This window comes from Solanum dulcamara, chromosome 2 (genome assembly GCF_947179165.1).
Source record: "Solanum dulcamara chromosome 2, daSolDulc1.2, whole genome shotgun sequence".
NCBI lineage: Eukaryota > Viridiplantae > Streptophyta > Magnoliopsida > Solanales > Solanaceae > Solanum > Solanum dulcamara.
In genome coordinates, this window is record NC_077238.1 from 35,951,740 (window position 1) to 36,023,828 (window position 72,089).

At 35.8% G+C, this 72,089-nt stretch overlaps 1 protein-coding gene across 4 annotated transcripts; it reads left to right on the forward strand.

Annotated features, from left to right (window-relative positions):
- The first annotated feature begins 25,125 nt into the window (after positions 1 to 25,125).
- LOC129880499 (3-hydroxyisobutyryl-CoA hydrolase-like protein 4, mitochondrial) lies at positions 25,126 to 57,197 on the forward strand. Of its 4 annotated transcripts, none has more exons than XM_055954564.1 (11): positions 25,126 to 25,480; positions 26,138 to 26,239; positions 26,719 to 26,771; positions 31,744 to 31,878; positions 31,954 to 32,050; positions 39,145 to 39,274; positions 48,891 to 49,069; positions 50,172 to 50,299; positions 50,396 to 50,497; positions 52,809 to 52,941; positions 56,866 to 57,197. In XM_055954564.1, exons 1-10 carry the CDS (start codon positions 25,243 to 25,245, stop codon positions 52,908 to 52,910), a joined length of 1,266 nt encoding a protein of 421 aa, XP_055810539.1. In that variant the 5' UTR covers positions 25,126 to 25,242; the 3' UTR covers positions 52,911 to 52,941; positions 56,866 to 57,197. The 4 variants fall into 4 exon arrangements, with proteins under 4 accessions (XP_055810539.1, XP_055810538.1, XP_055810537.1 ...); XM_055954563.1 differs by lacking the exon at positions 56,866 to 57,197 and adding an exon at positions 53,112 to 53,274; XM_055954562.1 differs by lacking the exon at positions 56,866 to 57,197 and having other exon boundaries at positions 52,809 to 53,274.
- Positions 57,198 to 72,089: the final 14,892 nt, after the last annotated feature.

Consider the following 72,089-nt stretch of genomic DNA (forward strand, 5'->3'; position numbering starts at 1 on the left):
GGACTCGAGCAGTCCGCAACTTTCAGCATGTTAAGGAGTTTCCGAAGTTAATTTTTAACAAGTTTGGGAAGCCGTTTGTTAAGGTATGTCTTGGTTATCTTCTACCACATTATGGTAAGTGTTTTTACATGATATGAAGGTGTTAATAATGTAAAATCATGGATTGTAGCATCACCAAACGGATAACAAGCAGTCCGCACGATTTCAGCAAGTTTGAAGAGTTTCCGAGGCGCTATTTGGTGAGTTTGGGCCAATTTCGGGTAAGGTAAGGTCTTTTTTTCCAATTTGAAGTTTATGGTGTTTTTATAGGGTGTATTAAACACCTTTTATGCTTCTTTAAGTGTAAAAATGTCGTATAAATGTTTAACGTTCGAAGCAAGCTAAATTGGAGTTGATATAGTTAAATTATAGTTGAAGCAAGATGTTGTGCTTGTGGTGTGCTGCTGCAGGTGTGTAGTGGTGTGTTGAAGGGCATAAAAGTATTCTAAAATAGTTGTGGGGGCTTCTGATTGCAGCCACATGACCCCTCATTTCGTACAATTAAAGGTTTTGCAAAATGGAAACTAGAAATCCTATTTTGGTATCGTGGTTTCGAGCGAGTCATTTGCAGTTTGTGTTGTATTACGTTGGTGTGAACTTCTTATACATGTGCTGCAGGTTGTTTTTGTTGGTTGGCTGTAGTTATTAGGAGTGCAATTGGAAATTTGGATAGGGCATATTATAGGGGAGGTCCTGCCCGATTTCCATTAACTCCTTAACTAGTTAAGGAACTAGTCGAGAAGGCGAGTGAGGGGTTGAGTTCTATGAATACTCATATGTAACCTAAGATTCTGGAAAGATAAGGGTTGTTGATACTTGCATTACTTTCACGTTACACAGGTTCAAGGAACAACGAGGCGAATGGGATAAAGAGTAACCCGTAAGAGGTATGTAAAGCCTGTCTCTCTTTTCTTTTGGGCATGTCTTAGATTTAAGTGACAAATGATATGTGTATGAAGCTTGGGGTAATTCTATTCATGAGCTCTGAACATGATTCATGATTCATAATTCATTCTCACTTTTGAATGTTAAGACTCTTAAACTAGTTAAGCTCCCATCCCTCAAGTCTTCTATATGCTGAAAAGTAGTATATGTAAAGCTAACATTTCCTTCTTTTGGCATGTCTTCAAGTTAAATAGTGAATGATATGAACTTTAGGGTAAATCTACTCATAAATACCAAGTGTAATTCACAGTTCTTATGTACTCCTTGATGAAAGCACTCTTACAGTAATCGAACTAAGGCTTCTCAAGTCTTCCATACATTAGAAAGGGATGAGTATGTGAAGCTACCCTTTCTTCTATTTTGGCATGACTTAGATGTAAGTATTATGTATAGGAAATTTGGAGTTATTCCACTCTTAAAACTCTGAGTGCGAGTTAAGGCTCTTGTTCACTTCCTACTGATTAGAACTCCTATAACAAGTTGAGTTATTACTTTTCAAGTCTTCTATGTGATAGAAAATGGTACATGTAAAGCTTGTGTTTTCCTACTTCTAGGAAGACTGGAGTATAGGTACTATAGAATATGGATTTGGAGATACCTCCATTTATAGATTCTGGATGTAGCTCATGACTTGTACCCACTTTTGAATGATAAGGGCCTTGAAGTAGTTGAACTATGACCCTTGAGCCTATTATAGGTTGAATAGTATTGGGATGTGTAAGCTCTTACACCTAGGGGCTCTTGAACATGCTTTATGGTGATATCTAATAGATGTTTGATATGTTACAGAGTTTTACGTGCGCGTATATGCATTATGATATATATGGATTGGGCCAAACGTACCTCAGCATATCTTGTTATGTAAGGATCGGGCTGTACATTCCATGGCATGTTGTGTTGTTTACGGATTGGGCCATTGTACCTCGGCATTGTTACATGATATACGGATTAGGCCGTCATTCCTCGGCATTATTATGTGATATACGGATGTGGCCGTCGTTCCTCGGCTTTACTATAAGATATGTGGATTGGGCCATTGTTTCTCGGCGTGTACTTTCTATATACATGGATCGGTCTGTACGTTCCACAGCGCTAATGGTATATATGTTCTTATGATGACAAAATGATGTAGTTGTTACAAAAATCCCCGAATAGGCCGGATACAGTACGTGATGATTGTATGTATGCCTTTATTTTATAAGATGCAGGTGCGGTAGATAGCTAAATGTTATACTTGCCCCTACATCCCTATTTTAATTGTTGTCTCAGTTATGATGTTTTATGCTCTATATACTCAGTACATATATCGTACTGACCCCCTGTTCTACGGGAGGCTGCGTTTCATACCTGTAGGTACAGATATTCATTTCAGGGATCCGCCATCTTAGGATTTCCACTCAGCTATGTCGGAGGTGCTCTACTGTTCTGAAGCCCAGCTTTTGGTGCTGATCTGCTAATGTATACATTTGTTTATTCAGGGGTATGGCGGGGGCCCAGTCCCGCCATATGTTACCATTACTATTCTTAGAGGTTTGTTGACATGTGTATGTGGGTAATGTGTAAGTTTTGTGCGATTATGGTTGTACGATGAGTTGTAAATGTTATTATGCTATGGCAGCCTTGTCGGCTTGCGTGCCCTTTCAGGATATGGTACGAATGAAAAAGGTCATACGTACACAAAAAAATTTTAATTCATTGAGATATTTGTGAGTAGTATCACTTTGTTTATAGTTCGATTTGACTATAGCTGATTGGTATGTATATGGGTGCCCAACTCGGGCACCAGTCGCGACCTACAGGGTTGGGTCGTGACAGGAATGCCCCTATATACCTGTCTTGTCTTGATCTAGGTCTTATATCAATATAAGTATCAATATGTATATCTGACATCTAGAATTCGCTCTATCACGGTGGTCGGATATAAATAGTAAAATTAGTATATAAAGGGTCAGGAACTCTCTCCGATCGAACCAATATAAGAAAATGAGCTCATCCTCGATGCCTCCAGTCCACTCTAAATAATAGTAGTGAAGGTAGTACGATCCCTATTTAGAAAATAAGTATAAAATCATTTGGGTTACAATAAAGCCTTCTCAAATCAACGCCAAGAACCAATGCATGCACCAGGATCGATTACATCCGTGAGAAAACAAGGGTTCAATGCAATGCAAGCTATCACCAGCACCCAAACAACATGCAAAATTACATACAATAATGAAACCACAAGCATCTTACCCTCTAGGGTATAGAAACAGGACTTACACCTATAACCGATCTCTAACCAAGTCCTGGGGCTAAAACCTACTCCTCTAACTCAACAACAAGGCCCAAAAGGAAGATCAACCCTAACTGGGTAACAAGGAGGAGGATATGAGGAAACAGGCGCTCAGCTAGTAAATCAATACCTCCATATCCAACTAAAGTACAACCCCGAGAGTACAAACATAGCTAGCCCCACCATACGGTAAAAAGGAAAACATAGAGGATTCTAACTCTAAGTCCTGAAATGAGGCCCAACAGTAATTCACAAGCCTAATCGGGTGAAAAACACTACACCAAGGCTCAAAAATAGATGTTATAATAGTGAAGGACATTAAGTCTCAGAAATGCCCGCCAACAACAGCTACATCAACTAAGGATCAACCCAAACTCAATTCCAAGGCACAATTGCGCCACCATAAATATCGAACAAGCTACCTAAAATAGGCTAATCAAGGCCAAACTAAGGCATAATGAATAATTTTACCAACTAAACTAAAAATCTCATAAAGGCAACCTTAGCCTAAAGCTCATACCGGACAAGGAAGCAAGAACCTAGGAATCGAGCCTAACCCGTCGCATATAATCCAAACCACAAGCAATTTATACTAAACAGTACCTCATAAAGCTCAATCAAAAGAGAAGAGACTGTAGCCTACCTCAAATCCGAACATGCGCGCTTTAAGTCCACTTTTCAGTAGCTTTTTGCTCCAAAAACAACCTAATTACCTCTACGCCATCAAAATGTTAATCACCTATTCAATACGAACATTTTGACACTAAAATTAAATTTTTCGGAGATGGACCCAAAATTGGGTCAAAAAGGGGATTGTGGGGCCTGGGATGGGAACCCCAAAATCAACTTTGTAAAAAGGTTCTAAATGCATTATTGAGCTTGTACCCCAAAATTGGGCACAAATTGATGCTTAAAACGGAAGAAATCAACCCAAAGATAAATTCACCATTAAAGTTTTAAAGCTAAGCTAGGACAACAACTATACTCATGAAATTACCTCAAACGGAGAGTACCCAGTAGTCTCCAAACACTCCAATATGTAGTCACGAACTTCCAAAACATGTTGGACTTTCAATCACCCAAAATAGAGCTGTAGAACTCAAGTTTTGGGATTTTGAAGTTTTGGGAAGAAGACCAAAAATGGGTTTGTCTTATTTAAAGACCCACCTAGAATTCTCATCGCAATCACGGCCCACACACAAAAAGACCATCGTGATCGTAGAGGGAGCCTTGCGATCATGTAGGCCTGGGCACCCAAGCATTGCGAATGTGATCTCTGAGGCTCGCTATCGCGAAGGCATTTTTGCATTGCACTAGATTTTTCTGCAACACAAATTTGGCAAAGTCCAAAATCACCGAAGGGGTGCTCAAGATTCGTTCAGAATCCCGTGTGCGCAAATAAACTATACTACCCCACCACATTCAATATTTAGACTTAACAGTGTAGTCAAAATTCCATCTGAGGTCGTCTCGAAAAGAAAATAGGTCCCACACCCATATTTCATTTTTGCCAATTCTACAAGGAGGCTAGGAATAAGATCAGAAGCCTCAGGTGCTGCACGAAGGGTCGTTCTAGATAATTTGGAACTGATCACGTAGAAGGAATTTTAATCCTAGTGCGTTTACCAATAATGTTGACCAAAGTTAACCTTAGGCTAAAGCTTAAAGGCTCAAATGCCTAATGGCTCAAACTCACACCGAAAGGCTTGGGACTCGGGTCGAGCATGCTACTAGCCTAAATGACCATTCTGGAGTTGATAGAACCATCTTCCTGGAGTTTTGACTGAAGTCAACCATTCAAACTCAAGGAGCTTCAAAATAGAGAATCGGGCATAAAACCCAATCGAACGACCAGGCGACCGAACTGTCAGTGCTAGCAAGTCATAAATGGCTTGGGGTCTCTACAGGAAAACTTTAAACACTGAAAAGATTGGAAAAAGATGAAACTGACCTGGAGGGTCATTACAATATCCTCTACTAAAAAGACTTCCATCCTCGTAAGTCAAAGGATAGAAAAGAACCCAAGGACACGAAAAGATAAGGAAACTAGGTCCACACGCCCCACCAGAACTACAGGTACCTCCTCAAATCGGGCAATGCCAACCAAGAACTCAAGCTAAGGGGAAAACTCCAAAATTCACTTCTCTTCTCCACAACTCAAACCAAATTCCAATTCCTCCCTTTTGATAATGACTCCCATCCAACAAGAACAAACTCAACTGAATGCAATAGACTGACTCGAGTAAACAAAACCACATGGATACCTCAGAATTAGGCGACCAACAAATTAGAAAAGATGCTAAATAACTCCCAAGTTGAATTCTTTGTTTTATACTCCAAACTCAAGACTCTTTAGTCATCAAAGTTATCCTACCCATCATAAACCATAGTAAAAATTCCTAGTATCATCTGAACACTATCGAAAATAACCACGTGAACAACAACCACAAAGGAAAGGCAAGAACCACCTGAACATCGAAGAGCAACAAGACTAATATAAGTAACTCAGCCCAGGGCACAAGCCCAAAATTCTAAGCCAATGACTCCCAAATCCAATAACTTGAGTCTAAAATCTATCTTTCAAAACTAAAAAGGCTACTCCGAGGGATAACCAAACCCATGGGTGAAAAAACCACACTAAGACCAACTCCAATGTCACTCTGCTACCAACAGAACTTCTAGAAAACTGAACAAATATATGAATCTAACCCAAAAGCAATCAAAACTGATGCCATGAGTCCATATACCACTCCCCGAGTGCAAATTTGAGTAACCACCATAATCCAAGAAAACTGAGCCGATAGGTAGCGAACAAGCATATAAACCCTTTTTAAGAATGACCTAAAATAAAACTAAACCACCGCAATGAACACCACAAGCTAACCATAATGACACACAAACCATGCCTCTTGAAGCATGTAAGAGTTGTTGATTTAATGAATTACTTTGACTCTATCCTGAAGGAGAGCCATTTGAGAAGGTTCCCCTATCTCTAATGAAGACTGACATCTAGAAACCATTAATGAATGCTAACATACTTAACCCAAACAAAAAGCCTGAACCTCCTGACCGGCTGACAAGCCCAATGTAGAACATGCTTATAACTGAATTCTCGAGTAGTGGTAGCTAAATACCCGAAGGTCCATAATTAGGGAAAAATATCTCATAGTTGACCTAATGTACCAAATTTTAATAGTATGGGCACCCTCACTCCATAATACCCCTTTTTAGCTAACCACTAGTCGATCATAACTGTATTACTCTATCTCTTCCATGAATCCCAATACAACCCTTTTTACATGACACTTCAAGCTAAAACATCACCATACATAGAATAAACAAAGACAATTTCATTTCCAGCCTTCTAACTCCAACATAGCCATCTGACACCACATCACACAACCAGATGAACTGATAACTTAACCATCAAACTTACCATGAAGAAACAATCCATCTAATCCGAAGAGCAAACCTTAACTTCGCCACCTTAGTAATAAGAGTAGGAGATCGAACAAATAAAGAATCAATGAATGAGATTTACAATAGAACAAAAGGTCCACAACTACTGACACATCCTTTTCTCGGCAGTAACCTCACACCAGCTAAGCACACAGGGGGGCAAGCTAGGAAAATGAAATGACCAACATAAGAAAATACTAAAATGGCTAAATAGAAATCCACCAAGGCAATCAATTAAGCTCATAATCCACAAGGTATAACTCTACAACTACTACAACATAACAGTAAACCCAAAATTATCCACTACTAAAAGAAATCACCAAGGGGAGATAATTATTTACACATAATTTCAAGTAAAATTGTCATGGCAAATAATATGCAAGTAATCGGGCTAAGTAAGCACGCCCACATAAGTCTAAGTATATAATTACAAGAATCACAAGATGAATCTAACAAGTCAATTAATCACTGATGGGTACGAATACCCCAACACCAAGCACAACAAGAAATGAAGGTCCTAGAAAAACAATTTACACAAATCTAATTAATACCTAGATCCTCGTCCTCTGCCTGACCTGCAGGAGCATGGGATGGGATGCGCTTGGTCTCAAATTGAACACGTGTACTACTAATTGCAACACTTGGGGCACCACCTCTAACTGGCTATCCCTAGGCCCTATGAACCCAATCTTGTTGTCTGTCGCCTGCGATGCATAACTATAGGACAATCCCTAGCCAAATATCCCAACTCACTACATGTATAACACCTCTTACTAACTGCAACCCACTGAGATGGCTTGGCTGGCATAGAATAAACCCTAGAACCTGGATACTCAAAAGGCACACCCTAAGAAGTCTTTCGTGAACTCTGTCCATTGTGGGTACCATAACCTGCCACAGAACTACCTGGAACCTGAGGTGCTCCCGCTATGCATTTAGTAGGATAAGAGTGAGGCTGACCCTCACTAAGATGATGCCTACCTAAGGGTGAGATATTATCACCATTGCACTGGCAGCGGTGCCTCTTACCGCTACCTCCGTAAGTCTTAATACACGCATTCTCCATGGCCCTCACATAACTCACCACCTAGGAAAAAGCATATCCAACTACTATCAAGAGCTATGATGCTAGGTGGAGAGACAAAATAAATCACTTAATAAACTACCGAGTCATGTCTCGCTCCATAGAAAACAGTGTAGAAGCATACCCTATCCACTCTAGAAACTCCATCACATACTCAGAGACCGATGAAAAACCCTACTGAGGACCTATAAGTCTAATACTAGGCTGCAGACCACTTGTGCACCCAAAACTACTTCTACCTATGATGTATGCTCAACGAGATGCAAAATATCCAATATTGGACCCAAAGGAGCTGAGGTGGTCATAGATATTGTCGAAGCCTCGGTAGTATGTGTTGATGCTTTAGCCATTCCCATCGAAAAGCTTGTACTATCCATCTAATGAGGAATGAATTCCAAGAAAGTATTTAGAGGTTGATCAAATAAATTTCACATGATAAGGAATCAAGAATGGAGTTTCCCCAAAAGGCCTTATAGCCTCCCAAAGATAAGATACAGAGGTCTCCACACTGATTCGTAGGACTCTACTAGGCACTTGCTCTTATACCGATGATATCGGCGAACCTAAGCTCTGATACCATCGGTTCATGACGGCACCTAATATCACCCACCAGTAAGTAAGCCTAACCCTACAGTCTAGAACCATAGGCAATGGACTATCACAAGTGGAAGGAAAGAAGTGAATAATAATAATAATAATAATAATAATAGTAAGAAAAGGAGAATAAGAACAATACAAAAAGATAACCTCCAAGACCTGGTATCAATCGGTAGTCGAGCTATTAAACTAAAGTAAACAAAAGTACAAGGTTTATACAGATACAATAATAGTGCATCTATCTCCGAATCAAAATAAAGACTAGTCCAAGGCAAAACAATGGGAGATAGGCAATTTTAAACACCAAGAACTCACCCAAGTCTCCAAATCTAAGAGATGCTCTGCTCAATATCCAAATCAGAAAAGAAAACCCATATTATGATCTACAAGGTGCAGAAGTGTAGTATGAGTATGAACAAGTAGCACTCAGTAGGCATTGGCCGACTAAGCTCCAAAGATAAAGTAAGTATAAAAACATGTAAGTAAGGAGTATATATCATAAGTAACTAAATAATAATAGGAAGCTCATAATAAGTAACAGGCTGATATAAAATAAGTTGATGAAAACATGGACATGCCTGAAGGCGCCAGCCTAGAACCTAGACACGGTGACACTCTACGAAGGAGAACAACTAAGTGATAACTTACTAACAGAAGTAAATACAGATATCACATAAAGGCCCAAAGAACTGCATCAACTAAATTCTTGCAAAAACATTAAATAAATAAGAACAATGGCAGTAACTACCTTCAAACAAGAGACCACCCTTTATACTGCCACAAGTTCGCAAATAGTCAGACAATACCTCCCGATCCCCTATTTGCTTAGGTGATTCACACACAAATAGGTAAACCCGCACAACACCTCATACCACCAACAGGTAAAAACAACTATGCTGGTGATAGGAAATGCTATATGAATGAGAGTTATGTAATAAAACCAGTAGTACCATCAGTACCAAGTGCCTTATATTAAGATATATACACCTACTTCCAGTTCTGACCAAGAAGTAGGACCTATATGCAACTTTAGGATCGCTATGGGGGGCTCAAAATGCCTATATATACCTGCATGGTCCCTATTTAAGTCTTATATCAATATAGATATCAATATATATATCCAATCATCTAGAATCTGCTCCGTGGTGATAATCGGAGATAAATAATCAAATCAATATTGTAACATCTCAAAAATATCTATGCCAAGACTCGAATCATTCTTTTAGGCGTATGAGGCCGAACTCATCGAGTTTTAATTGTATGTATAAGTTAGGGTCAATTCCTAAGTATTTGAAGAGTATTAGATGTGGTTTAGGGTCATAAGAGATCTCTAAAACTAAGTCAAGCCTAAAGAATTTCTATCGACTAAATTTTCATATGAGACCGTAGTAGGGTCAACTTCAAATGATCATATCTTTTAAAATATAATGAATTGGGTGGTCCATGACCTATCAAATTAAAGGTCTTTGAGTCTTATTTCCAACTCCACTAAGATTATAATTTTTGTAGTTTGTAGTAAAAAGTTATGCCTGGTATAACAGAGAGGTCCGCAACGCACACTTGATGCAGACTTGGCTAGTTTTCCAGATTATTTTTATCCCAAAAGGTGTGCGACAAGTCTATGTCGCGGACTTGACAAAAACTTGGACAGTTTCTAAATTTTGGTGGGGGTATCTTGGAAAAATTATCTAATAACAGATATACGAACTTGGATGCATTTTGGGTTATTTATTTTCAGTCTTTCACCTTCTCAAAACCCTAAACTTCATCCTCCTCTCTCTCAAATCACCCCCTCTAATTTTTCTATCAAACTCAAAGGATTCAAGGATCCTCATTGAAGACCAAGAATCAAGTTTTCTTAAAGTTTCACTCTAAGGTATATGGATTTTCATCCATGGATTCTTCCACCTATGGAGTCCAAATGTTTCTCAACCTAGCATTTTAATTCAAAATGATGAAATCTTATAGGCTTTTACATGATGGTTTCAAATGCATAGCTTATGATATATTTGAAGTTTATTTACTCATATTGATATATAGATATTGACTCTCAATTTCAAGTGAAAATTTTTATGGATTTTCATACTACGATTCCAAATGCATAGATTCTTGAATATTTGAAGTTTATTTACCTATATTGACTTATGTTGATTCTTATTTTCATGAAATGAATGATTTATCAAGGTCCTTCTATGAAGTCTTGAAAGTAATTTTAAATTATATTAGTGGGTTGTTTTAAGATGTTTAAATGATAAATTCTTTCACTTTCATGCATGCTAGCATTGATTTAAATGACTTGAAAGTTGATTTATTTGAACCCACCTAGTTTTCTATGATAAAGCAAAGTTGAAATGAAGTTTGACTCCAATGAATGTTATGAAGTAAATGTTTATTAAGGGGAGTCTTTATGAAATTATTGATTGATGAAAGGGCTTCTTAGCCAAAGTAAGGTTTCAATATGAAAGGACAATTCTCACATTAAATCAAATGAAATGTTTAGGCTATGATATGACATGTATGACATCCCTATTGGCCGTCAATGCTTTTGAATATTTTTCCAAAATGGAAGGTTCGATTAGCATGGTACCCGAAATACCATCACTAATTGTAGACCTAATTTTCTTATAAATCAAGTTTTATTAGTAGAATGGTAAATACGGCATGGCAGCCATGATGATATTATAAATCGAAAGTTTTAATGAGCTATTCCACCGATTGATGTTTTAAATGTTAAAGTTGCTATATTGATGTTCAAACGTTATTCCATGGGATTTGACCTAGCACCGAATAAGCATGTAGATGGGGACTCTACCTAAGGGGTCCTTAAATAAAGTCTTATGTTACATTAACTATGTGCCACCATAGGAGCCTTTGTAGTCTAGGCTTTTGTAGCCACCAAATATTAAATAATTAAATGTAACCTTAATGGAGTTCTACCCGACAAGTAGTCTCCCCGTGCCAATGTAGGGTCTTATATTGGATTTCATGTAATAGCTCACATGGTCTTAAATATCGGTTATGGTCACTTTTCCACAAAATGAATATTTTAAGGTTTCATATGATGATGTCTAATTCATGCATTCACTTATGCATATTGCTTACTCATGTCTCTCTTATGTTCTTTATTTCATAGCATACTCATATACTTTGTACATTCAAAGTACTAATGCATACTTTTGCCTACATGATATCACCATATAGGTACTGACATTGCTCCTCGACCTCCTCCACGTGGCTAGCTCAAATTAGTTTGAAGATTGCTTGTGGTGAATTCCCATGGTTTGAGAACAAGATCCTTTTTATTCTAAGCTTATGTTATGTAGAATATTAAGTCTTTTATTAAGGCATTTCTTGACACTTATTTTAAGGGTGAGGTAGGGACATGTCTTAGCCCCCGCCAAGTCTTTAATATAGAAGGTATGGTTGGACATAGAAAAAGATGTTATGTTGTCTTTGACTCTTATTAAATGTGAAGCCCCTTAGTCTCTACATCCCTTTTGTCTTTCGCTTGATTTGTTTATCATTACCAATGAAATGCTTAATGAATGCTAAGAGGCTTGGTGAGGTACCTCCAGGTGTCTCATTCACCGTGTCACGTCTAGGCCCTAGGCTTGGATCATGACAAATATATAAAAGGTCAGGAACTCTTTTCGACCGAACCAATATAAGAAAATGAGCGCATCCTCAATGCCTCCCGTCCACTGTAAATAACAGTAGTAAAGATAGTACGACCCCTATTTAGAAAATCAGTATAAAATCATTTGGGTTACAACCCAGCCTTATCAATCAATGCCAAGAACCAATGCATGTACTGAGGTTGACTATATCCATGAGAAAACAAGGGTACAATGCAATGCATGCCATCACCAGCACCTAAACAACACGTATAATCACATACAATAATGAAACCGCAAGTACTTTACCCACTAGGGTATAGAAACAGGACTAACACCTACAACCGACCTCTAACCAAGGCTTAGGGCTCAAATCTACTCTTCTAACTCAACAACAAGGCACACAAGGAAGCTCAAACCTAACTGGGTAACAACAAGGAGGATATGAGGAAATAGGTGCTCAGCTAGTAAATCAATACCTCCAGATCCAACTAGACTACACCTCGAGAGTACAAACACAACTAACCCCACCATACGACAAAAAGGAAATCATAGAGGATTCTAACCCTAGGTCCAGAAATGGGGCCTAAAAGAAATTCACAAACCTAACCAGGTGAAAACCACTACACCAAGGCTCCAAAATAGGTGCTCCAATAGTGAAGGACACTGTCTCAAAAATTCTCGCCAACAACGGCTACATAAACTAAGGGTCAACCCAAATTCAATTCAAAGGCACAATTCTGCCAACCACCATAAACATCAAACAAGACACCTAAAATAAACTAATCAAGGCCAAACTAAGGTATAATCAATAATTTTACGAACTAAATTGAAAGTCTCATAAAGGCAACATAGCCTAAGGCTCATACCGAAACAAGGAAGAAAGAACCTCAGAATCGAGCCTAACCCTTCACATACAATCCAAACCACAAGCAATTTATACTAAACAATACCTCATAAATCTCAATCAAAAGAGAGGAGACCGTAGCCTACATCGAAGCCAAACACGCGCGCTCCAAGTCCACTTTTTGGTAGCTTTTCGCTCCAAAAACAACTCCAATTGCCTCCACTCTATCAAAATATTGATCACCTCGTCAATAAGAATGTTTTGACACTAAAATCACATTTTTCAAAGATGGACCTAAAATTGGGTCAAAAATGAGATTGTGGGACCCACAATGGGAACCCCAAAATTGACTCCATGAAAAGGATCTAAACGCATTATTGAGATTGTACTCCAAAATGGGCACAAATTGATGCTTGAAACAGAATAATCAACCCAACAATAAATTCACTATTAAAGCTTTAAAGCTAAGCTACGGCAGGAGCTATACTCGCAAAATTACCTCAAGGGAGAGTACCCAGCAGTCCCCAAGACTCCAATGCATAGCCATGAACTTTCTAAACACATTGGCTTTGAATCACGCAAAATGGATCTCTAAAACTCAAGTTATAGGATTTGAAGGTTTGGGAAGAAGACCAAAAATGGGTTGGTCGTATTTAAAGACCTACCCAGATTGTCCATTGTGATCGTGAGCTTAGAGCTCTGCAATCTCGGCCCACACGTAAAAAGACCATCATGATTGCACAATGAACCTCGTGATTCCATAGGCCTTGGCAGCCAAGCATCATGAACATGACCTCCAAGGCTCGCGATTGCAAAGGCATTTTTGCCTTGCACTAGATTTTGCTGCAACATAGATTCAGCAAAGTCCAAAATCTCCGATGGGATGCTTGAAATTCGTTTGGAATCTTGTGCTTACAAACAGACTATGTTACCCTATAAAATTCGATATTCCAAACTCAATGGTGCAGTCAAAATTCTCATCTGAGGTCGTCTCAACAAAAAGTGGATCTCACACCCATGCTTTATTTTTGCCAATTCTACAAAGAGTCTCGAAATAAGATTGGAAGCCTCAGGAATCGTATGAAGGGTCGTACTAAAATAAACTCAATATTCTGAATCTAACCTCGCTGATAGAATTTTAATCCAAGCACCTTTACCAAGAATGTTGACCCAAATCAACCTTAGGCTACAACTTAAAGGATAAAATGCCTAATGGCTCAAACTCTCACCGAAAGGCTCGAGACCCAAGCCAAATATGCTACTAGCCTAAAATGACCATTCCCGAGCTGGTGTAACCATCAGAATTCCATTTTGTGGTTGTCTTCCTGGAGTTTTGACCATAGTTAACCATTTAAACTCTAAGAGCTTTAAAATAGGGAATCGGGCATAAAACCCAGATGAACAACCAGACGACCGAACTGTCAGTGCCAGCAAGTCATAAATGGCTTGGAATTGCTATAGGAAAGCTCTAAATGCTGAAAAGATCAGAAAAAAATTAAAATGACCTGGAGGGTCATTACACTAAATTATATTAAGTATTATTTTAATGAAAAAAGGGCCTAAAATTTCCTTAAACTATGGAATTTAGTTCTCCATTCATATTATGAGTGTGACCCGTTAGAAATAAGGATATTTTTGAGCTAAAAGGTTGACGTCAGAGGTATTTGAGGGGCTGAAAGATGAATGAAGAGTAGTTTTATGGGAAAATAACGCAAATCAACAAATATATACTAGTTAATTAGCTAACATAGCTATAGATTGAATTAATTATTGCTTGTAGCAAATATCTAGCTCTAATTACAGTTTGAGTTTTTGTCAAAACCCGAGCCCAAGGCCTAGATGTGACACGATGATCGGGATTACGAGGGATACCAACCAAGCTATTTTAGCACACATCACATACATAAGGTAAAGAAACTTAACAAGATAAGCGGAAGTAACAACTCCAAAAGTGAAGTCTAAGAGATAGAAATACTCAATTAATCTCTAAAATGGACTACATCAAAGTAATGTCTAAAAATGCCTCTAAGTCTATGATTGATGGGGGCTTAGGACAAGCTCCTAGCTCACCCTAATCATAAGAAGAAAGTCATAGTGTTAATAAAAAATAAAAGTCACATCCTCAATGATATGAGAACTCACCAACTTTTTGATAACTAAAGTAACTCTAGTCACGAATAGGACAGTCGATGTCCTTCCCTACATTATGAGACAATGTAAGCAAAATATGCTTTAGTACATAGAAGGTAGAAGTATGTGAGACATGCATGAACAAGTAAAGGAACGTGCTCAATATGACATAGGATACATGACCAATATAATGAACATGAACAAAGCTTAAAGTATTTGGGAACATATGAAAACTTATGATCAATGCATCATAAAACTTCATAGTAACTCTCATAGCTTAACATTCAACTTGTCTAGGATAAGACCTTTAATTGACATCTTAAGACCATGCGAGCTATAACATGGAATCCGATATAACTCCAATATCGAGAAGAGAGAGGCTACTTGCCAAGGTAGACTTCGTGAGAAACAATTTTAATTCAATAGCTATATATGGATCCACTAGCTAGGCCATGAAGGCAACCTATGGGGGGAAATGTAGTTTAGAACTTTAGGTTGCTACTAGGATTCCCTTGGGTAACTAACTATGTTACCAGACCGAACCCCACCTAGAAGTCCTCTCAATGCTTAGTCAATATCCCAATAGAATTCATTAAAACATAATCATAACATTATCGGGAAAGATAGTAACTACCTATCGATCTATCTTTATAAAACATATTAGGAGCAGCTTATTAACTTTAGTGATTCATAGGAATCCATAACTTCAGTGAGAATTATCCTTATCACCATCTTAAACATGATTGTGTGAGAATTATACTTAACACACCATAATAGCTATCTTGGATCATAATTGATCATAATCATAACTTTCATCATTAAATTATAATCTCAACTTAATTCATGAAAACTTTCTTTAAACATTATTAACGCTCAATTCATGAAAATCATCTTTAACTTCATAATCATAATTAGAAATAGCTTTATTCATGGGAATTCATAATTAAACTTAAAATCATGCAATTCATGTAGAAACATGATTAGAATAATTATTGATAATAATTCAAAACGAAATTGAAACAGCGCAACACAATTCATTAAAACTAGGTTTAATAGATTCTTGAAAATTGAGGAAAACTTTGAGAAAGCCTTGGGACTCCTTGGGTGAACAGAACCCATGGATCAATCCCTGCATACCTTGAAAAAATCTGCTCAAAATTGATAAAGAACCTTAGTGGAATTGAAACCCTAGCTTGAAATTTGGAGAAGAACTATCACGGCCCAAGCCTAGATATCAAATAGAGGACTATTGATGTCATGGGTGATGTCAAATGGATCTAAATCTTCCATGGTTGGTGAGATGCATCTTCTTTGTTTATGGAATACGTTTTTCGGAGCTACATTTGAACAAGATAACTTCCTAATTTGGATTTGGTGTCTTATATGAATTGTACTTCTAGATGTCTCCTTTCATGTCGTTAAAGAATCAACTTAATGGGATCATCCTACAGTGAGAAATAATTTTTTTTCTACAAACACTCTATTTCATCACAACACCAGGTCTTGCAAAGATTAATTTATTTGATCTACTTAGCCTCCGATTCTTAAGATATGGTCTTCACAAAAGTTGTAGGTAATTATGTTGGGGTTATTAAAAAATTTAAATCACCTAATGTAGACTATCTTATAAAAATTTATGCCTAAAATACATAAGTAGTATCATTTTTATCGAAAATTGGAATGCTATATACAATGTTTTTATGGGTGTTACATTATCTCCCTCTTGGGAACATTCATCCTCAAATAAGGCAAGACTTAGCTTGAGTAGAGTATAGTGTAAACCAAAAACCCATCATTAATGCAGTAGTACAATTTAAAACATCGTTCAAAATATATTTCATAATTTTGCAAGCATATGACAAGAAAAGTTAAAATGCAAGGATTTCAAGTAATTGAGCAAGGACAACTTAATACCTTAGGTTTGGGTAGAGGAAAAAAAATGAGAGTATCGCTTAATCATATCCGCTTCCTCTTCCATGTAGCACTTTTGACTTGTTGATTCCTCCAAAGGACTTTAATAGATGCAACTTCTTTTTTCCTCAATCTCTTAACTTTTTGATCCAAAATTTCAACCAGACTTCTTCATAGGTCAAGGTTTCTTCAACATTCACTACTACCAAAGGAATAATGGAACAAGGATCACCCACACATTTTCTGAACATAGACACATGGAAAATCGGTGAACCATGGTCATTTCCATTAGCAACTCCAACTCATACACAACCTTGCCAACACATCTCATAATTCTATAATGCCCTACATACCTAGGGCTCAATTTTCCTTTCTTACCAAACAGAACCATACCCTTCATGGGTGAAACCTTCAGATACACCCAATCACCCATATTAAACTCAAGATCCCTTCTTCTAGTGTCGGAATAGGACTTTTGAAGACTTTGAGTCATTTTCAACCTCTCTCTAATGATCTTCACCTAATTTAAAGCATCAAGTACCAAATTGGGGTCTAACAAGGTCACCTAACCTACTTCGAGCCAACCAACCGGGGATCTACATTGTCTCTCATACAAAGCCTCAAACAGCGTCATCTCAATACTTGAGTGGTAACTATTGTTATAGGCAAACTCGATGAGCAGTAGATGATCATCCCAATTTCCTTTAAACTCCAACACACAATCCCTTAACATATCCTCTAGTATTTGAATCATCCTTTTGGCTTGCCCATCGGTTTGAGGATGGAATGAGCTGCTCAATTTTACCTTAGTACCGATGCCCTTTAGAAATGATCTCCAAAAGTGAGAAGTGAATTGGGTACCATAATCCAAAATAATGGATAATGGCACACTATGTAACCTCACCAACTCCCGAATATATAACTTGGCACAGTCTTCATCACTATAGGAAGTCTTAACCGATAGGAAGTGAGCCAACTTAGTCATTCTATCAATAATTACCTAAATTGAATCATGACGCTTCCAAGTATGAGGCAAACCCACAACAGAATCCATATTCACATTTTCCCACTTCCAAGTAGGGATTTCAATATCTTGGGCTATGTCACTTGACCTTTGATGTTCGGCCTCCACTTGTTTACAATTTAGACATTTGGACACGAACCTTGCTATGTACTTCTTCATTCCACCCCACCAATAGAACTCTTTTAAGTCTCGGTACATTTTCGTTGAACCGGGATGAATGGAGTATGTAGAATTATGAGCCTCCATCAAGATCAAACTCCTTAGACCATTCACATCCGAAACACATAGCCGACCTTGGTAGTATAACACCCTATCTCCCCTTTGGGAAAATACCTCTACCTTATTTACCTTCACCAAATTCTTTAACTCAATAAAGGTTGGGTCAAGATCTTGCTTTGACTTAACATCCACCACCAAAGAGGATTCGAACCCATTTTGAACAACCATACCACCATCATCGATACCACACAACTTCACCCCTAATCTAGCCAACCTCGCTTTTCCTTTCATCAGCATAGTTCACACTCCCCATAGACACTCTACAAAGTGCATCAGCAACCACATTGGCTTTACCGGGATGATAGTGCACACTCATGTCATAGTCCTTGAAGAGTTCTAGCCACCTCATTTGCCTTAGATTAAGGTACTTTTGAGTGAACACATATTGAAGATTTTTATGATTGGTATACACATCCACATGTACCTTATAGAGGTAATGCCGCAAAATTTTCAAAGCAAAAAACAACAGCCACCAATTCAAGGTCAGGGGTAGGGTAGTTACGCTTATGCACCTTTAATTGTCTAGAAGTATAAGTTATGACCTTGCCGTTTGTATTAAGACACAACCTAAACCAATTTTTGAAGCATTATAATAAACCACAAACCCTTCTAATCCTTCTAGTAGAGTCAAAATAGGAGCGGAGGTAAGTCAATCTTTTATGGTTTGGAAACTCTTCTCATACTCATCCGTCCATATGAATTTAGATTTTTTTGGGTCAATTTCGTTATAGGAGATGAGATGGAAGAAAACTCTTCGAGAACCTTCTATAGTACCCGGCTAGACCCAAGAAGCTCCTAATATCTGAAGGAGACAACGGTCTAGTCCAATTCTTGACTGCCTCAATTTTTTTAGAATCAACCTTGATCCCTTCACCGGACACTATGTGACCAAGAAATGCCACCTCCTTCAACCAAAATTCACACTTACTAAATTTTGCAAATAATTGCCTATCCCTCAACGTTTCAAGCATAACTCTCAAGTGATTCTTATGTTCTTCCTCACCCCGAGAGTAAATCAAAATATCATCAAAGAAGACCACCACAAAAGCATTAAGGTAAGGTTTGAACACCCTATTCATCAAGTCCATGAACACCGCCGACGCATTCATCAACCCAAAACTCATCACCATAAACTCAAAGTGACCATACCTTGTTCGGAAAGCCAGTTTGGGAATGTCACACTCCCTCACCCTTAATTGGTGATAGCCGGACCGAAGGTTAATCTTGGAGAAGTGGTTTGCCCCTTGCATTTGATCAAACAAGTAATTTATTCTAGGGATTGGGTACTTGTTCTTAATGGTCATCTTATTTAATTGCCGGTAGTCCATGCACATTCGAAGTGACCCATCTTTCTTTCTAACAAATAACATGGGAGCTTTCCATGGAGAAATACTTAGCCTTATGAACCTCTTTTCTAACATGTCCTTTAATTGTTCTTTCAACTCTTTCAATTCCGCCGGGGCCATTCGGTAAGGAAGAATAGATATAAGTTTGGTATTAGGGAGAAGATCGATACCAAAATCAACTTCCCTTTCAGGAGGGACACTAGGAAGGTTATCGGAAAAGACATCGGGACTCATTGACTATGGGAACTAACTCAAGGAGAGGACTTTTAGAGTTGACATCCCTAACCCTCATAATGTGGTAAATACAACCCTTAGCAATCAATTTTTGGGCCTTAAGATAAGAAATGAACTTACCCTTCACTATTGAATCATGACCTTTCTATTCAATAACGGACTCATTTGAAAATTAGAGCTTGACTCGATGAGTCCTACAATCTATGGAAGCATAAATGCACGTAACCAATCCATCCCAAGAATGACATCGATATCTAACATGTCAAGCTCAATGAGATCACAAGGAATAACTTTATACAACATAGATGTGGGACACTCCTATAGACCCTTCTAGCAACAATTGACACCAAATAAGGCTCTAATAACATTTCAGGTCATACATCAAACCTATTAGAAAAGAATAGAGTAACAAATGATAAATTTGTACCAAGATCTAATAAAGCATACACATCAAAGGCAAAGACCTTTAACATACCGGTAACAACATTGGGTACGTCCTCAACCGCTTGTCTTCCATACAAGACATAAAAGCGGTTGGTGCATTGGCCACCTCCTTGGAATTATTAACCATGAGAAATTTGGCCTTGATGCCTACCACCACCACCTCTACAATCCCTAGCATGGTGGCCTGGCTTGCCACACTTGAAGAATGCATTGGAGCCAGCTAAGCTTTCCCCTTTATGAGTCCTTCCACACTTCTTGCAATCGGGGAAAGTTTGAACACCAACATTCTCTCTTAGAACTATTGGGTTAGCACCTTTGTCCTTGTTGAACCTTGGAGAAGGAGTATTGGTGGAACCCTGTCCCATAAACTGTTGCCCACCTTGGCCTTTGACATTGTTACCATAATCGTACCTTTGAGGGTTAAACCCTCCATCATCCACTCTAGCCTTTTTGAACCACCTTGATCTCTCTCAACTTCTTTTCTTTAATTTGTTCCATATAAGTCATTAATCGAGAGATGTCTATCTCCTTGACCAACATGCCATTTTGCACTCCTTGGACACCAATCTTGAGACACTGGAAATAAACTTACTCATCTTAGCTCTTGGGTCAGAGACCATGAAGGGAGCATACTTTGACAACTTAGCTGTTATACCCCGTACTTTTGTATCTTGGAAGGTTCTCAAGCTTCTTAAGTTTCTTGAACCTCTTAAGCTTCTTAAGTTTTATTTAAGCTTCTTAAGTTTCTTGAAAGGATCGTAAGCTTCTTAGAAGTTGTCATGTGAGCTGGATAATCTATGATGCTATCAAACAACTCTAAGGAAGGGAGAATGTGACACCTCATAAAGGGAAGATTGGAAATATGGTTATGAGAATTCGGAAGGAATTGGAGGCCAAATAATGAGTCGTAGGACTCAACTTACTTACGTAAGCTACCAATTTAGAAATCTTACATATTTAAACTACTTGAGTACATACCAAGCTTATGTGGCAAGGATTACATAGGTTCGTAAAGTAAGATGGGATTACAAGCCTATGAGAAGGAAAAGAAAGCGATATGTGGATGCCCATGAGAGAGTGCCACGTGGAAACATGAAGGAGTGCCATGTGGAAGCAGCTACAGCAAGGGCGGTGGACCTCACATGCCATGTGGCAGCCTGTGATAGGAGGAAAGGGGTGTGTTGGCCCAATAAGGGCTTGACACGTGTCACCACTTAGGGCTTGACATGTGTCACCACTTAGGGGACAAGGTAAGAGTTTCTCTTTCGAATTGGAGTTTATGATGATGTTATGAGGTATATTAAATGTATTAAATGATGCTGGAAGTAGAAAAATTTCACAAGGATGTTTGACGTTAAAAATAAGCTAAATTAAAGTTGTAGTAGCTAAATTAAAGTCGCGTAGTGTGTTGTTGTTGTGGTGTTGTGGGTGCAGCTGGTGGGGTTGCGTATTGCAGGGCTTTAAAGTATTTTAAAAAGGGTGTAGGTGCTTCTATTTGCAGCCACACGACCCTCTATTTGCAGGGGAAATGCTGCCCAATTTTTGGTAGCTTCAAACCTAATAACAAACTAGTCGAAGGTAATGGATAGGAAATGACTCCTATTAGTACTTGGTTGTAGAGTGGGCTATTCAAAAGTGAAAGTCTATTAACCTTAGTATTACTTTCATGTCAAATAGGTTAAGGAGGTATCAAGACAAGACGGATTTCAATTAATCCCTAAACAGGTATGTGAAGCCCTTCTTTCTCTTGGCATGTTTTTGGTACAGGTTGGTAAATCTACCCTTCTTCTCTCTTGACATGTCTTTGACATAAGTACGATGTTATAATGCTATGATTACTCACCGAGTCCCATCATATATCGGGTACATTATGTGATGGTATGGTAAAGAAATGAGAAGGTTATGATACCAAGATCATGACGGGCCGAGTACGATATATGTATATAATGACTCTATGAGGGAAAGTAGAGAGTATGTAAAGATTATTCTATTCCTTCTTTTGGAATGAACCATAAAAAGCCAACGGACGAAGAATGTGCAAAGTCTATAAGAAGCTCCTATTCTTAAGTACACTAGGATGACCAATATTTTTAATTTCCTAGAGCATATGTCCTTTTGCCTCGATTCATGTGAAAGTGTCCGACCATCCTAAGTTGGTATAATTTATGTTGTGGTATAAGGCATGACTCTCATTCACTCCTTTAAGCTAGAACTTTTCCAATAATTGAACTATGGCTTCTCAAGTTTTTCTATACCTTGGGAAAAAGTAAGTAGGTAAAGTAAATCTTCTTTTTTTTGGCATGAACTTTATGAAATGAATAGACGAAGTATATGTGACCCCAAGGAGGTCCCCATTCTCAAAGCCACTAAGATGGCCATTTTCTTGACTTCCAAAATATATTTTATTACGCCTTGATACGAGTAGATGATTTCAAAAGTGCTACCTTGATACAAATCGTAATGACACTCCAAAGGTACTTGTTATGGCTATTGTCCTAATTTTCGAATGATAGTTCATTTTGATTATTTCAACAAGTCTCCAATGATGGTTTAAATTTCATATGGTTACTCACTACTCTACTCGTGTATACTGTAACCCTTCTTTCATCGAGTCCCAGATCAAGAACACAATTGTGCACAGTTCACTGCATTATCCATCGAGTCCCTCACTAAAGGTCCGAGTACGCTATATAAGGAAATGATAATGCAATAACATGAACAACTCATCGAGTCCCTCACTAGAGGGTCGGGAACGTATGTATATATATGATGATGTAATGTGATGTGATAAGGTGATGATGGCGCGGGGCCCTATGATGGTCCTACAGATATATATTTCACCGAGTCCCTGAAGGGGCCGGCTATATTGTATAATGTGAGCATGCATGTTTTATGATTCACAAGGTACAGTTATAGTGTTTTCTTAAGTAACGAATTTATCCCCCTAGCTCTTTTTATTTCAGATATGTTTCCAGTTATACTTTACATACACAGTACATATGTCGTGCTGACCCCTCTTTGTTCGGAGGGCTACGTTCATGCCCGCAGGTACAGAAGCACATTTTGAATTCTAGCATTTTCTTCTCACCGGAGTGTTTTGTGTACTACCCAGAGTATATGAATCACCGGAATAGTATTTCTGCACTACTAAGAACTAAGACTATATTTTGAGAATGAGTAAAGAAGTGTATAGAGAGAAGAGTTGCTTGAGAAAGCTTGTTGAATAAAATGATGAAATAATGTGGGTATTTATAGGTGTGAAGGAGAGACCTAACAATACTTAAAATAATTATAAAGAAAAATCTGAAAATTTAATAGAGGATTGTGATGTCATGGGTGATATCAAATGGATGATTATTGATGTCATAGGTGATGTCAAATGGATCTAGATATTCCATGGTTGGTGAGATGAATCTTTTTATGGAATACCTTTTTTCGGAGCTACATTTGAATAAGATAACTCATATGAATTGTAGCTCTAGAAGTCTCGGTTCATTTCGTTCAAGAATAAACTGAATGGAATCATCCTACAATGAGATATGATTTTTCTACTACAAACACTCCATTTCGTCACAGCACTAGATTTTGCAAAGATTAATTTATTTGACCTACTTAGCCTCCGATTCTTAAGCTTTGGTCTCACAAAAGTTGTAGGTAATGATGTTGGGGTTATTCAAAAATTTGAATCACCTAATTTGGACCATATTATGAAAAGTTATGTCCAAAATACAGAAATAATATCATTTTCATCGAGAATTGGAACACCATATACAATGCTTTTAAGGGGTATTACAAGAACCTTGAGAGAATTTGTGTTCTTGCCTTAAGAGAATTTAGATGAATGATTTTGAATTGAGGGAATTTTGAAGGGATGGGTAGTTATAGGCTTGAATTTGGCCATATAATGTCTAGATACATTGAACTGAACTTTGGAAAAAGACAAGATTATCCTTCATTAAAACTTGAATTTGACCTACGAATCCAAATCTATGACTCGTCCTCAAGTCTACAACTCGTCGACTTGAGTCGTAGTGCAGGGCCTGAGAAAAACCCTGAAAAACAAGCCTTAGGAGTTTTCTTACGAGTCAAGTTTACGACTCGTCATCATGTCTTGAGTTGTCAAACTGACTCGTCATGCAAGTCTGAGAAGAACCCTGATTTTTGGGTCTTTGAAGTTTGGTTACGAGTTGTTCTTACGACTCGTAATCTTTTCTACGAATCGTCAATATCAGTTGTCCGGCAGGTCTGAGAACCTGTAGGTTTTCTAAGTTCTGAACCTCCCTTATGAGTCAAATCTACGAATTGTAGACCCTCCTATGACTCGTCCTATTGAGTCGTAGGGTGTAAATCTGAAGTTTTCCCTATACCAAATCAACGACCTACTCTACGATTCATTCCTATGAGTTGTTGAAATCACTACGATCTGTAACAAGAGTCGTAGAATCTGAAATTTGTTCCTTTTCTTGAGATTTATCCTTCGTTCTAACTTTTTGACTTTTGAGGTCTTATAGTTTTGTATAATTCGCGCGATTATACACTTGAATTTGTATAATTCGCGTGATTTATACAAACGCTCTGCGCGAATCGAATTGTATAGTAAAATATACAAATATTACAAATTTGTATAGCGAATTATACAAATGTTGTGCATGAATTGTATAGTGAAATATACAAACGTTATACAAAAACTGCAAATTATACAAACATATACAAATAATGTGCGAATTATACAAACGCTGCTATAACTATATCTATAAATTATAATTAGCAAATTATAATTATAAATGATAATTAAGGTATTTTTAATTGACTATATGTGAAAATTCTCCTAATTTTATACCAATTTAAATAGTGGGGGCATTTTAGGCCCCAGAGAACAAATACTACTGCACTTTGTTTTCGAGCAATAATCAAGAAAAAAGAGAAGTTTTCGAGGAATTACGGTGAAAAGCTAGCGGGTTAAAATAAAAGCATCATTGAAGGAATCATTTCTTGGGATTTAGGCACTCAAAGGATGGCAAGTCTTTCCGATGCTTTAAAAATAGGTCGATCCGCCGGTCTTCTCTCTGCTGCTCTCCGCTTCTCTCACTCCATATTACCTAACTACTCTAAACCGACGACATTTCTTCCTCTTCGAAATTTCGCGATCATGGCCTCCGGCGCCGATGTGTTCGTCAAGGGACATGTCCACCCGAATGGTGTCGCCGTTATCACTCTCGATCGTCCTAAAGCTCTCAATGCAATGAACTTAGGTGAATTTTCAACTCTTATACGTAATGTGGATCCTGGCCGGATAATTGTTGTTCATTTGTTCTTTACTGTCACTTCATTTTTGCAGATTGTTTGTTTAGTTTTCTCGTTTAGAAGTTATTAACACACATCTTTATTAGAATAATATTTTTTCGAGAATTAGAAAGAAAAAAATGAATCAAAGAAATATAATAATTTGTAGTTCTTTGAGGCACGATTAATCTGCTATCTTTAGAGAACGATTTGCCCCTACACATAGACTGCTACCGGGTTAACGGACCAGGATACCACAATGTAATCATTATTCTCATCATATCATCATCATTGTTATTCCCTCCGTTTCAATTTGTTTGTCCGGTTTGAGTTGACATGAAAGTAAATAAGACTTTTGAATTTTGTAATCTTAAACTTAAGATATGTACCAAAATGTCCTTTAATATTGAGACCACGTGAAAGATTAAAGAGTTACTAAAAAGGGAAAGAGTCATTTTTTTAAGCTGACTAAAAAAGGGAAGTAATACGACCACACGGTGTGGGACTCCACTGGGTTGTTGTTGTTGGTAAAAGGGAAGTAATACAAATGAATTGAAGTTAACATTATCAGCATCATTTGCATGGTTTGGTCTGTTGCACTCATGTTCCATTGAAATATGATGCAGATATGGATATCAAATACAAGAGTTTCCTGGATGAATGGGAAACAGACCCAAGGGTGAAATGTGTTTTGGCTGCCAGTAGCTCCCCGCGTGCCTTTTCAGCAGGTGACATGCTTTTCCTTATTTACAGGAAAGATGCTTGCTGGACCTCTAGTTGGTAGTTTTGCACCATCTAGTTCTTAAAGTAGTTGTTATATTATCTCATTATTCATTTTGTTAGTGACCAACTATTAGATATGTTACATAGCATCATCCCCTGTGCTACTAAGAGTTGAGGGTGACCATTCATTGCCAATGCAGGGTTGAATACTATGGGATAGTCACCGAATTTTGGGACAAAAGAGCAACTTCGTGCAAAAGTTTTTTTTTCTTCTTTTTTCTCCACATCATGAGATTTGGCTTACCGTTAAAAGTGTCTGTTCACGTTCCATGTTGTCTTGTACTTTTGGTGGTGTGTCAAAGCTCGTGTCATCCACAGTATATTTTGGAGTTTGCTATCTGTAGCGTCATTTTCTGACACTGTCTTGATTAGTTGATGCTAATATGATGATGGATAACGGAAGTCCTAGTGATTTTATCTGCAGGTGGTGATATCAAGCAGATTGCAACCAAAAAACAGCAGTCAGATATGATAGAGGTTTTGTATACTGTCCTTTAAACATGAATAACTGATCATGATTGTGTCTACTCAGTTAAGCAAGTCCTGTACTCACAACAAACTGCACTAGCTGTAGAACACATACTATGATTGTGGCAAAAGGATTACCTACACCTTTTGCTAGTTTGGGTCCTAATAACTATCCAAAGAACCATTGTCTTAGTTGCATGTAAAGATAGATCTTTGGCCTAACTCAACTCCAAAAGCTACTTCATGAGGGGAGGATTATCCAAGTCCATATAAGGAGACCAATTTCCCATTCTTTTTCTGATGTGGAACTTCTTAGCACTCCCCCGCGTGCCCATACCTCGTTAACTGGACCGTGGACACTATAATATTGGGGCCCAACATCGGTGGACGAAAAATTGGGATGGGCTCGACTCTGATACCATTCAAAGATGGATTTTGGGCCTAACTCAACTCCAAAAGCTAGCTCATTAAGGGAGGATTGTCCAAGTCCATATAAGGAGACCAATTTCCCATCCCTTTTCTGATGTGGACTTTTTAACAACAATTATTAGTTCTCTATAGAAAAATACAGGCGCAGCCTTTTTATCTGTGGTGAAAGAAGTAGTTGACTAATAATATGGGGCCTAAGTCTTTTATATTTTGATATTTCCTAATTTAAAAAATTGGAAAATTTAGATTTAGATAATTTCGAAGAAAGACTGTTGGTAGCAGGTCAAGAGGTTATTTTTCCTCTTCAAAAAACGAGAAAATATGGGTAAGGTAGAGCTCGGTAGAGTGTTCGAGAATAGGGTAGGGTCCTGTCCTTAAGATTCAGATAAGAAAAGAGTTCCAAACCTTTATGCTGCATACAAGTTCCAGCTAGGATGATTGAGAAAGATGATTCAACCAATTTGAACCGCTCACATGACAATAGTAGTAGCGTAAGAGACATGAAATTGGATCACATATAAAATTAGTCATGGAAGTTCTGAAGCATCACAGGCTCTGAAATAACAAATAATGTTTCCTCTATATTACCATAGAGAAAGTATTATGTGCAATCATAAGTTGCTTTGTGATACTAAAATAACAATGGGCTTGACAAATGATACGTTCAAATTACACCTCTCAATGAAGTATAAAGCGATCGTTGTTCAAATATAGAACCTAACAAGGTGGGATCGAATTCCACAGATAATATGACGAGAATATTACTCGTAGGTGTAACCAAAATAAGTGGTCTTTATTTCTAAAATCAATTGAGGAAAGTAAAATCAAAGACTTTGTTTACTTATGCTTAGTAGCTAAATATTGCAGTTGATTACTTATAAGAATGTGAATTTAAGGTTGTAGGCTCCTATTCTAGGTCGTAACGCCGATGTAGTTGCTTTTATGAAACTCTAGTTAAGTAATCTTAGGTGTAAAATTGTTAACTTCTAAAGTACATCTAGAGTCCTTTCGGTTCATCTAGAAGATATCTCCCTAAGTCCTTGGGATACTTGGGTGTTGCTTTAACAATTATTAACCTAAGTCTCAAGTAGATTGTCACCTTCAGGCATCAAATATTTAGATGGAACATAGGTCCCGAATCTCTGTGCTTAGTTCTTTTTACTAATCTTAACTTCTTTTCCAAGCAAGTATAGAATACGGGCAAGTTCTAATGCAGACCTTCATTAGAATCCATACAATACGAAATAACTAATCATATACCAAGAATTACCGTCTAGAATTTTTATCTATGCAACTATATCATTATTACCCCCTTTTAAGGCTGCAAACCCTAGCTATGGGGTTAGTTATTCATCGAGAATCTAAATTACAAGTGTAAGAAGACATGCTTATAATGATCAAGAAGAGGAATCAAGAACCAAAAGATTGACTTCAATAAAACCAACAAGATTGCAATGCGAAAGTATGTCTCTATTGCAATAGCGCTCAAGAACAAAAGAAAAACTAGAAAACTAAATTTCGAAACGTCCCTAATAGAATCCTAAAAATAGGTATTTATAGTTCCTTATAATACATAACAAAATTTGGAATAAATTAGGTCTCTCGCACATGCTGCAATGCCGCATTGTCTGTTGCGGTTGCAATTGCTTTGCTGTATTGGGTAGCACGGTGATTTGTCGTGTCAACTTCATTGAACAATAGGTGAGATGCATCCTCGCGTAGGAGTTGCGGTCACATCAATGCATTGCATAACGATCTTTTACAGCACCCATTCTACCTTGAGTTGTGGTCTGTGAACTGGTGATGCGGCGCCGTATGTGGGCATGCAGCCGCATCACTTCCTCTGCATCAGCATCAATTTCTAGCAATGATCTGCTTGCTACTTCCAGCACCTTTTTGCACCTTTTTACTTTGTTTCAGCCCGAACACCTGTAAACCATGAAAACTTGTCTTTCGAGGATTAACCTCCGTAAACATCTCCTTTTTCTCTCTGAAAACGCACAATAGGGTAAGCATAAGGACCAAATAAGTTGGTAAATGTATAATAGAAAGTTCAATGTTAATAGGTTTTATCAATTGTTAGTGACCATTCCCATAAATACCAATTGTCCTCTTAGAAGTAAGAAATCATTTTAACATGTAGTTTAAATAAACCCTGAAATGACTTGAATTTAACCGACAATAATGTATGATAATATGCTGCCATGAGAAGAATAACTAGACCTATAACTGAAACACAACATTGAGGCACATGTTACCTATTCCATCCTGAAGATAGACTAGTTTTTGCTAAGAAGTTATAGTGCCACACTTCTAATATAAACAAAATTTGTTCTCATAAGTCAATATTTTATCACTGTCACAATGGTTTTGCTCCCCACTTTCCTTTACTACTATCTAAGATCATCATAGGTTGTGCAGGATTAAGTGCATTGTCAAACTCAACAATAAGCATGCTAGATATTTATGAGCTTTTCTTTTAGCATGTTTAGTTTTAAGTTTGACACTGCATGTGAAAGAAATGAACAATCTAATTAATTTTGATTAGTCCTAACTGATACACTATATTAATTACAATATTCTTGATACTTCTCCTCAAGCTGGTGCATACAAGTTGTATGTACCAAGCTTGTTACAAATGTAACTGATACAAGAATCCTTGGGGAACTTGGTAAAAATATCTGCAGGCTCATCATTGACTTCACGAATTTCATAGCAATGTCTCTTGAAATTATCTTTTCTCTAATTAAGTGATAACCAATCTCCGAGCTCTTTCATGAAATTCTGAACAATTAGTTATCACACACAAGTTCCTTCTCCTTCTGACTGATTTCTCCATACTTCCATTCTTTAAAAAACTGTTTGATTCAAACTGGCAACCATATTGTTTCTTGTTCTTGCAAGGCAACAATTTAACTCCTACCAGGACACAATGTCTAGATGTAGAACTGCCTATCAGACGATGGTACTTCTCCATCAACGTCTAAGTGTACAACACTCTATTCATGACATTGATCCTCAAAAAGCAATCTTTTACTTACGGTTAATGTTATATATCGAAGAATTTGAACAATAGCACCCCATTGACTATTACAAAAATAGTTCATAATCTGACTTACAACATTTACACAAAATGCAATGTATGGTGGATTCATTATGAGGTAGTTCAACATACAAGTGTCACGACCCAAGCTAGACCCTAAACGTGACAACGACATTTAGAATTCCGAGGGACCTTAATCAAGCCTCTTAGCATAACATAACATGGCATAAGGTAACATGAAATCAGGAGAAATCTTAAATGCGGAAGATAAGTCTCAAAACATAGAAATCTCGACAAAGAGAATTCAAAACATGACATATGAACATAAGCATACTAGTCTAGTTCGACAATGTCTCTACTAACATAGACGGGGGCGTAGGACAAGGCCTAGCTCACCCAGAACATATGAAATAACATGAGTTCAAAATGGAAGACGACATAAGGGGTTGCACCCTCGAAAGATGAGGATTCACCAAAATAAGTAACTCTAAATGAAATCTGTGCTAGCCACGAGAATGGAGTATCGTGACCTATATTATGAAACAATACAGGCAAAAGTATGCATTATTACATGGAATGCACTAAGTATGTGAGAAATATGCATAATGTAAAACATGATATCATAGTAGGCATAAACGTGAAATGCATAACCAATAATCCTTGAAAAGCTTGAAAGTACATCATTAATCATGAGATAAGGTCAATGCATTATTAAGAAGGCATAGTGAAAAGCTTTGAGGAAAATCATAGTCATTTTGTGTCCAACAATAAGACTATGTGAGCAATAACATGGAATCCGGTGTAAATCATACACCGAAAAAGGAGAGGCTACTTGCCAAGGTTGATTGTTCCTCCATAATGTCGCTGGTGATTGCACAATGAGAATTTTAACACTAGGATTTATTAGCATGTGAAAGAAGAGAACAACGAGGAGAAAACTCAGCTTGATCATTCCTTCAAGCTACTGGGTCTTAAGTAGTGAATGTACAAGTGTTAAGATGGGAAACAATATTCTGCCTAATTACATAATCAATCTAATTTATCCTGGCTTATCCTAATTGATAAACAATATCATTTACAATATTCTTACAATCTTTCAAACAATGCACATAATCCTACACAACCAATGATGTGCTTGTTTAATATTTTTTACCGTCTTAGTTAGACATGGCCCTTGTTTAATGTTTTTACTATCTTAGTCAATCATAGCCCTTCTCGTGGCATGTGCTCACCTGTTGCAGTTTATGTACATGCATCTTAAGTTATTCCATGTAAAAAGTTGTAGGCTCTCTGTCTCAGGTACACACGTGATTCTTGGAGCCTCTTAACACCAAAATATCACCAGTACATGCTCCAATCTTATTCTTTACACTTTATACAACAGTTTTAGATTCCCTCATGTAATGCTTGAATGTGTTATTTTATGCTTATATTCAATTGAATACTGCAGCTGAGTTAGGAGGCCTTTTTGTAATAGAAATCAATATCCTTTCCTGTTATATGTAATAGGTATTCACGGCTGAGTATCCTATAATATGTAAAATCTCCGAGTACAAAAAGCCATACATCAGCTTCATGGATGGCATCACAATGGGCTTTGGAATTGGTTTATCTGGTCATGGTCGTTACAAGGTTATCACAGAGGTAGTTCTCTACCTCTATGGAAAATTACTCGTTTTTGCAAGTAACATCTTATTTACACTTCTTATTTTTCCCTAGAGGACTGTTCTAGCGATGCCAGAAAATGGAATTGGGTTGTTTCCAGATGTCGGTTTTTCCTACATAGCGGCACATGGTCCTGGGGAAGGCACAGTTGGTATGTTTTCTTATATTCAGTTGGTGTTTCTTGCTGAGCAAATTCTAATGATGCTATCTTGGTACATGAAAAATTACTTAGAAGAGAATTATAAGATGGAAACTCATATTACTGGGGCAGATAGATCTCTATCCTCTCTAATAGCTTAAGTTTGGTTAAAAATATAAAGTTAAAGCAGTTAACTTGGTAATTGAGCTCCCTCATCTAGGGATGGAAGATTACAAAAGGTATTGAAGAATATTTAGCAGTGGCGGAGCTAGGATTTTCACTAATGGGTTTTAAAATATGAAGATTGAAGAGTAAACATACAAAGAAGCCAAAAGGGGTTTAATATCTATAATATATATATTAAAAATAATTTTAACCATGTATAAACAATGTTGCTGGTAAAGTTAGAGTAACTAGTAAAGTTGCTGCCACATGACCAAGAGGTCACGGGTTCAAGCCTTGAAAACAGCCTCTGGTAGAAATGTAAGGTAAGGCTGCGTACAATAGACCCTTGTGGTCAGGCCCTTCCCAGACCCTGCGCATAGCGGAAGCTTTAGTGCACTGGACTGCCCTTTTTATAAACAATGTAACTTTCCGTCAAAGAGGGTTCGGATGAACCCCCTGGGCCCTACCTGGCTCCGCCCCTGATATCTAGGTGCTAAAGACAACAAGAGAAGCATGATTCCTTCAGTGTTTGTATGTTATTAAATGCTACTGATTGGGCTTCCAAATTTGGAGGTATATGATCAATATTTCAGAACTTCCTAAGGTATCTGAGGTGATTTCCTCCTTAAGTGAATTTTAGGAAGAAATACGACAAGTTTGTTGATCTGTAACTGAGGAGCCTTTTGGTTGTTTGTTTGATAAAAGAACACCTCATAACCCCTACTACCACTTCATGCATTTCCACCTTTTCAGTGTTGTCAAAGCCATGCATAAGACTATTAAGCGCTGAATGGAGGCACAAAATATGTTGAGTGCTTTGCCTCACTTAATGTGCACTTCAATGTCCTCATCAAGTCTCTAAGTCATACTTTTTCTTGCTAATGAGCGTCTCTTGAAAAGGTGACACTGAATAATTGATATTTCACTTTATAGTAATTTTTTTTTTGAATTTATTTGTACATATATTTTCTATTCATTCTCATTATTATTAGTCTTGGACTAATCATACATATTTGTATTTTTCTCCATTGCGCCATTTTTCGTTAAAGCCAACACTTTCTTCGCGCTTAAAGCCCCACCGGACCTTAGAGCCTTCTTGCATTTTTTCCTTTTGATAACACTGAACCTGTTGTTCATAAACACATCCCTTTCATGTATCACAAAGCAATTACTTTTGAAGAACATGAACATTAGCTCTCTGTTTGTACATTACCTGGTGCGGATCCTCTTATTAAACATTCAACACTAACACGATATTAGGACTGTGAAGCTTGATTGTGATTCTAGTGAATGCACTCTTGAGTTCTTTAATCCAAATGATAACCAAAATGAGTCTTCCGTGCAAGCGCTGGTGAAGTAGATCTTTGGTTGCAGACAAATGTTACACTTATATTTGTCAAAGGCTAAGCATGATCTTTAACCATGTGGAAAACCTCTTGAGAAGCAGTGGTGACTAAGAGGGTGTTTGGCTACGCTTATAATCTGGTTAAACTGGCTTTTAAGCACTTTTAAGTTTTATCTACGCATTTGGTAAACATCAAAATACTTATAAGCAGTGTTATTAAAAGCAAAATGCGCAAAAAAACTTTAAGGCTTCATTTATTTTCATTAAGATTCAGATATCTGAATTTGAATAAATATCTGAAAATTAAGATGTGCATTAAGATCTAGCTGTCTAGATCTGAATACACATCTAAATATTAAGATGTGGTTTATAGATCTGAACATTAAATAGTTAAGACTATTTGTTTTCAATATCTGAATGTGCATATGAAATTAAACATTATATTGATAAAATATTATAAAAATTTCATTTCCAAAAAAAAATATTACCTTTTGATAAAATATAATATTTTAAATGTTAAAATTTGATTAAAAAAATTAAATTATATGATATGAAATTAAAAATTATTGTAACATGAATATTTTTAAGTAGTAAATACAAAAGAGAAATCAGGACGAAGATAGGTACAATTTGTACTCCAACCATGAACTTCTGTTGTAGTATAACCTTCAAAACGTTTTGTACATAAATCTGGGAAAGGTAGAGGTGAAGTCTTTTGTATCTTTATTTTTGTATGAGCCTATATTCAAATATAAGAGATCATACTTTTAATAGGAACATAAAACCTTTTTTTATAGCAAAATGAAGAAAAATTTATCAACTAATACTAAAATTTATGTAGTCATCCCACTCCACTATTAGACATCAAAATAGTATTGGTTGTTGGATCATAAATATTGTCAGTCTTTTTAGTTAGTTGCAAACAAGCTTGATATTTTTCTTTTAGATAATCATAATGATTCTTCATTTGTCTTTGGGTAACAATAAAGTCATGAGAGGTTTCTTGAGCTATTTTAACCTTATTCCATGAGCCTGACTTCAACTACTTTCAAGTGTCTCGTTTAAAGATATTTCTTAAATACAATTTTCTAAAAAATTCTTATCTATGTCCAAATTCTTCCAAATCACTCTTAAATTTTTACTAAATTGTTTCATAGCTGAAATATAAAATATAATAAATATAACATATGAACAGATGCAACAAAAAAAATAATCGAGATGATTAAAAAGATCAAAAACGAAGAAAAGAAATCTTCATATTTAGAATATAGAAGCAAACGCTAATCTAGTTGTAGTATGTTATGGTATTTCTTCGTTTTACTACTATCCGATTCACATGTATCAAGATATTAACAACGACGACGACGACGACGACAAGGACAAGGATCAGGACCAGGACCGACGACGACGACGACGAGATGATGTAATCTCACAAGTGAGTTTGATCATACTAGCGAGTTTGAGAGTTTGAAGATCAAAGAGTCTTAATAAAATTAGTGGCCTGAAACCAAATTTTAATAAGAAACCACAAATATGTATACGTAGTTCAACAACAATAATATATTTAGTGTAATCTCATAGAAGATTTGATCATACAAAGTTATATAGTGTAATCTCACAAGTGAATTTGATGATCGAGTTTCAATAAAATAAATGGCGTAAGATCAAATTTTAATAAGAAACCTCAAATATGTATACATAGTTATTGTTCCACCACCAATTTGTCTGAGAGAAAGCTTTCCTTATTGTTTTTACTTGCCTCAAGGATTCTTGACAGACATCGATACACCAAAAATATTATTGCAACAAGAGTTCTTGACAAACATCAATACACACCATAAAAATTGTTAATATGAAAAAAATACTTGTAAAGATTATGAAAACTTACTAGTTTAAGAGTAAAAAGTTGGTGTTTGATTGAGAAAAGAGAGGAAGAAAGTTTGTAGCAGTGAAAGCAAAATCGTGTTAAGAGAGAGTGAAAGAGGCGAGGCACTATCTTGTTATTTTTTATAGCGTATTTAAAAAGTCTGAATGTTGTTAAGACTCTCCTACAGATCTGATTTGTTCAGATCTTTTCAGATTCATTAAGAGATTTTTTTTTTAAAAAAATAATAGACTGAATCTGAATGATTAGGATTTAGACCTCCATTAAGTGCAAAAAAATGAGGCCTAAGGCACATTGAGGCTTTAAGCGCAAACCGCAAATAAGCTTGGGCTTTAATGAAAAAAGACACAAAGGGAAAAAAGTACAAATGTATATGTTTAGTCCAAGACTTATAATTACAAGTATGAATGACAAATATATGATCAAATAAATTTATTTTTTTAGGATAAAGTGAAATATCAATAGTTTAGTGCCGCCTCTTCAAATTAGGCTCATTGGTAAGGTAAAATATGCCTTTGCGCCTTGCTGACAAAACCAAAGCGTACATTAAGTGAGACAAAGTGTTCAACATATTTTGAACCTCGCTTCAAGGCTTAAGTGAACCTTTGATAACACTGCTATAAGTCAAGCGTTATAAGCGAAAATTAGCTAAAACCATAAGTTGCTTATCCCCTATTTTTTATTTTTAAGCTTATAAGTACATTTGGTTTAACCAAGTATTTTACAATTTTATCCAAGGGAAAATATTTTCTAATTCTCAAAATATTTTCCCCCTAAACCGAACTTCTAACTTCCTCTTCACTTTTTATCCGTTGTTCCTTTTTTTTTTCTTTACAAGGATACTTTTAAATTAATAATAGAGATAATGCATAGTAGCACCCTCAACTATGACCGAAATTTCAGTGACACACCTTAACTTTACTAGGGTCTTATTACCCCCAGACTATTTTAAAATGTAATAAATACATCCTAAAAGTTACGTGGCACAGAGAGTAAATGGGTGAAAAAATTGGACACATGTCCTTTTTTAATTGGTAACTTTATAATTAGTTAGTACACATAATTATTGATATTAAAACATACATATATATTTAATTATTATAATTTGTTTCTATGTAAAATATTTATTTTAATTTCTTTCTCACTTTAAGTTTTTTATTTTTTTCTTTCATTAATTTCTTATCTTTTTACTTTTAATTTTTTTTAAAAAATTATATGGATTCCTTTAAAAAATAATTAAAAAGTGTTCTTTAATTTTAATGTTTTAACTTTTTGTGTTTTATTTGATTTTTTTCAATTATTTTGATATCCATTCGAAATTAAATAATTTTAAATACAAGCATTAGGAATTAAATTTGAAATCAGATCAAAAAGAAAAGACAAAGAAAATAAAAAGAGTAAATAAAATCAATAGAAAAATAAAAGAGAAAATATAATGAATGGAGGTAAAAAAAATTAAAAAAAGTTTAAATACAAGGATTTTTTATTAAAATAAAAAGTACGTGCATTAACTTAATTTAAATACAAAATAAAGAAAATAAAAAGATTTAAAAATAATTTAATTTTTTTTAGAAAATTATTTTATTTTTTTAAAAAAAAATTTTAAAAAAATTAATTACTGATGTGGCTGCGAGTGTGTACAAGCACAACCAACTTACTTGGTTGAAGGTGTCACGTCAACACAAAGGGTGCACGAAAAAACAAAAAAAAAAGAGTTCAGGAGGTAATATGACCCTAGTTAAATTAAGGCGTGTCGCTGAAATTTCGGTCATAGCTCGGGGGTACTTATGCATTATCCCTTAATAATATTTTGAAAAACTTTAAAGGATATTTTATGCCTTATTTGTTTGCTCTTAATGAAGGTCTGAATCTGAATCGTTCGATCTCAACCCATTAAGTGCACTTGCGTTTTAATCTAAAACATCTGAAAGGGTCTTAATGAATTTCAGACCTTAAATTTCTAGTCTCTATCGGCAAAAATAATACTCCCTCCTTCCCATTTTAGTTGTCATGATAAGGTTTTGCACAGCCTTTTAAGAAAATATTAATTAGGAGCGTTATTTGACTAATATACCCCTTATTAATTCTTTGATTTTATCTATTTATGTACCTCTTAATTCTAGAATAATTAATGCTAAGGGTAAAATTGGAAAAATATAATTAATTCTCTCTTAATTGTTAAATTGACAACTATTTTGAGCATACATGACAACTAATATGGGATGGAGGAAGTATTACCACTTCTCGCATAACTTTCTGCAACTATCAACCAATTAATGTATTACTTTCCTCCGTAAGTTTCCAATGTGGAATTGCAATAACAACTTCTGTTGAAAAAGTTGAAACTATTATTATGTGGTTGTTTGCTATGTGCTATTTTTTAGATTTGGCCAATTCACTTGCAATAACAAGGATGGCTGCAATTCTTCAACTTCAATATCATTAACAACACAAATTGAATTTTTGTTCTAATGAACTATCTAAGTATGTTTACCAACAACAACAACAACAACTACCAACAATTGTAGTAAATGGAAGATTCAATAGCTGCATTTAATTAATAGGCTTGAATTCGTTGTTATTAAAGCAATTTTTTTCTGAAGAGATTGGGTAATTTTGATTAAAAGATTAATTTACATTGAATTCTTTTAAAATTACATACTTTATATCAGTTATTTGATTGATATACAATTTAATCAATTTTTTGTTTGAATTGAATAGTTATTATATATAGACATGGATAAATTGTGCATGTTCAGATATTGAAGAGACAAACAGTCTTAATCATTGTTCAAATCCAGAAAACATATTTTAATGTTCATTCATGTGTATTCAAATTCAAACGTATTAATTTTAATGAAAACAACTGAGGCCTTAGTCATCTAACAAAAGAACAACTTATCAACACTTTTTTACCAAACACATTAACTGTTTGTTAGCAGTTTTAACATTTCTATCCAAATACATCACTGCTTGTCTATAAAATCAATTTCAACACTTAAAAATACTTGCAACACCTAAAGCTTATAAGCAATTTAAGATCAACTAATCCAAACAGGCTCTAAATAATGTTTGTGACTACCCTCTATTATATTGTATATTAAATGCATCATTTTACAAGTTTAAGTTTTTTTTTTGGGAAAAAAGAGAGTATTTGTAGCATGAATTTGTTTGTTTCATGTATGGAGAAAAGAAAGCCCATCAATGAACTGCTGTGTGTTTGCATCTAATTCCTCCTAATTACTTTCACTATATATGATGGGTTTTGAGTAGACGCTGAGTTTAACAAAATAATTTGACTTTTGTTTCATATTAGAGGTAGTGGAAGAAAATCATTAAGTAATAATGGAAATAATTGTTTGTTAGAGAATTTATCCCATCAAGGTAAAAAATGAAAGTTCTTATAACAATTGAAATTAATAAAAGATCTGAAAGTTTATAGAACAATATTATTAATGACAATCCTCGCAGACATTTTTATAATTATAGAATATGCAAAAATGAAAAGAGTGTCGTATAAATTGTAACAAAGAGTATTTTTAAGAAGGGATAAAGATGCCAAGTGAGAACTTTCTATCTCACTTTTCTGCTAGTATCCATCCATATTTTGTTGGCTGAGATACTGATTAACGATGTATTATTGGTGTTATCGTAGAACTATCTTCTTCACTCCTTTCCTATGTGTTTGCTTAATCAATTCAGCTATTGCAGGTGCTTATCTTGGATTGACTGGAAGTAGGATATCAACACCTGCTGATGCTCTCTATGTTGGTCTGGGAACTCATTATGTCCCTTCTGCAAATTTGGGTACATTGAAGGAAGCTTTGCTTGCAACTAAATTGTATGTCCCAAAATTATTCTTAGTAATGTGAAGCTCATTGTGATGACCCGCCACATCATCACGCCACATAAGAGCCACGTAAGTGCCACATGTCACAAAGTTGCCCATGTGGAAGCCTTACATAGGAAAAATGCTAGTCCATAGTGGAAGGTTCTAGAGACATGTGAAGAATTTCCTTGGAAGACTTTAGAATTCCATAGATTTGCATGGAAAGTCCTTAGAATCTTCTAGTTGTGTAGAGAAATCTAGAAGAGGGATTAGTTTGTAAATATGGAAGGACTTGTATAGTAATTTTTATTTACACTTAAGCCCCTAAAGAGTAGTATAAATAGAGGGGGCATTCATTTGTAGCAAATCATCTAGAAATCAAGCATTCTTCCAAGTAATACAAAATCTTCTTCATAAAAGCTCTCTTGTCTTTCTTACAATCTAGCATTACCTTAGCGATCTAGTCTTAAAGGCTTACTTGAGCTTGCAAGATCGTGAAAGATTCGTGAGTAAGTTGTCAAGTGCCGCATGGAGGTCTTAGTTGAAGTCTAAGTCCGTGATAACGTGGTATCAAAGTGAGGTTCTACTAAGGGATATGGCAAGTGAGGGAGACATCAACGCCACTACCGCCACCAACGTCAAGCAAGATGTTGGAAGAAAGTACCGCAAGGGAAAGAAGAACTCTTAGAGAAATGAGGAGTTGTTGCTTGAGCCTACACCAAGCGAGGCCCTAACATCCTAATCACCCTCGGAACTGAGGTGAGTGACGATGAGAGAGGCGAGGAGCCCGTGGACGTCACGCCCGGCGTGGAGTGGATCGCAAGGGTGGATGCTGCCCGGTAGGCCGTAGAGATATTGGGCAAGCGCTTGAACAAGTTCGACGGCAAGTTCAAGTCTCTAGAGGAGTTCACCCTTGAGGAGAATGAAAACATTCGGAAGGAGTTGGAGGTGCGCAAGGTGGCCGAGTACGAGATGAAGGAGACGATCACTTTCTTGGAGCGTTAGCTCATGGATGCGCTGAGCAAGATAGAGACCATGAAGACCGAGATGGCAACACTCAAGGGAGATGTGGAAGCGGGAAGATGCGTGACGTCCAGCGCGGACAGGGAGGCCAAGATTGAGGCTCCCAAGCCACCTATGTTCAAAGGTGCCCATGATGCACAAGAGGTGGAGAGCTTCCTTTGGCACTTGGAGAATCACTTCAAGTGTAACAAAGTGAAGAATGACAAGACGAGGATCAACACAGCCGTGTTATATCTCTCGGAGATGGCCATGTCGTGGTGGAAGCGCAAGGAGTCTGAAATCGGGAAGGGTCTATGCATAATCAACACTTGGGAGCAGTTCCGAGACGAGTTTAAGAAGGCCTTTTTCCCCAACAATGTCATCTATGAGGCCAAACGCAAGTTTCGGGAACTGAAGCAAACGGGTAGCATATGGGCCTATGTGAAGGAGTTCACTACTCTCATGCTTCAGATTCCCAACCTCACAGATGACGACATGTTGTTCCACTTCATGGATGGGCTACAAAATTTGGCCAAGACGAAGTTGGAACGCTGACAAGTCAGGACTATCGATGAAGCCATCACACAAGTTGAAGCTTTGACAGACTTCAGGCATGATAAGCATGACTGAGGAAGAGGAGACGAGATGATAGGTAGTCATGACCAAGGTGGGGGAGGTTGTGAAGAGAGACAACCTCATCCCAAAAACCATGACAACCTTAAGTCCAATGGTAAGAAGGCTGGACGACGAAGCGATGCCGACAGAAAGGCAGAGACTGCGAAGGGGAATGGATGCTACAAATGCGGAGGGCCGCATGGCTATGCAAGGTGTCCTGAACTAAAGAACCTTGGTGCCATCCTACGGGAATGAAAGGAGAAAGATGTACAAGGGCAAGAGCAAGGTTCAGACACGACGCAATTGAGCCTGATTGGACTATGCGGAGCTATCGCAAAGCAATCAGGAAAACCAAAGGAGTACGACGCACAATATGTAGACATCATGATCAATGGACGACCCGCTCGTGCAATGGTTGACACAGGTGCAGAGGCCAACATAATGACCAAGTCAACAGCTATGAAGTTGGGGCTAAGTTACAGTCCAAGTGATGCCCGCCTCAGGACGATTAATGCACCCCTAACACCGGTGTGTGGAGTCTCTCAAGGAGTAGACATCACATTGGGCAAGTGGTGAGGTAAGACCAACTTTACCGTCGCTCCCTTAGATATCTTTGATACCATCCTTAGGCAGGAGTTCTTCCAGCGATGCCATACGATGATCGACCCCTACCTCCAACAACTCGTGGTTATGGAGCAAGAGGGATCGCGTATGGTGCCCCTAGTCAAGGTGTCGAAGACGGAAGGACCAACCCAACTTTTGGCCATGCAGCTTGAGAAGGTCCTAGAGGAGGGAGTACCAACGTTCATACACACCATTGCGAGTTTGAGCGAAGAAAATGGTGTTGGAGAGACATTGCCACCTTTCATGAAGAAGGGTGTGATGCCGAAAAAGTTGAGACACTTGCCTCTAAGGTGCCAAGAAGGACGGAGGCCAGTGTTGACTAAATCGGGCAAAAATCGGGACAACAGGCCACTGCCATGTTCCTCATCCACAGGGAGAGACAATTTCTGAAGGAGGCCACATAAGAACAGTATGAAGACTTGTGGTAGCTTAAAGACAAAATCCGGGAGCTTTTGTAGCAGTAGTGCGCCGAGGTCGTCGCAACATCAGGTGGGGGAGAGTGTGATGACCCGCCACATCATCACGCCACATAAGCGCCACGTAAGTGCCACATGTCACAAAGTTGCCCATGTGAAAGCCTTACATAGGAAAAATGCTAGTCCATAGTAGAAGGTTCTAGAGACATGTGGAAAATTTCCTTGAAAGACTTTAGAATTCCATGGATTTGCATGGAAAGTCCTTAAATTTTTTAGTTGTGTAGAGAAATCTAGAAGAGGAATTAATTTATAAATATGGAAGGACTTGTGTAGTAATTTTTATTTACACTTAAGCCCCTAAGGAGTAGTATAAATAGAGGGGGCATTCATTTGTAGCAAATCATCTAGAAATCAAACATTCTTTCAAGTAATACAAAACCTTCTTCATAAAAATTCTTTTGTCTTTCTTACAATCTAGCGTTTCCTTAGAGATCTAGTCTTAAAGGCTTACTTGAGCTTGCAAGATCGTGAAAGATTCGTGAGTAAGTTGTCAAGTGCCGCATGGAGGTCTTAGTTGAAGTCTAAGTTCGTGACATCATGTACTAAATGCCAAATTTTTGATCAATTTGTCATGACCACAAAAATCGAGTTCATGATAGTACACATCCCAAACCCCATCCCGATGTGTAAGCCTAAAAATAAAACCATACGAGACTCTCAAAGGGAAGTCAGACCACTGTTAAACATAATAAACGAACAACAATGAAATTATTCCAAAATCTGGTTCATAAGTATAAAGAGCATCTAATACAAGGTTCGAGTTTGAAGATACAACACAAGTCTCTGAATAATACAAAAGACTGAGAAATACAGATAGACTAGTGACGATCTGAATTCCGAACCTCACCACTAATCTGAGAATACATAATCCGCTAGAATATCAACTGCCACGTGAGATACATTGACTAGTATCTTCATAAAAAAGGACATAGAAGTAGGGGTGAGTACAATCCACATGTACTCAGTAGGTTTTAGCCGACTGAGTATAAAGAATTAATCAAACCTATGAAATAAACTACGAAACGCTTCCACCTGCATACAGAAAAGTCCCACTTCGGCATTGGTGCCGACAATTTATATATATAATGGCGTGAGTAAAGTAAACTCATAATATCAACTCATTATCACAATTAACCAGATAAATCAAATAGTACAAATATCGATGCAATGCAATGATGTGATGGTACGGTGGAATGACTGTCGCACAACCTGTCGTATACACCTGCCGAGCTGTGCTACCAAGCAGGACCCTTCGGGGTCTCGCAGACCATATACCTCAATCACAATATCTCATTATCCTTGCCACCTCTTCGTGGTCAAGGGATCACAATGTATCAACTATCCTGCCGTAAAACTGCCCCAGTCAGGGACTCAAGATACAAAGGTTTAAAGGTGTTTCATTTTCTTTCTCAAAAAGAATTTCCATATTTCTCAACTTCCATGTTTCATGCTATGATGAATGCATCAAAACACATATGGCAGGGAGGCAATATTCAACTCAACATGTAGAACAAGGTTCGAAGTTCTCAAAACTTAACCTACATATGATACTCACCATCAATAAATAGTAATGAGAAGGAAATATTTCAATTTAAGTTTTCATTTCTCTCTTAACTAATATTTCAATACTCAGGCATGCTCAAAACCCCCAACTCAACCCCTCAGGCGGGCATCACAAGTCAAACAATATCCTTAAGCCTCTCTCATAGGTAAATCATGAATCACATGCTCTCAAAGCAAATAAGATAACAAATAAGGCCCCCACATGGGTTATGTAATACAAATTGGCCCCCACATGACAACACATTGATAAATAAGCCCCCACACGGGCATTACAATATTTATAACAGTCTCAACTCATACTACAACCCTATCCCAAAATCGATAACATATGAATGACTAATTACCCCATCTCAGTTTCAAAGGATAGCCAAATCTACCTCAATTGTCGAAACCGCACTCGAACACCTTCACCAGACAAGTAATTCTCGAATTCAACGTCCAGAATGACAACCAGTATCAACAATGAAACATACATATTACTAAGAGTTCAATGATACCCAAATTGATAGGTTTCGGAATCGGGGTAAAATGGTCCAAAAACTAATTATTTTTGAAAAGGATCTAATTTGGAATTTTATTTAAAAATTATGTAATACACATCGAGGAGAGTTCGTAGTTGAAAAATCCATTAAAATCGAGTAAGAATCGAGTTTCCAAATCATGAAAATACAATTTTCTAACTTGGAAGAAACCTCCATAACCCACTTTTGAAATTTTGATTTAAAGATGTTTTGAAAGATAGTAATTGCAGAAATTGGCATACTCACCACGACGTTCCTTGCGGAAAAACTCACAATTTAGATCTAAAAATTATTAAACACGGAGCTAAGATGACCAAGAAACAATCCATTAAAATTCCAACTCGAAAATGATAAAGGCAAGAGCTAGATTAGCGAATTTACCTCACACGAAGCTCCTAATCAATTTTCTGAGCTCACCACTGGATTCCCCACGCAATTTTCTTGAACTTAGACCCTTGAATCACCAAAATTGGATTGATATAGACCAAAAAATAAATTCTCAAAGTTTCTCAAAAATTCACTCCGAAAATGGACATTGTAGCAACTAGAATCAAGATTTTACCGCAATCGAAACCCTCCTCTCAAGATTCCGAGTTGACCAACGGATTCCTCGCGAAAATCTCTTGAAGATAGATTCTTGAATCACTAGATTTGGACTTGAAAAGCTCAAGAAATGAGGGTTCAAAGTTGAGAGAAAAATCTGCACTTTTGCACCAGATTTTTCTGGTTTTTGCATTATTTAAAGTCTCCAAACGCTCGAAATTCATTCGAAACTCGATAAAAATAAATCAGATATGCTACCCCACTAAATTTGACGTTTCGGACTCAATGGTGCATTCGAAATTAACATACGAGGTCATTTTAATAAAAAGTGGATCCCACATCCAAGTGTCATTTTAAGCCAAATTTCATAACGGGCATCAGGATTAGAACGAAAACTTTGGAAAGCAAACGAAGGGTCGTTCTAGACCAAAAATCGACATTCTGGAACTAACCGCGCTGTCAGAATTTTCATACGAGCGCATTTTCCAAGAATGTTGATCAAAGTCAACCATAGGCTAACTTTAGAAGTCAAAAGCGCCAAATAGCTCCAAACTCGTATTGATTGCATCGATAGTCATGCCGACATTGTTACTAGCATGATTTGGACATTCCGGAGTTGATGGAACCATCGAAATTTGAATTCGAGGTCTCCTTGATCCGAAACTTGAAAAGTCGCAACTAAACCAACTTAGGCCTTTGAAATACCAAAATGGGCTCGGGACCTCTAAACATCAGCTAACACTTCTTCTAGATCAAAAACCATCCCCCAAATCCAAGGAGTCATCGGAATTCCATTTCGAGTATCGGAATTCCCAAAGTTGACCAAAGTCAAACCTTGACCTAAAATTCCTCAAATTCCCAACTCAAGACATCAAATCTTCGTTACAACTCCAAAACTAATTTCGTAAACTCTACTACATCAATTTTCACTTTTTGAAGCTGCTGGAATCGACGAAATTCTGTTTCGAGACCCATAGCTTCGGTTGGTATAGAAAATCACTTTTTCACCTCTTAACTCTATAAAACTCAAGAATTTGCACAATTTACAAACCATTAAGATTTTGTCACTTTTAACTACACAAACCGATCAAATAATATTCAGGATATTAATGATAAGGGTAAAATGGTAATTTCACACAAATTTTAAAAAATGACCCTCAAGGTCATTACACAATTGCTCAGATCCATGAGACATGTAGAGCTCCTTGCCCTTTTGAGTCTCTTTATCTGTGCATTTAAAATCTATTTGTGTACACATTCCTTAGATTGTGTCTTTTCTCTTCAAATCCTTTAATGGTTTGCCTTTGGGGGAAGAAATTCCCCAAATTGGATGAACTTTTTGTTGCTATGTTTGAAACTGTTTTAGTGCTTCTATTTGTTTGTTTTTAAGGGATAATACACAAGTACCCCCTTCAACTATAACCGAAATCGCTAGGACACACATAAATTAAACTAAGGTCATATTACCCTTGAATTATTTTAAAGTGTAATAAACACACCCTTCAGTGCTGAGGTGACACAGAGAGTATGTTCACTCTCTTTGAGGCAAGTGAGAGATGAAAAAGAAGTATAAAATCTGACTCATTTGGACACATGTCCATTTTCAATTGGACATTTTCATTATTAATTAATACACATAAGTAGTTAACATTAAAACTTAAGTTGATATCAGTTTTAGAAATATAAATATATTTTTCACAACATACTTAAATTGTCGGTGTTCTTTTCCCTGATATTTCATCAATTTGTATAATATCAGAAGTTTTTTTCTTTTTCTTTTTTTTTACTCAAACACATGAAATTCGAAAAAAATTTTACATAATTTTTTAGATCTGACGAGATTTTTTAATTTTATTTTTTTGATCGGACGATTTTTTTTTAGATCTGATGATTTAGTGACATAACGCTGGCGTGGAGGCGAGTGTAAAGCACCTCCCTTCATGTGAGTGATTATATAGGTTTTAGGGTGTGTTTATTGCACTTTAAAATAATTCGGGGGGGGGGGGGGGGGAGGTAATAGGACCTTAGTTTAGTTTAGGTGTGTCCTAGCGATTTCGATTATAGTTGAGAGAGGGGGGGGTACTTGTGTATTATCCCGTTTTTTAATAAAGAAATTAAGAAAGTTACAGAGAAAGACTTTGAGAGTAAAAATACTGGAGTGTTGTCAAAGGAATTTTTTTTAGTAAAATTTAAAGAACAAACAGAATGAAACTAACTCCTAAATTCAAGCCACACAAGACTCTAATAAAAATAAATTTAAAAATCCTAAAAGTTAGCTACTCATACACTAAAATTCTGTAAAAGAAATCTTTTAAAGAAAGTGTAGCTAGTTATTTTATTTTTGCAATATCCCGAGACATATCCTTAACACTCCTCCTTGGATCAGGAATTTGTAGACTGTAGTCTCATATGAAATTAAGCTCGTAAATAAATCTGCCAATTTATCTTGTCTTGCAAGGCTTGTGTGTGCATCTTTTGTTGGATTAAATGAGAATGTTTTACTTCTCATTTCAATTTGTAAAATTTTCTGCTTATGGAATTCAAAGATTCGACAATATTTGTCTCCAAATAATAATATAAATCCTCTTTTCCATTATTTGGCCAACACTCAATAAATTTTTATCAATATTAGGCACGTAAAGGACATCTGAAATTATTTTTGTACATGAACTTTAATTGATTACAAAGGACCTTTTTCTTTTTGCAGGAATATAGTCACCATTTCCAATTCTGACTTTCTTATTTTTCATAGAAATAAAATCTTTAAAAAGACTGTTGTCATACGTCATGTGGTTTGTACAACCACTATCAAACATCCAAAAATCAAATTTTTCGGTTGTGTAGTAGGTTGCCACAAATAAGTGGTCTTCTTCTTATTCGGTGGTGATTGGGCAACTGCTTCATCTTTTTGAAATTTTCTTTTGCAAATCACAACTTCATGACCAAATTGGTTGCAGATCTTGCACTCTTCATCTAATCACTTCCAACATTTATGTGGAGGATGTCCATTTTTACCACAGTGCTGAAAATTGAGCAATTCTTCAAAAAATTACTCTTGCTTTGAGTAATGTGGCTGGTTGCGAATGCTCCTTAAACCATGCCATCTTGCCTTATATGCTTCCTTTGCTCTTGTGCCTGCAATGATTTAGTAATTCTGCCAAGGTAATCTTGGACAGATCTTTAGTGTTTTCCAAGGTAGTTATAGATACTTTATATCTTTCAGGCACTGGAACAAGATTTTTTTCAACAATTTTTGAACTTTTAAATTTAGTGCCTAGCAATCTTACCTTGTTAATAATGCCAAGGAGTCGATCCAAGTAATCTTTGACAGTCACAGATTACTTCATCTTTTGCAAGTCGAATTCCCTTATTAAATTCAACACTTTCATGCCTCGGATTCTTTCATATCTTGTGTTTTCTTCATCGGATAATCCCAAATTTCTTTTGCTGATTTGAGAGCTATAACTCTCGTGAAAATTGTTGTAGATACTAGTGCAAACAAAGTTTCTTTAGCCTTTGATTTTCTTATTTTGTTTTCCTTTTGGTTTTTGATCTGGGCCACCGTGGGATTATTGGGTAGTGGAAGAACATCATAATCCTATTCCACGGCCTCCTAAAGATCTAAAGCCTCAAGATAAGTCTCCATTCTTATTGCCTAGAGATGATAATATCCACCATCAAAATTGGAGGAGCTATCTGATAAAAGCTATTTTCGGAATTCATCTCTCACTCACAGGTTCCTCAAGAAAATGGCTTTAAATATCAATTGTTAGTTTTTTAATTAAAAAATTACGAAAATAACAGAGAAAGGATGAGAGAGAAAAAATACTGCAATGTTGTCAAAGAGAATTTTTTTTATTAATAATTCACAAACATACATTTATAGCTATAGTTTCTAACAAAAAAATAGAAAAATATTCTACCAAATTTATCAGTAAAATTCAAAAAGCAAACAGAAAGAAACTAACTCCTAAATTCAAGCCACACATGACTCTAATAAAAATAATTTAAAAATTCTAAAAGTAAGCTACTCATAAACTAAAATTTTGTAAAAGAAATCTTTTAGAAAAAATATAGCTAATTGGTTTAGTTTTGCAATATCCTGAGACATATCTTCAACACTGTCTCTATATTCTAATCATCACTTCATGAGGCACATCTGGTGTTCACTATTCTTCTTCAAAGTATTGTTTCTTATGCCTTCTGAGAAGTGTGTATTGTGTTGCTGATACAGTCAGTTATGTATTTCAACTTAAAAATAAGTTGTTCTGTTTTGTTAAACAGCGCTGAGGATCCAGATGAGGAGATAAAAGAACTGCTGACGAAGTACAGCAGCAACCTTAATTCAGAATCCCGTTTGAAGTCACTTTTACCCAGAATAATTTCTACTTTTGCTGGTAACAAGTCCATTAGAGAGATACTAGAGGAGCTAGAAAATCATCATCAAAGCGCTGATACATTAGGTAAGGTTTAGGAGTGCAGCTTTTAAGCACTTTTGAAATGTTTAAATAATTTTAAAAAGTGCTTATAACATTTGGTTTTAAGCTAAAATGATTAAAATAAGCCAAAAGTCAAAAGCCAAAAACCAATCCAAACAACCTCTAAGACTTATTTTAAAAAAGACTTGGCGGTACTTTTCTTCATAGATGAGTTTATGTGCTCTCATTTTTATACTATGTGTATATCGCCACGTTAATTAATAATAAATGTATATAAAAAGAATAAATTATTATGTGTTTGTTATATTATAAAATACAGAATTTTGAAAAATAACATAAAAAGTTTTACGATAAGAAGTTTACTTAAAGAGAAACATGATAATTCACTATTATGTGTATGTTATATTATAAAATACAGAAGTTTGAAAAATAACATAAAATTTTTTACGATAAGAAGTTTACTTAAAGAGAAACATGATAATTCACTATTATGGGTATGTTATATTATAAAATACAGAATTTTGAAAAATAACATAAAAAAATTTACGATAAGAAGTTTACTTAAAGAGCAACATGATAATTCACCACCACATTAATAACTAAGTAGTAAAATCAAATATAGTGAATAAAATTTCGTCATGAATATCAAAAGTCAAAATTACATTGATATTGATTAAGAGTTTATTTATTTTTAAATCAAAAAGTAGATAATATTCAAGGACAAAAGTCAAAATTTGATGTGAATCAATAACTAAGTCAGAAATTATGTGGCAAAATTTCAATTAATTCAAAGTTACTTTTTATAAATTTTAAATGAAGAAACATATGATAAATAGAATTTTAGTTGATTTAATAGGAAAAAATTACACCTAATAGACCAATTGTAAAACTATTTACACAAATTGAATCTCACCCAAACTATTTACCGTTAATAGAAATGTCATTTTTATCTATCATAAATTCTTGGATAAAAAGTTGAATCCATATTTTTAATATCTTCGGGCTTTTAATATAATATGAAAGATATAGATTAATTTCTCCTTAAATGAATCTCATTATCTTATTTTATGCTTGTTACGAATGCCTAAAACTTCGGAGGCATGCTTTATTTTCATTTTCTTGACAGTGGCAGAATGGGCAAAGGATGCTCTGCAAGGGCTTAGTAAGGGAGCCCCTTTTTCTCTTTGTCTCACCCAAAAGCTCTTCTCTAAAGTAGCATCTGCACGTGGCAAAACTGAGAACGACTTATCCAGGGTAAGCTTCCCTCTAGTGTTTTTTGTCGTCTTGTAAAAGATTTTTGATTTTCTCCTTTTTTACTAATTATTAAATTCTGTCATCTTTAACACTCAGCTCACTGGTGTCATGAGAACCGAGTATCGCATTGCTTTAAGGTCCGCTTTACGGAGCGACTTCGCTGAAGGTGTCCGAGCTGTCTTAGTGGACAAGGATCAGGTTTGTTATGACTGCGTATATGTTGGGTTTCTGGTTTCTTAACCGAAAATATCGTGCTCCTCCCATGTAACTGCTACCTGCCTTTCCTTATTAGGTAATTTTACGCAAAAGTGTCTGCTTTCAAAAAAATTCAGACTCATATAACTCAAATTTTACATGCAATTCAGAATGTATGACTGAAGTGCAACACACGAAAAAAATAAAAAAAGGGTACTAAATATGTTTGTTATATTGATGGTTGAGGTTTGTTCTTTACTATATATGGTAATTATGTTTTAAATTTAACCTTATCTAGTGAAGATTTGGGGGTTGAATCAGAGACGATTGAAATTTAGTTATTTTTAACATTTGTTAGATTTATTGTTGTTTTTGACAAATTGATGATTGAGGTATGTTCTTAAAATTAATGTTTCAAATTTAAATTTATTTAGAGAAGATTTGAGTGTTGAATCGTTGAAATTCGAAAAATAATAAAATATTTTAGACACATAATTGAAATGTTTAGCCAATTTTTTCACGCATTTCAAGTAAAGATGTTTTTCATTGTTATCAAAGCGTGTAAATTTGCAAAAAAAAATAAATAATAATAATTAAAAGATAAGAAACAAGTTAAATGGCGACTCGGGTATTGATGCTGAAGACTTGTCAGGCACTGTTTATGATTTCAAGACACAATATATGCTACTCCTCACAACTGGCTTAAACCGTGAGTTCTCTCACTATTATGAAATTGATCACCAATCAAGATCGGGTAATTAGAAGCAATACCAAACTGATCATTTTCTACTTCTTTTTCTTTTTCCCTAAGCTGTTGATGAGAAAAAAAACTCTTTGTTCCTCCCTGGCTAACTTTGTTGTTCTCCATTAGGGCTCCTGAACCCCTTTGTGGGAATTTCACTCGTTACATTCCCTTTGGGCCTTGGCCCACCACTTCCTTCCTTTCTTATGTTGTTATAGAATAACTTATTTATTGGTTTCTTACCTAACTATATATGTTAGAATTTGTTTTTCCAATATAATGATCATATGTATATGTAATGTATTGATTTTGTGTAACTAGTTATGTAATGTATTTGATATTGTATAAATAATATATAATCGTATATGTGTATATATTATGTATAACTATGTATTATATATATATATATATATAAACACTATTTATACAACATTTATACATTGCAACAATTCATCTTCCTCGATGGGTTGATATTTTTGTCCAATTCCGACCAATTCAAATCTCCTATAAACAGTCCCAAATTTTAGATATGAACTACTTTCTATGTTTCAAGTCTTTGATATGTTATTCACTCTCAAATTTAAATGTATTGGAAGTGATAATACTAGTATGCTTTATCATAAACATGAATATAATAGTAATTAAATATACTTAATCCCTGAATATGAGACAGCTAGTGATCGAAAAATTCAAATTATAGAACTTAAGCTTAGAATTAAGGAAACAGTAATTAAATATACCTAATCCTTCATGAGATAGCTAATGGTCGAAAACCCCAAATCGGGTCGCCTCAGCTAAGAATTAAAGAATTTTCATCGTTGTAACACTTTGAGAAAGTGCTCTAGAGAGAGAGAGGGGAAGATCATTACTAAGAAGTAAATATAGATAACTGGAATTGGGGGCCAAGGGGGATCTTTGGTTTCAATAAGAAGAAGAAAAAAAAGAAGAAGAAAAGAAGGCAGTGAAATGCACTTTGTCTGTAATAACATTAGTCGAATGATCGTTTTACGTAATAAGTGATAGTTAGGCTATCTTGGGTAAGGAATTTTGATTCAATGGATATTTTGTCTAATTTTCTCTTATTTATTTGTTATGGTCTTTTCTTTTGAACTCTTAGATCCATAGTCATTTTTATTAATTCCATAAGTACTCTTTTATTATTATAGAATTGTGACTAGTATTATACGCTCTTCCCGTATTTTGGAGATGGTTTTAGAGTTATGATGTTGGAAATGGTTGATTGAGGATGATTGTGGTCTATTTTGTTGAATTGGTTGGTTCTATTATTGATTCTAGGACATGGAAAATTTTGAATAGTTCTAAAAATAGGGAAAGCTTTATCGGATTTTCTGTAAAAAATCTGTTAAGGCTAGCTTTGGAATTCTAGCTCTTAACGTTGGTCACGGCCGACAATTTTTCTACCAAGCAAGTTAAAGTGTAGTTTCATTTTCTTTGAAGATTTGAATACAAGTTTGTGATTTTTGTATTTTTCTTCTGTACTTTTTTGTGGGTATTGAGGATTTCCAAATTGGAGGAAACTAAAAACATTAACGATTTTGTTTTGATTTTCAGAACCCAAAGTGGAAACCATGTTGCTTGGAGGAAGTTAACGACAGCGAGGTGGAAGCTCTGTTTGAACCTTTGAGCCCAGATAATGGAGAATTGAATGTCTGAGTGTGCCTGGATATCCTGCATCTTTCCAGCGGTAAGGATTAAAAAATGATTATCTTTTGATCAGAATATACGTGGTTAAACCCCAACTAATTAATAAAGAGAAGTTGGTTAAAGGGTTTATGGAATACCTTCAACGACTCCAATCCTATTGCTTATTATTATCTCAAGTTTATTCATCATTTTAACTGTTTTATATACTAGGAGGAAGTGCACAAATATTTGCTTTCGGAGTCGCTGTTTAACAAATGCTCGATATATTATTTTTTAATAAGTTTTACTTTTTGGAATAATTTAGGTATACACAACTGAAGTTAAAAATTTGTGTTTGAAGTGAATATAAAAATTGTCACATGTCTTGTGTCTGAATTTGTTTTGTCAATTTTTTTTTTCCGAATTTCAACAATTCAACACTCAAATATATCCAAATAAACTTAAATTTCAAACCTAAGTTTCATATATTAGAAAGAACAAACTTCAATAATTAATTTATCAATACGGCAACAAATCTAACAAATTTATTTTGCTCCTTTTTTTTTCCATGTTTGTTGTCTAACCGGGCTTCCAAATCTCTTTTGGAATTTCCAACAACGAATAGATCAAGAGTATAATTTAACATATTCTCCTACTTTTTATTTTTAGGGTACATTGTACTAATACTTTTGTAATATGCATGATTCAAATGTAGAAACATCCCATGTATTTATACATTTACCATCTGTGTCTCGTATAAATTCTTTTGCATCTCATATACAAATTCATGGGTTTGGATAGGAGTAATAAGATTGAAACTTATGTGAAAACCAAAAAAAATGTTGCGAAATTAAAATGGAAACTTACATAAATATGTTATATTAAGAAAATAATTACCATTTCTAATAATAACATTTTTTTTCACTGGACACATATAATACATTTATAATACAGTTTTAATATATATTAGCGTGAATAATTTATAAAAAACATATAATCAAGTTTTATTGATGGATATTACATTTATTACACTTTAATACACTTATAATACATTGTGTCAATTTCCTATCAAAAAACAAAGTACAAGTTAAAACACTTATAATATAATTATATTGCATGCATGCTTTACTTTTAATACACAACAGATTTATCATAGTATTGCTATAGAAGGTAATAAATAAAAAATTATCGCTAAAATCAGTAATTATTTATTGAAAAATGTTCACCCAAGTAATTTTTCCATAAAAAACAGCCCCACATCAATCCATGATAGACTTATCATAAACCCCAATTTGACTATAATTCTTGTAAGAATATTATCGCTATACTAGAATTCTCTCATCAATTTCACACTATGATATCACTCGGTGTGACTGACATTCAAAATTATAGTTGGTCCCAGACGAATTCTTGATATGGCCTGCTACTTACTAAATACTATAAGACCATGCGAAAGCTTATAAAAATATGAGCATGTAATTGCTTTGTAAAACGACAGTGAAAGTTATGACTTAACTAACTCGTCTACGAAGCCTTTAACATACTGAAGATAGATTATCGGGACAAGATCCCAAGATACTTGAATACTCTACTAACAATATAAACAAACTACTAAACTTGACGTAAATTGGAGCCTTTCAAAAGCAAGGAGGTCTGACCAAAGCTGGATGCAAATGATCCTAATAATGGGTCTGCTGTCGTGAGTACCTAAATGTCACGATACAAAAACCGTATGTGATGACATCTATCTTATCCCATCTAGAGAGGTAACCCTAAACAACCCTCAATAAGGGTAAATACGAAAATAAGAAGAAAAAAAAGTAAGTAACTAAGGAATATTATGCAAAATCCAACGCCAAATATATAAAATCATCCCCAAAGCCCGGTGTCATGTGTACAAGCCACTAATTAATAATATAGATTTAAAAGAAATACTAATTTGAAGTTTTCATATCTAATATAGATCAAGGACATAAAATAAGGGTATGTGACACCTGTCGAAACAACTAGAAGCTACCTTACATACTCCAAGATGCAAGCCTCGGAATCTGATGCGGGGAGAGATCAGGACATACCGGGCATGTGACCTACACAAGTGTAGAAAAGCAAGGGAGTGAGTACCAAAACAACAACGATACTCAACAAATGTCCCTAGTTGACCTGAACAAAGCAGTGACAATCACCCTAAACCCTGACACACCAACCAAACTTCCAAATACTACAACCTTCATAGAGATTCAACAATCAATCCATCCTAATAGATACAATAGAAATCAAGGATAAAAACATGATATACGTATTTAGCAAATAAGCAACACCATCTGATTTTCAACATTGTCAATAACGGGGAGAAAGGGGATTTTCAAGTAGCACTCGCAAAAAGGAGTCAATCACCAAGATAATGAATCACCTACATACATCGAACAATAATAATGAGGTGCAATTGCAATGCAAATATATAGAAAATGATGCATGTTTGTCCTATCGATACACACCCACTCTTATCTGTTAGTCGGGACCCATGAGGGGCATATTTGTCCATGCACCTACCACAATGTGTGGTATGCCCCTCAAAATCATATAGTATCTACCACGACGTGTGACATGTTCTTCTAAATCATATAGTATCTATCACGGTGTGTGACATATCTCTCGATATCATCTTTGTTTTTCTTTTTTCATTCATAACACTCACCAAAATCATTTTCCGTTGTCATAATTAGGATAGAGATCTTGTCACATAGTTTCAACACATTATAAGTACACAAGATCAAATGCACAATGAGAGGATGACAGTTTCCATTCAATGAATCAACTGTGCCACTCATGGCCATAACGCCAACAAGTAAATCATAATAGCCATCCAAACTACACATAGCATCATATAAAATAGCAATTCAACACATACATTTTTATCCATTATGCTTGACTCTAGTGTTTGGGTGGATACTCCTCATTTTGTCCGCACGCCCCATTATTTCTCATTACTCTCAATTATCACAAAGAATTAACACATAGAGGCTAAGTACTTTGTAAAGGAATCAAAGAGGTCCACTTGCATTGAAGTGAAGAAATCAACTCTGGACGTGGGCACTTCCTTTACGTCGAGCCTCCGAATCCACATAATATATACAAATATATAATTCCCATAAGAAAACATCAATAACGATACCCATTTGTCATTTTTAAAAATCGGGTCCAAATACCCAAAAAGTTAAACTCGAGGGCTAAGAAAAAATCTGATTTTTTAATAAAAAATCATAATACCCAAAGATTTATGAACTCACACGCGAAATTGTATCGAGCAATGAGATGGAATCAAACTTACACTCCAAGTTTTCTCAAAATTAAAGTTCAGGAAAAACTCATTTTTTGAAAGCGAAATCCATCGGTGACCCCTTAAAATTGACACCAACTTTCACTTAGACACCTTAACCCAGGAGATGTTCATTTTAGATACCTCATGTAGGGGCCCACTGTGTCATTTTAAATTTTTTTACACAATTGGCACTTCGCGTGTTTTGTACCCATTTGAGGCGCGTAGAACCTCTTTTTTAATCTGATGTGGCATCCAACTTGGCCTATAATGGTAATATCTCTCCCTTCTATGTATTTATATCTTTTCTTCTTCAATTTTACCCAAAATTAACATTTCTTTCTCTGATTTGAAAAAAAATAACCAGTTTTCTGTCTTCGTCTTTATTTTTCTCTCTTTCATGTCGAGCTTCTCCAACACTTTCATGTCAAGCTTCTCCAACACTTTCATGTTGAGCTTCTCCAACTCTTCCATGGCCTCTTTGGATGAATGTTAATATTGTAAATGTGGTATTGAAGCACTGTTATAGACTTCTTGGACCCAACTAAATCCAGGTCATAGATTTTTTACTTGTAAAATTTCAAAGGTAAAGTAATTCTTTACTTTTCTTAAAGTTAATTAAATGGTTAATTGTGGGCTTCTAATTTTTTATTCTGATTGATTTTGTAGAAAATGGGTGGCTGTGATTATTTTTATTGGTATGAAGATTGACAGCCTCCTCAAGCAAATAAGGTGATCTGGGGTTTGTTAAAGAAAATCAAGGCTTTTGATGAAAAAATAAATCGAGCAAGAAATGTATTTATTGTTGGTGTCATTGCTACTGGGTTGGTAATGTTTGGAATATGGATATTGAAGCCTAATTGTTAAAATGTGTTGTGTTGTTCAGGTATAAGTGGTGGTCTATCATTAGGTATAGGTGGTGGTCTAGTATTATTTTGATGTTGTTGTTGCTGTAAAGTTGTCTATTTAATGAAATGAAATGAAACAAAACTTCATGTTTTGGATGAAATGAAACTTTATGTTGTTGTTGCTGTAAATTTCTAGGACAAATTTCTATGTATTTTGATGTTATTATTGTGTACAATTCACAACTTTGTTGTCACTCATTATGTAAACAAAAATGTTCTAAAAACATAACAAAACTCAATCCTTGGATTGTTAGTTTCAGGCCACACCTTCATATTTGGAATTGATTGGATGAAATGACTATAAGCCTTTAAGAAGGTATCCTTTTTATACCAATGCTCCACAAGAGGTTTAGGCTCCTATTCTATGTGGCACAAAGCAAAAATAGCATGTTGGCATGAAATGCCTCTCAGTTGCCAAGTTCTACAACTACAAATTCTATCAGTCAAGTTAACTGTATGCCTATACTCCTCTTCTCTATTCTCAAACCCAACATCAACATTCCAAAGCACCTTGCATGTCCTAGACTTGTCCTTATTCTCCTCTAAGATAAGTCTAGCCATAGGTGCAATATCAGATATCTAGGTGTTGGCAAACTTAATCATGTCCACAGTTCTAGTCATTATCTTTCTCCTAATTTCCTCCAACATGGTTATTATAGATTTGTGTCTACATGATAAGATCTATGAGTTAAAGGTCTCACACATGTTATTTTCAACTACACCACACTTGCAATACTCTTGAAAGAATGCCCTAACCCAATACACTTTTGGATAATGCAATAAATCAGCACAAATTTTCTTATCAAGTTTGCTTATTTTATGAAGCTCCTTCTTGAATTTCACTTCAAAACTTGCCTTTGAACATCTCTAGAATTGTTTTCTCCTTTCCTCTCCCTTCCAGGTTTGATTCCAATTAGACCAAATATGTCTAGCACACCTTCTAACTTCAGCATTTGGTAGCAGTTCATCAATAACTATATGAAAACCCTACAAAGAAAACAAAATGCAATTCAACACTTGATAGATAATTTAATAGCTTTAGCAAATGTAATAGGTAATAACCTTCTGCATATCTGCCATCACAGAAGACCCTTTCCGGTACGCAATTGCAGGTCCTCTTTCAAGTAATTGATAAAGAAACTCCAATTATGCTTAGTTTCCTTATCCACAATTGCCTAGGCTATAAGAAATATCTGATTTTTCCATTGTTGCCAACTGTTACTAGAAGTTCACCCTTGCAAGCACCCTTTAAGAAACATCCATCAAATCCTATTATTCTTCTACATCCTTCCTTCCACCCCTTTTTCAATGCATCCAAGCATACATAGAAGTATACAAACAAATTCTTTCCTAGTGTAGTTTCTCTATCCATTCTTACCCAAATAGAACTACCAGGATTGGTATGTTTTATAACCTCAGCATAATCACATAATCTTGCAAATTCCATATTCCTGTCACCCATAGACTCTCTAAGAATGATTACCTTTGCCTTGTAACAGATGGTCCTACCCACGTACAATCCTAACTTCTCCCGACATAATTCTTGTATTTCCCAAATCTTTAAGGATGGTTTTTAGTTATTTCATCTTTGAATTTGTTTGCTAGGAATTATTTGTACATATTTTGTTCTTATTTGATGGAGAACACTTATGTACAGGATGGTAGTTCTTAATCAAATGTTACCAGAATCTCTATCAATTGCACCATAACACAACCATTTGTATTTTTCTTTGAATTTGCATTTAGCCCTCACTCTATGAGCTTCATTAGTTCTTAACTTAATCTGATAATTGTATTCTACTGCATAATTTGTCAAAACCTTTCTAAATTGTTTATCATTTTCAAAAATCATTCTAAGTTCAAAATAGCAACTTCACATTTATCATCATACCTGACCTTTTTACTCTTTCTTTTTCCTGGTTGTGTAAGACCCCGGAATTCAGAAGGTTGGAACCAAGGAGAATCCCCAAATTTTCAAACCTACCCATGTTTATGAGTCACTCTACGGCTCGTAGAGCTTTCTACGACTCATAAGGGTGAGTCATAGAGTGACCCCTCGAGCAAAATAAGATGTTGCCCTCAGGAGAGGTTCTACAATTTGCCAGGATAAGTCATCGAAGTTGTTACGGGTTGTAAGAATGACTCGTGGCAAAACTTTAGAGACTCTGCAATTTCAGGTTTTTAGGACGTGCAGGACGAGCCCAAAGAATGGCCCGTAGATGCTTTGACGAGTCGTAAACATGACCTGTTCTCAAACTTCAGAGACTCAAATTTTCAAGCTTTTCCTCAGACCTGCAGGATGAGTCATTTAGACAACTCGTCATTCCTTCAACGATCCGTAGAAAGGGCCTCGTAAGGTCATTTTCTAGATTTAATAAAGGGCAGTTGTGTCTTTTCCAAAGTTCGGTTCAATGAACCAAGACATTTTTATGGCCAAGTTCAAAGTCTATAAATATTCAATTCTTCAAATTCCCCCCCTCCATTCAATTCATTCTCCTAAAATTTTCTAAGGCAAGAGAAAAGTCTCTCAAGGTTTCTTCTTCAAGCTCAAGCTAGGGTTTTCAGATTTCTACAAGGTTTCTTCTTCAATTCTTAGTGAATTCAGGCAAGTTATGTGAGACTTGATTCATGGGCCCTTTCACCCATGAAGTCCCAAATATTTCTCATGTTTTTATTCAATTTTTAATTGATTATGAACCCTAGTTTTGATGAATTGCATTGGGATGATTCAATTCCATTTTTAGATGTTATGAATAGTTATTACATACATGTTTTATTATTAATTGCATGATTTTAAGTTGAATTATGAATGCCCATGCATGAAGCTATTTTCAAGCTATGATTATGAATTAAAAATGATTTTATGAGTTGATCATGAGTTAAATGATTTTCAATGAAAGTTTTATGAGTTAAAGTTGAGATTTATGATTTTGAAAGATGAAGTTATTATGATGATCAAGGTTAAGATCAAAGAAGTTGTTATGGTGTGATAACTCCAATTCTCACACAATCAATTCTCACTGAAGTTATGGATTCTTACGAATCACTAAGTTAATGAGCTATTCCTAATATGTTTTCTAAAAATAGATTAATTGGCAGTTACTATCTTTCCCTATTATGTTATGATCATGTTTTTATAATTTTCCATTAGGATATTGACAGCACTGAGAGAGCTTCTAGGTGGGGTTCAGTCCGGTAATGCAGTTAGTTACACAAAGGAATCCTAGTAGTAACCTATAGTCTCAAACTACGTTGCCCACGTAGGATTGCCTTCATGGCCTAGCTAGTGGATCCATATATAACACAGTTGAGTTGAGATGAGATGAATTACCTATAGAGTATGCCCTGGCAAGGTAACCTCCTCTGTCTCGATGAAGGAGTCATCAGATTCCATGTAATAGCTCGCATGGTCTTAGATATTAGTTAAAGGTCATATCCCACACAAGTTGAAGTTAAGCTATGAGTTGTAAGATGAAGTTTATGCTATGCATTGACCATGAGTTCTATATGTTTTCAAATGCTTTTAAGCTCTATTTAAGTTTATTATGATTGGTCATGCATCATATGACATATTGAATATGCTACTTTACTTGTTCATGCATACCTCACATACTTAGTACATTCAAACGTACTAATGCACATGTTGCCTATATTGTATCATAATGTAGGGACGGATGACACTCACGACCATCCTATTTGTGGCTAAAATTGCCCTAGATTCTCAAGGAGTTGGTGAGTCCTCATTCTATTGAGGATAAGACTTTTATTCTTGTTGTAACATGACTTTCTTCTATGGTTAGAGTGAGATAGGAGCTTTTCCTAAGCCCCCATCAAAGACTAGACCAGAGGCATGTTTAGACAACTTATGATGTTGTCCGGTTTGGACATCCACTGAGTTTATTTCCCTTAATCCCATTCCCTTGTGATGATTACTTCCGCTTAACTTTATCTTGATTCTTTACCTTATGTTTGCGATGTATGTTAAGATGACTTATGATTAGGGTCCCTAGCATCTCGATCGCCGTGTCATGGCTTGGCCCTAGTTTGGGTCGTGATAGGTTGATCAACACCCATAATAGCATCTACATCTAGCACATCTGCACTATCATCACTATCCAGTCTGAGCTATCAATATACTCTTCATTAACTCCTAATCTGCCAACATATCTATCCTTCTTATTTCTTCCAATACCTTCAAAGCCTATATCAATATCAGCTTCACCTACTTGTATTTCTTCAGGTACTTTCTTTTTTCTCCTAGGATTAGGATTTCTTTTGTTCCTCCTTTCAGCTCTAAAGGATCTCAATTCTTCATCAACATCTAAACCATCTTATTCAGGATTGACATTTACATCTGAGTCACTACTAGGCAGATCTGACTCAGCTTGAGCCTCATTTACATCTTAAACAACCTCAGTCTCATTCACATCTAAACCAACCTCATTCTCCATATTTCCATTGGTATTTATATCCACAGATTCATTAATAGAGTCTGGCCATATTAAAAAACTAGCTGGAGTTGGCAATTCCTCTAACTCATCAATTTTATGGACCACATAGACATGAAGATCATCACCATCTATTAAGTCTTTCACATAGTCTAACAATTGAATATCAGAAGTAACTTGAGCAAATTCATTATTAATTTCATTTGACAGTTAAACCCTTCACATTTGTGTACCCAAGGTCTTTAGTGTATGAAAGAAATTTGACAAGTCTAAAATGATCTTTATCAATGGCAACGACAAATACATCTATTTTTCTTCTATAAGTAGGGTTAGAGTTTGCATTAACATGACCCCCATGATGAAAACATGTCAAAATATAGTCGTCCATATCTAAAAAAGAAGATCCCCAACACAAGGAAATACCTCAAAAGCCCCTTACTTTATCAGTGAAATTTCCAAAAAAACCCTAGTTACAGAATGCTAATAAAGAGAGTGGAAACAACCAGAACATACACCTTGTTCAAGAATGAAACATACAAACACAAGTAGTTAATAGAACTTTTGATTTCTCCAATATCGTAAAGCCTGACAAAATAACAATCTCCAACACTTGATTTCAACCTTTAAACCTGGAAATTGGCAACATAAATTAACATAATAGTTAGTACTAACTAAGAATTGAATGAAAATTAAGAAAAATTGAACCTTTAAGTTGAAGTTACAATCCTATTCTTACCTATGGTTTTGATTGGTGAAGTGAAGAAGAGAAAATGGGAGTTGAAAGATCAACATTTCACCCTTTAAATTCGGAGCCAATATGATGTGGAAAAAATAACGAGTTGACATGATATAATAAGCCAACTAATCCATGTAGACATAATTGTGATACACGTGCTTGAGGTCAATAAAAAATTATTTAAAAAGTGTCAAAATGACACAGTAGGCCCCTACATGAGGTGTCTAAAATGAACATCTCCTGGTTGAGGTGTCTAAGTAAAAGTTGGTGCCAACTTTAGGGGGGCACCGATGGGTTTAGCCTTTTTTGAATTCAAAAAAAATGATTTGATGATAAAATCATGAAATAGTAATTGGGTAATGAAGGATTGGGGTCAAAATCACTTACCTTAATGTTTAATCTTTGAAAACCTCTTTGAAATTGCCTAAAGTGAGCTCTTAGAGTTAAAAAATGGTGAAATGAAGAAGAAATTACATTTATGAAAATTTAAGTTCTGTCCAGGTCATTTATTCTTTATGATCGCATCCAAGGTACTACGAACGCGGAGGCCAACCTGCCTTTCCCTCTGTGATCATGACCAATGCCTCGTGAACGTGGAGGCCAAACTACATACCCTCTTCTATCGCAACCGCTTCCCCATGAAACAGGAGGCCAAGCTACGTGACCCTTTGCTAATGCAGCTAAAGCTATGTGAACACAGAAGAGGAAGTTAGGCACCAGACATTAGCCAAAATCTCAAAATTCTGTGAATGGACATTGAGATTTGTTCAAATTTCCATGCACACAAATCATACATGCTATGCTAGACATTTTGTACCCATATTGATGCAACGAAATTCGTGTTGGAAATTGGGTCAAATATTAACCACCAAAAATTGACAATGACACAGAATTCTAACACCGCCATTGTGTTTCCCTCAAGATGAGGGTCACATGCCCAAAAGTTGGCAAAAATGCGGGTCAATTTGGACTTCAATTGGTCCAATTACAAAACTTAAAATTAATTGAAATAAAGAAATTTGAGGTCCAAAACGATAATTAAAAGCAAAAACAAAGTTAGAATTGGAATTAGAAATAAGAAGGAATTTACCTTGGAATCAACAAGGATGATGAAGAATTAAGGAATTTCCACTTAATCCAAGTTCAAACAATGGAAGAAAATGGGTTCTCAAACTTAGAGTAAATGAGGAAGAACATCATTAAAATTGTTAACAATCTCCACAATGACGGACTATGGGTCGCCGGTGTATATCCACCCGAGAGGGAAAAGCCCACATGAGCGGAGGTCTACAATGACCCCGAGCTCTACATGTGCGAGAAAAACTAATAGACATGAGCCTCACAGGTGTGTGGAAACATCGCAGGAGTGGCACGGGTTAACGTCACTAGCCTCTCTAGTATGTACCCAACTTTAGGGGAGCGGTATCTCCTGTGCGATGTCAAGGCCCCCAGGGGCGGGAAGCTGCACCAGTGACTGAAGCACCAATAATCTTGGAATTTAATCCCAAGTCTCGAATAGAGCCCAGGATTCACTCGGGGTCCAGTGAACGCAAACAAATAATGCTACCAAATCATAAGTGATATTTCAGACTTAATAGAGTTAATGAATTGACCAATGGAGGTCGTTTCACCGAAATGCTGACGCAAGTCAACACTAGAGAAAAAAACCAAAACCCAACAAAATTCCAAAGGCTACAAACTCACCCCATTTACCTCAGGATCCGAACCAAAGGTTGTTCTAGAATAAATTCGGCATTCCAGAGCTAATTGGTCTGATGAAATTTTCATCCAAACATATTTACCAAGAATGTTGATTGAAGTCAAATTTTGGCTAAAACTTCAAAGTTAAAACGCCTAATGACACTAACTCAAAACAAAGGCCTCAAAAGCTGAACAACCATCCTACTAGACCAAAATGACCCTTTCAGAGCCGATGATACGAAATCTCATATGACATCAGAATCTTTGAATGTTGACTGAAGTCAACTATTTCACTTCAAAACCCTTCAAAAGGACAAAACGTTCTCAAAACTCACCCGACTTTCTTGGGAAGCATTCCACCCAATCTATCACCACACAAAAGCAGAAGAAAGCTATGGGGAGGGAAAAATAATAAAAGCACGCAAATACACAGAATGACCACGAAGGTCATTACAATTAGGTATGGACTAAGGTCATACAAGATCCTAACATGGAATTGAATTGAAAGTATCCTAACTAATTTAGTTTCAATATAAGTTTTTACTGGGAATAACTTCAAATGATCACTCCCTCTGGAATATGAAGAGTTATGTGACCCTATATCTATCAAACTACATGTCTTTGAGTCCTTTTTTCAATGTCACCAACTGTTTGTTAATCTGAGTTCGTAGTGGAAAGTTAGGGTCATTTTATTAAGAGTTGTGTATGCTCAAATGTTATTTTTCCATAGCGAAGATAGGTTCTTCATAGCGAAGTTCACTATAGTGAACAACATGTAGTGTTTAAGTCAGTTTGCTGAGTCTTAAGTCATAAACTCCAAAAACTCATTCCAGAGCCTAGAGGGATGATTTTCCTAAGGGTAGGGTGAAATATTTTTGTTGAGTTAAGTCTTTCCATCAAATTTTTCATCTATTAATCCGCTAAAATTGTAGAACCATTAGAACTATTATTAATGGTGGAATTATGGGTTAACACCCTAGGTTCATGAAATTATGGAAAACACCTATGGGTAGGTGTAATAATACCTAGGGTTGTTTCTAGTTTGAAACTAACACTTCATAGTACGAAATTGTCATTCTAAGACATGAATTGCTGTGTTTGGAAACCTTGAGATTAATAAAAATGGAACCTCTAGCATAAAAATTGCTTAAGAGGGGATAACTTGAGTAGAAACTCCATTAATTTAGATAATGCAAGTATTGTTGAATTAATTAGTGATTGAATTCCCTTGGGTAATGTTATAGACCATGAATAAGGGTAGAAATAGTGGGTTTGAATTTCCAAAGAATTTATTTGAAGAGTGTTAAATATTTGCTTTAGAACTGTTTAAGTTTTTATTATAGTAATTTTAATAAGATGGACCTAGTCAACTAATTAGCTCTTTTAATTAGGAGTTGAATTCTCTTTGAATTTTGAATAAATAGTATTTTATAGACTTTAGGAGTTTGGTATTTTCAGCAGAACGTTTTTCTTATTTTTAGGTCTAGAAGTTAGTAGTTTTAGTATAAATTGTATTCTTAGATTGTAGTAAACATATATCACTCTTTCAATTTTAGTTTATAAGTTTTCTTCCTTGTTTTTCATTCTTTTAATATTTTTATTTATTTTCTATATATTCTTCTTTTTAGAACCAACAATTGGTATCTAAAGCCATTTTTCTTAAGGGGCCTGTGAGTGAAGAGATGGATTCTAAAAATAGTTTTTCACGAATTTCTCCATCTGTTTTTGATGGTGAAAATTATCAATTATGGGCTATAATAATGGAAACTTACGTGGAGGCTCTTGATCTTTGGGAAGATGTGGAAGAGAATTATAAAATTAATCCGCTACCAAATAATCTCACCGTATCTCAAATCAAGAGTCACAAGAAAAAGAAAACCACAAAGTTTAAGGCGAAGGAAACTTTGTTTGTTTCTGTTTCAATAACTATCTTCACAAGAATTATGTCTCTCACATTACCAAAAAAAATTTGGGATTATCTGAAGAAAGAATAAGTTGGAGATGAGAGAATTAGAGGAATGCAAGTATTGAACTGAATAAGGGAGTTAGAGTTACAGAGAATGAAAGACTTTGAGACAGTCAAAGAATACTTGGACATATTGCTTTCCATAGTTAAGAATGTAAGGTTACTAGACACTGAATTTACAGATTCAAGAATTGTTGAAAACATTCTTGTTACAGTGCCTGAAAGATATGAAGCATGTATAAATACATTAGAAAGTACACAAGATCTGTCCAAGATTACCTTGGCAGAATTGTTAAATTCTTTTTAGGCACAGGAGAAGAGAAGACTTATGAGGCAAGATGGTATGGTTGAAGGAGCCTTAGCAGCTAGCCATAAAACTCAAAACAGGGGTAAATATTTCAAAAATTACCCACCTTGTGAGCAATGTGGAAAAATGGGTCATCAACCATACAAATGTTGGAAAAGGCCATATGCGAAGTGTAGCAAGTGCAATCAGCTTGGTCATGAAGTAAATATTTTCAAAACTAAATTTGAGAACCATGAAGTAGATGCACGTGTGGTCAATGAAGAAGAAGAAAAAGACCATCTTTTTGTTGCAACATGTATCTCAAGTAAGGTTTCAAATTGTTTTTGATTGATTGATAGTGGTTGCACTAACCACATGACTTATGAAAAGAGTTTGTTTGAAGAAATAAAGCGTACTGAAATATCCAAAGTTAGGATCGGAAATGGTGAACAAATTCTTGTTGAAGGAAAAGGAACTGTTTTCATCAAAACAAGTTCAGGTAATAAGAAAATTTAAGATGTATTTTATGTACCTAATATAGATCAAAACTTGTTTGAGTATTTTTTGGTTGGTAGAAAAAGGATACAAAGTATATTTTGAGGATAAGCATTTCTTCATCGTTGATGGTGTTGGAAAAAAGTTTTTAACATTAAGAGAAGAGGCAAACATTTTTTATTTGATCCAATGGAAGATATTTCTGTTGAACATGAAAAAGATCATAGGCTGGAAAAATTAAAAGATGATCCTCAAATTGAAAAGGCACAAGAAAATTGTGAACCTGCAAGGTTCAAAGGAGCTTTCAATGTTCCTAAAGAAATTAAAACAATGGAGGAGTTATCTATGTTTCAGGAAAATAAAATGGGTAAGTTTAAATTCAAGATGCAAACGAAACAGGAAGACATGCCAAAAAGATTTAGTGCTCAAAGGTTGCATTCAAGATGATAAGTGAATTTAGTTCACTACAAGCCCAAAGATAAATCTGCATATTTATTCAGAAGGTCACTTTCGATTACCAAGTGTGAAGATCCCAAGATAGAAGATCAAAATTTTGCAGTTCCTAAAGTAAGGAGGAGTGTTAAATATTTTCTTTAGAACTATTTAAATTTTTACCGCAGTAATTTTAATAAGATGGACCTAGTTAACTAGTTAGCTCTTTTAATTAGGAGTTGAATTCTCTTTGAATTTTGAATAAATAGTATTTTATAGACTTTAGGAGTTTGGTATTTTCAGCAGATCTTTTTGCTTATTTTTAGGTTTAGAAGTTAGTAGTTTTATTATAAATTATATTCTTAGATTGCACTAAAAATATATCAGTCTTTCAACTTTAATTTATAAGTTTTCTTTCTTGTTTTTCATTCTTTTAATATTTTTATTCATTTTCTGCAAGGGCATGACCCAAAATCGTGGTGATGGCACTCGCCTAACCCATCAAGATGAGTCAGCCTAAGAGTCTGAATAATTCAAAACAAGCAAAACTGAAAGTGAAAATGTAAAGTCTAACACGACATAGAAAAGGATAAGCGTAAAATAGATTCTAAACCACCCAAGACTTGGTTTCACATGTACAAGCCACTATTTCAACAGAAAAAAAAATACAAGTCTATATGTATCATTCCTCAAGTAGAACAAAGCATAAAGTAAGTGGGCAGCGAGAGTCTGCCGAAGAAGACAAGTTGCTACCTCTCACGCATCCACAAGTTCGGCCTGATTAAAGAAGTACTAAGAGCAGGAGGAGCCGGACTTAGATCCTACATAAATGTAGAAGAAAAGGATGAGCACCAATAACACGGTACTCAGTAAAATGGAAACTAAACCCTAAGTAAAGCAATGCAGAACATAGGTACTCCTGACATTCCAGCCACAATTCTACACAACTACACACCTGCACTCAGACAACCCAATCTATATAGTTTATATCATAATTATACCAAAATACTAGACAGTCCACAAATAGAAAGTGCAAATACATTCTCAACACTATAATCCGACAACCATAGAATATCTCAAATCACAATCAATCACAGGGTGAAATAGATACAAATGCAATGTCAACTATTGTGATGCATGTCTGTGCTATGATACACATCCACTGATCACTTCAGGCCGGATGTCACAACCCAAATCCAGGTGTGATGGCACTCATCTCAACTCACCGAGACAAATCAGCCTAATACCAATTGAAAAATAGATGCAGAAGAAAAAGAAATAAATCTAAATTTAACTTAACCGAAAATAAGTAAAACAAACTCAAACTCCCCCAAAATTGGTTGTCATGTGTACAAGCCACTAATACATTTCTGAAATATGAAATAAAATACAGTCATAATGTCTTTGTCTCTAGAATAGGACTAAAACATATTAAAAGAGTAAGAGGCGTCCGCTAGATGGATGTAACAGCTACCTCAACACTCGAAATGATAGCTTCAGAAGTGGTAGAAAATTCTAAAAGATCAAGCAGGTCCGGCTCACAACCTACACAAGTGTGGAAACAAGGGGTGAGTACCAAATAACACGGTACTCAACAAGTGAATAACTAAAACTAAGCCAAACTTGATAGACACAAGTACTCCTATCCTCCCAACCGAACCTCCTTAACTACAGCCTGCATAAAACCAGTCCAACTCTATACTTGTACAATAACAACAACAACATAGTCCATGAATACTCATCAATAACCTCATCAATGAATCATCTCAAGTCAAGTTCAGCATATACAGAGCAATAAAGGAGTAAACACGAATTCACAAATATCAACAAAATGCGATGCAATGCAATGAAATAATGCATGTCTGTCCTATCGGTACACATCTGCTGAATTACAGTCCGGAACCCATGGGGGACATTTCTGTCCATGTAACCTGCCACGGAGCATGTGGCCCATCCCCTCAATATATATATCCTGCCACAGAGCGTGTGGCCCGACCCTTTTATTTCATAATACCTACCACAGAGCGTGTGGCCCGACCTCTTTGTTTTGTAATACCTGCCACAGAGCGTGTGGCCCGACCCCTTTTGTTTCATATTATCTTCAATCTTAACACAATATGTCAAAACCAATGCAATCAATTCATGTTCATATAATTCACGATAATAATATGACAACAACAATAATTTTTCCTATCTCATATCAACATAGTCATTTCACATGTCTAAAATAAATCCACAATCACAACATATCAATTCCACCAATACATGTCATTAGATCACCATTTTATACCCCTCATATTCATTTTTAAAGGCCAATCATATAGTCAATAACTCAATCCAATTTTCATTACTCCCTAGTATACATGACACGAAAAATACAAGCATCTATAAGCTTAAACTGAGGTTTAGAAATTTACTTGGGTTTTTTCAATGCCCCCGCGGTTTTCATGGAGTTATGAATAGGGTGTTCAAATAATATTTGAACATGTTTGTAATTTTGTTTATCGATGACATATTGTTTTACTCTCGGAATGAGGAAGAACATGTTAATTACATAAGAATTATATTGCAAACACTAAGGGAAAAGCAATTATTTTCCAAGTTTTATAAATGTGAGTTTTGGCTAAGGGAAGTGGCTTTTCTTGGTCACGCTGTGTCTGGTGAAGAAATTATGGTTGATTCTAAGAAAACCAAAGCGGTGAAGAATTGGCCTAGACCATTGTCCTCTTTGGATATTAGAAGTTTCTTGTGCCTAGCCGAATGCTATAGGAGATTTGTGGAAGGGTTTTCATCGATCTCATCACCTTTGACTAAGTTTACTCAAAATAAGGTAAAGTTTCAATGGTCAGAAACTTATGAGAAGAGTTTCCAAGAGTTGAAAGATCATCTCACTACCACTCATATTTTTACTATATCGAAAAAGTCCGAAGGTTTTGTTGTGATTGTGATGCTTCAAGGGTTGGTCTTGGTTGTGTTTTGATACAACATGGTAAGGTAATTGCCTATTCCTCTAGGCAACTTAAGGTGCATGAATGGAATTATCCAACCCATGATCTTGAACTAGCGGCGGTTGTGTTTGCTTTGAAGATTTGGAGACACTATCTTTATGGTGTCCATGTGGATGTATTTACTGACCATAAGAGTTAACAATATATGTTTAGGCAAAAATATTTGAACCTTCAGCAAAGTAGATAGCTTGAGTTGTGGAAAGACTATGATATGAGTGTGTTGTACTATCTAAGCAAAGCTAATATGGTTGTCGATGCACTAAGTAGATTGTCGATGAGTAGTCTTGCACATGTTAAAGAGCATAGGAATGAATTGATCAAAGATATTCATATATTGGCACGCTTAGGTATACCTTTGGTCGATTATAGTGATGGAGGTATTCTTATTCGTAATGGTTTGGAATCATCTTTTGTGGTAGATATTAAAGCCAAATAAGACCATGATCCGGTGTTAGTTGAATTAAAGAAGTCGATGACCAAAATATCCATTGAGGCATTCTCCCAAGGGGGAGATGGTGTGCTTCATTATCAAGGTCGGTTGTGTGTGCCCAATGTTGAAGAGTTCAGAGATTTTATATTGAATAAAGCTCATAGTTCCCAATATTTGATTTACCCAGGTTCCACCAAGATGTATTGTTATTTAAGGGAAGTGTATTAGTGGAATGGCATGAAGAAGGACATAAGGGAATTTGTAGCTAAGTGTCTAAACTACCAACAAGTTAAAGTTGAGCATCAAAGACCAGGAGCCCTAGACATTAAAATTCCTACTTGGAAGTGGGAAGATGTGAATATGGATTTGGTAATGGTCTAGCTTGTACTAAGAAGCAACATGATTCTATTTGGGTTGTGGTGGATCGGATGACTAAGTTTGCTCATTTTCTACTAGTTAAGACTTCTTATGGTGACAAAGACTATGGTAAGTTGTATGGTCGTGAATTGGTAAGACTTCATGGTGTTCACTTGTCAATTATATCAGATCGGAATACTCAATTCACTTTACACTTTTGGAAGTCGTTTCAAAAGGGTATTCATACAAAGGTTAAGTGAAGTACAATTTTCCATACTCAATTCAATGGTCAAGCTGAAAGAAAGATCCAAACTTTAGATGATATGTTAAGAGAGTGTGTTATTGATTTTAAAGAAAGTTGGGATGAGCGTTTTCCATTGATTGAGTTTGCCTATAATAATAGTTATCACTATGGCATACTAATGGCTCTTTTTGAAGCCTTGTATAGGAGAAGATATAGGTCTCCGGTAGGATGGTTTAAAGTAGGTGAGATGTCCTTGTTTGGTCCAGATTTGGTAATAGATTAAGGTGAGACTCATAAAGGAGAGATTGAAAACGACTCAAAGTAGTCAAAAGTCCTAGTTCGATGTTATAAAGAGAGAACTTGAATTTGAGGTGGATGATGAGGTTTATTTAAAGGTTTCACCCATGAAGGGTGTAATGCGATTTAGTAAGAAAGGGAAACTATGTCCTAGATATATTGGACCTTATAAGATATTGAGATGTATTGGCAAAGTGGCTTATGAGTCAGATTTGCCATTTGACTTAGCCATGGTTCACCCGGTGTTCATGTATCTATGTTAAGAAAGTTTGTCCAATTGGAAGAAGTAAGTGTTGAAGAGAACTTGACTTATGATGAGGTTCTTATGGAAATCATAGACGGGCAAGTTAAGAAGTTAAGAGAAAAAGAAATTGTGTCCGTCAAATTATTATGGAGGAATCAACAAGCAGAAACTGCTACTTGGGAAGCAGAGGTGGATATGATGAAACGATACCCGTAACTCTTTCTCTCTACTCAATCCTAAAGTAGTAAGTTGTTCTTATTCCATTTAATTTTACTATAACGTATTCATTTTCTCCTATGTCATTTATATGCATGCATGTTAATGATCATTGATTTTAAATT

Bases quoted from the DNA above. Each gene is read 5' to 3' on its own strand.
- LOC129880499 (XM_055954564.1), top strand. From the start codon at position 25,243: ATGGCAAGTCTTTCCGATGCTTTAAAAATAGGTCGATCCGCCGGTCTT. The intron at 26,240-26,718 runs GTGACATGCTTT...TTTTATCTGCAG, and splicing joins CCCGCGTGCCTTTTCAGCAG to GTGGTGATATCAAGCAGATT. The intron at 50,498-52,808 runs GTTTGTTATGAC...TTTGATTTTCAG, and splicing joins TCTTAGTGGACAAGGATCAG to AACCCAAAGTGGAAACCATG.